General features: G+C 42.2%; 3 protein-coding genes across 6 annotated transcripts in view; 1 reads left to right on the top strand and 2 right to left on the bottom strand.

The window, feature by feature from the left end:
- Window positions 1-3,213: 3,213 nt before the first annotated feature.
- Window positions 3,214-10,875, bottom strand: FUT11 (fucosyltransferase 11). Its single transcript, XM_018566007.1, has 3 exons — window positions 9,862-10,875; window positions 5,969-6,588; window positions 3,214-3,773 (listed from the first exon to the last, which is right to left on the bottom strand). Exons 1-3 carry the CDS (start codon window positions 10,711-10,713, stop codon window positions 3,626-3,628), a joined length of 1,620 nt encoding a protein of 539 aa, XP_018421509.1. The 5' UTR covers window positions 10,714-10,875; the 3' UTR covers window positions 3,214-3,625.
- Window positions 10,876-17,831: 6,956 nt separating this feature from the next.
- On the bottom strand, window positions 17,832-60,007 carry SEC24C (SEC24 homolog C, COPII coat complex component). Of its 4 annotated transcripts, XM_018566020.1 has the most exons (25): window positions 59,876-60,007; window positions 54,114-54,300; window positions 53,004-53,093; window positions 52,451-52,586; window positions 50,075-50,247; window positions 48,646-49,092; window positions 45,111-45,259; window positions 43,674-43,742; window positions 35,886-35,997; window positions 34,479-34,606; window positions 33,325-33,463; window positions 32,204-32,319; window positions 30,948-31,072; window positions 28,610-28,801; window positions 26,286-26,379; window positions 26,085-26,201; window positions 25,515-25,685; window positions 25,125-25,221; window positions 24,025-24,170; window positions 22,708-22,846; window positions 22,232-22,350; window positions 21,965-22,144; window positions 21,583-21,774; window positions 19,650-19,739; window positions 17,832-18,871 (listed from the first exon to the last, which is right to left on the bottom strand). In XM_018566020.1, exons 2-25 carry the CDS (start codon window positions 54,274-54,276, stop codon window positions 18,731-18,733), a joined length of 3,525 nt encoding a protein of 1,174 aa, XP_018421522.1. In that variant the 5' UTR covers window positions 54,277-54,300; window positions 59,876-60,007; the 3' UTR covers window positions 17,832-18,730. The 4 variants fall into 4 exon arrangements, with proteins under 4 accessions (XP_018421522.1, XP_018421523.1, XP_018421524.1 ...); XM_018566021.1 differs by lacking the exon at window positions 43,674-43,742; XM_018566022.1 differs by lacking the exon at window positions 53,004-53,093 and having other exon boundaries at window positions 59,876-60,006.
- A 7,485-nt stretch (window positions 60,008-67,492) lies between these two features.
- SYNPO2L (synaptopodin 2 like) overlaps window positions 67,493-71,158 on the top strand; it is a 77,068-nt gene continuing 73,402 nt past the window's right edge. Inside the window, exon 1 of the mRNA XM_018566010.1 lies at window positions 67,493-67,597. Within this exon, the coding sequence (XP_018421512.1) occupies window positions 67,493-67,597 (105 nt within the window). The remainder of the gene's footprint in view (window positions 67,598-71,158) is intronic.

Below are 71,158 nucleotides of genomic sequence, written 5' to 3' on the forward strand. Positions count from 1 at the left end.
AGTTCTAGCCGACCTGTGACAATGAGACTGTCACAGGTCGGCTCAGTAGATCGGGAGGTGAGCGAACACATACCGGTGTTCGCTCACTTCTCGATCCTGTCACGGCTCTCTGCCATGACAGGGGAGGGGCTGGATTCCCCCATATATACCGGGGGGATCGAGGACCAGTCTAGCAGGCCGGAGGGATCAAGGATCAGGTGAGTATATATATACACACACTGAGTGGCCAGATTATTATGACCACCTGATGTTTGTAGGCAAATTAGCTATAATTTGGCGCTGAAGTTGCTAGAGGGCCAGACCATTATAAATAGGGAAGCAGGTTGTTTACCATGACAGTAGAAGTGATTTTTTTCTGAAGATATGGCTAAACAATGCGATTTAACAGCCTTTGAACATGGGATGATTGTTGGCGCTCGGAGCCATGGGGCGAGTATCAGCAAAACAGCAGAATGCTTTTCACTCACCTCATAGTTCTAGCCGACCTGTGACAATGAGACTGTCACAGGTCGGCTCAGTAGATCGGGAGGTGAGCGAACACATACCGGTGTTCGCTCACTTCTCGATCCTGTCACGGCTCTCTGCCATGACAGGGGAGGGGCTGGATTCCCCCCTCCCCGCCAGCGCTGACTGGCGGAACAAACGGGGGAGGGGGCGGGTACAGCTGGCTCTGCCTCTAGATAGGCAGAGCCAGCTGTCAGTCACGCAGCTGGGCGGATCCCAGCACAATTGTCGGGATCCGCTTCAGCTGCGGCGTCTCAGTATACCGCGAGCTACAGCTCACGGTATACTGAGCCTAGGGTGACGGGAGGACGCTAGTTTGTGTCCTCCCGTTACCCTAAGGAGAACTATGGGGAAAAGCCTTAACCCCCTAGTTCTCCTTTAAGTGTCAGTCAAATTGTACCGTGCATCTTTGCCAGATTCATGTTCTCCGTCCTTCAAAAACAAACGTCCTTCCATTCTCTTAATAACCGAAGCCTATGAACTCTTGGTAATTGAATCTACCACAACCTATCTTAGCTCCTTTGACTCACTCAAACTCTCCAAGTGTCAGCAGGCCACACAAGAGAGGAAGAGACAAATGAAAGTGAAGACATTTTAAAGCCATTATTGTATCAGAGGATGGAAATACCACACTACAGTTTTATTCCTCGAGTAAAATATATTGCAACGCTTAAAGGACCAGTAAACCAAGTCCAATCATTATAGAAAAGAGCTTTTCCTGTTGCTCTATTTTGTCAGAGATCCCACAGTATCATCAATGACCTTTGATTGTAATTATTGTATTATTTGTGCCATGTGCTGGACCTGGGAGTTATAGATACATGCCCATAGGGTGCACATAAAGAGAAGGATCAGAGGTAGAAGAGAAGTTACTTACACAAAATAGACCATTGGTTTATTACTCGTGTATGATCCAGAATAACAAAACATACTCACTGGCATTGTAAGTATATGATTCAAAAACATAAAGTAAAATGTGAAACCTTAATTTCATCTAACAGTTTATCATTGTGGTCAGGTTTTACAGACCTAAAACAAAAACGGTATAGCTTATTTTTTCCCTGTGTTTGGAAACATCTGCTTTTAAAATAAATGACCCTCCATCATATTATGCAATGTGATTGGTTATCAACTGGTTTGCATTCCACAAAGGGTTTCATTGCTATTTCTTGCATGGTAATAAATCTCACATACAATGGCTGGATAAAACAAAAATGGGTCCTGTAAACAAACAAAAAAATACTCCAAACATTAAAAAATGTGATAAAAGCTGATCATGAATCTTATGTGTGAATTTATAATTATTATGAATCCCCTGCTGGCTCCCTCCAGGCTGCTAGACCAGTCCCCGTAGCCTCTTCTCTTCTTTGCTCCTCCAGTCTAAGGACCGTTGACCTCATCAAGTATTAACCAGGGTCTATAGCCCTACACTGTATTGAGGAAAGGGAGGACCAGTCTACAGCCAGAACAGAGAGCGCCAACTTCTGGGTAAGTAAAACAGCTTTTTCCTGTCCCCTAGGCCTAAATGAGCAGTTAACCCTTGAAGTGCTAGGACAGCCCCACTTGAAGGGAAAACCTTTCATTTCCCTGGAGTTTGGCTTTAATGGAGCTGCATTGTGAGGATCCAAATTTGCCATTGTTTCATTATGTTGCCTACCCATGTATCAATTTTGTTTAGATTCCTACATTTCGTTTGTATCTGTAGACATTTTAAAACACACATTTGCAGATTCAATTTAACTTATGATCAAAATTGTATGTGAAATTTTGATTGTTTTGTAATTAAGGGCCCATTCACACTAAAGAGGCATGTGCGTTGTGGTGCACTGCAGTGCGTTGTGCCATTCTATGAATGATACCGCAATGCACCGCACATAGAGCAAGTGTGATGGCATGCGCTGTGGTAATGAGGGTCCACAAGCACATTTTGCAGCGCATTGCCGCTACAGACAAGTGTAATTGGGCCCTGAAAGGCTTGTTTGATGGATCTTTGCATGCCCTTCTACTACTGAATAAAATCTGTTTTATAACTCTATATACAGTATGCTGAAAACACATGGAAAAGTAATACAATGTTACTTCTGATTCTTTTATATTCCATTTAATGAAAAAAAAAAAATCAGTAAAAGAATGCCCACACATGCATTACAATTGAAATGTCAGACTATTGGACCTAACGTCAAGGGCTCTACTAGCCTACTGGTTGTAACTAACACTGTAAAGTGGGTGTCCATTGACTTCAGTGGGGTTTACCATTGAGTACAGCAGTTACACCAGTCTGGACCACATTTGTAGACAGGAAGCATATAGCTAAGGACCTGTGTCAATGGACTTTGGGCTTGTGTCCATGGCATCAGCTTGACATCAGTCTGAGACTATTCCGAGATAATTCAGAAATCATTGACAGGGAATCTCCCTCTGAGCGGAAGTTCTGATATCGGGGCAAGTATCAGAGCATTTGGGTGAGTACGAGTTCTTGCCCAAATGCTGAGTATCGGCACTGGTGCATCTCTACTAAAAGCAACGTTGAAAAACCAAACTGACATTTTGGTTCTTGTTCAGACTTTTTCTGCATTTATCAGCCAGTGCAAACCTACATAAAGATGTTCTGCCCTTGTTTGGGTAAAAGAAGTCAAGTAATGACACATTTGTATGAATACCCAGAAGGCTTTATACTGGAGGTCAGAGGATTCGTTATTTAGTCTTCAGTCCCGCAGGATTCATACATGTGTAGTTCCCTTTTGGCATTCCTATGAGTTCAAACAATGTAACAGTCTACGAAGAAACACTTATTTGGTATAAATACAATCATTTCCGCTCTCTACTACCTCACCTAGTATTAAAAGTATCTAGAAGTTTAAAAAGAAATACAAAAACAGCCCCAATTTGGAGAATTCAGGAAAGTTCATACATTTTTGTTCCTATTACAAAAGTTTGTACTTATTGCATGAAATAATACTTTCCATACACAGGAAGCAATAAGTGGCAGAAGTCAATAAGTCTTTGTAAGGTACAGAATGTCTTATCACAGTAATCAGGAACCCTTCAGTGTTCTACAGTCCAAGGATACTTGTTGGTTTTTGGTATGAAACCAGTCACTGGCCATAATCCTGTGTGAAGATCAGTGATGCATGTTCCTTTTAATAAACATTTCGTGCATGAAATCCCAAAATTGGTCCTGACTTGTTTCGTTTTGTAAAATCATGGCCGTAAGAGCTTCTCCCTGATCAAAACCCTGCCAGTAATCCTGCAGCCACATCTGCTTCCAGCTGAAAGACACAAAAAGGCACACATGACACTTCAACTGCAATAACAAAACACAAGGGAGGAGAAGTGAAGGCAGAATTAAAGGTTAAAGCAAAGGCTATCTACAGTCTTGTGGATTTTGTTTCATTTCATGAAATGTATTCATCGTGATATAATGAGGATAACACTATGGGGGTATGCAAATACAATTGAGGGGGGCCTCAGCTGTTATCCCCACTGCCCAAAGCTCATTAAAGCAGAACTTCTGGGGAAAATATTATTAACCCTTGCAGTGGGGCTACCCCAGCATTGCAAGGGTTAACTGCTTATTTTCGCGTAGGGACTAAAATAAAAAAGTTATACTCACCTGATCCTCTGAGCTGGCTTGCTGTTAGACCACTCCTTCAAGCATCTCTCGCCCTCCGCTGCAGTGGTCTAAGGTCCCTGAGCCATCATGTTCTATACACTGTGTATAGGACGTGAGGACTTCGAGAGACATAGCATCACTGAAGCGGAGGAGGAAGGAGTGCTGTGACAGCCAGCCAGCTAGTTCGGGTGAGTAACTTTTTTTTTTTATTATTCCCCAGGCAAAAAAAAAAACACAAGCATTTAACCTTTGCAGTGCTGGGGTAGCCCCACTGCAAGGGCTAAAAGGAGAACTATGAGGCGAGTGAAAATCAATAGATCGGGAAGTGAGCGAACGCATACCGTCGCTCAGTCACTTCTCGATCCTGTCCCTGCAGAGAGCCGTGACTGTCACTCACAGCTCCCTGCAGGGATTCCACCCTCCCCGATCCGCCAGCACTGCCTGGCGGAACGGACGGGGGCGGGTACAGCTGGCTCTGCCTATAGATAGGCAGAGCCAGCTGTCACTCACGCAGCTGGGTTGATCCGAACAGTAATGTCGAGATCCGTCCCGTCTGCGGCGTCTCAGTATACCCGCAAGCTGTAGCTCGCGGTATACTGAGCTTTGGTTGATGGGAGGACGCTAGTTTGTGTCCTCCCGTTACCCAGGGCGGCATGCACACCTGCGTCTCCCCGCCTTCCCCATGTGGCGTTCTAGCTGGCATCCTGCCCACCTCACTGACGTCACTGGTTGCCAGGAAAAAAAAATTTTTTTTATTATTCCCTAGGCAAAAAAAAAAACACAAGCATTTAACCTTTGCAGTGCTGGGGTAGCCCCACTGCAAGGGCTAAAAGGAGAACTATGAGGCGAGTGAAAATCAATAGATCGGGAAGTGAGCGAACGCATACCGTCGCTCAGTCACTTCTCGATCCTGTCCCTGCAGAGAGCCGTGACTGTCACTCACAGCTCCCTGCAGGGATTCCACCCTCCCCGATCCGCCAGCACTGCCTGGCGGAACGGACGGGGGCGGGTACAGCTGGCTCTGCCTATAGATAGGCAGAGCCAGCTGTCACTCACGCAGCTGGGTTGATCCGAACAGTAATGTCGAGATCCGTCCCGTCTGCGGCGTCTCAGTATACCCGCAAGCTGTAGCTCGCGGTATACTGAGCTTTGGTTGATGGGAGGACGCTAGTTTGTGTCCTCCCGTTACCCTTAGGAGAACTATGGGTAGCCCTGACCCTATAGTTCTCCTTTAATAATATTTTCTCTTTAAGGGCCCCCTTTGAAATGGCATCTATTGTTGGTAGCACAATAATTACACTCAAAGAACAAATGTTTTTGCACAGTTGCGATGTACCAGTAAATTACCTCCAATTATGTATTTCCCATGATGTGCTGAATTAGTTAAAGCTAACAGCTTTATTCAGTTACGACAGTAGAGAAAGCGCCAAACTTGCGGCTCCATACTTACAGTCCCCGCTCTCATTCGAGGCGGCTATGTGGTTTCCACGCACTCCATCCCCTCCATTCATAAAATGTCTCATACTGGTTTCACAGAATACAAGGCATTCTGTGACTGGACAAGGGAAGGGACAGACGAAGTCACAATCCCCATCTTGTCCAACCACAGGACGCCTTGTATTTTGTGAAAAGAATAGAAGACGCTTTATGAATGGAGAAGGTAGAGTGCGTGTGACCCACACAACCACAGTTTTAACTAATTCGACACATCATGGGACACACATCATAAGAGGCAATTTACTGGTACATAGCAAATGTTAAAAATATATTTTTCTCCCGTGGTTTAGCTTTAAGTACACGCAGAATCTCACTGTAATATATATATATATAGTCAATATAAAATAACAGTACCTGTCATCTTCTGGAAGCTTCTCAGCACTTCCCAGACCAGGCACAGGCATAGGACACCCCATATGATTGTACGCAGCAATGCGCTTTGCAGGAGCTGGACCTTTTCCTTTTCTATGGCTCTTCTCTGCTTTTACTCTTGCATTTTCCTGGTCACATACAAAGCATTCAAAGCCATTGAGGTAGTTAGGAGCCGTCATGTCATTAACTCCCCATTCTCTTTCCTCTATACTTTCTACCAGGAACTTGTTGGTTGTTTGACCAGGTTTTTTATATTCCAAGTATCTCAGGTACTCTTCGTCATTTCTGTCCAAAGAGAGGATAAAGTCTGCCAGGTCTTTAGGTGAAGCAAAGTCATCAATTAGTATGATAGAGTGGTTGTTTGGCATCCAATCCTTCGCGGAAGGCGAACCACGGTAAATGGGAACGGCCCCTAGATGCATTGGGCGCCACAGCTTCTCCGTCATATAATCAGCGCATATGGCATTTTCCATTGCTAAGTGAAACTTATACCTGGAGGTAAATGCCATGAATTCTGGATCTTCAGTAGTGGCTGTTGAAGTGTCCTCAAGTCTTTTATTTGGAAGTTGGCGGTTCTTCAGACACTGGCCATATGAGTCAACCTGGGACACAATAAAATGACAGATGAATCATAGTTTGCACAGTGCTAACAGATATGCTCTATAGATTACTCATTGCCTACTGCTGCAACATTGTTTGTAGTGGTGAAATCTGGAGTGCTGACACCTCCCTTGGCTGGCTACCATATCACTTTTGCAAGTTTGGTATAAGAAGACTTGTCTTCATATGCGACTGAAGTGGTATCCATTGCCTCTTCTGCAAACAGCAGGGTCGTCCCTATAGTGAGGAAGCCTGAGACGGTTGCCTCAGACGGCATTTCATTGGGCCACATGGGGAAGGAGGGGGAGACGCAGGTGTGCATGCCGTCCCCTTTCTGGCCAGAGCATCCCAGGTTGCTAAGAGCTCTTAGCAACCTGGGATGCTCTGGCCAACCAACTCCTGGCAACCAGTGACATCAGTGAACGGGGCAGGATGCCGTGCAAAAAGCGCAACTAATAACCCCCTGCAGATCATGCATCACTAACACATATAGGTGTGATGGTAAGGTGTTCACCAACATTTGGCCATAGAATGTGTACTACAAGAGAAGCAGCTTGACTGAAATTAGCAGTGGGCATCAGAAGTGTTAGAACATAGCTAGCTAGAATCATAGGGATAGCCCAGAGGGGGAAAAAAAGAGAGCTACGCTAGAGCTGCTTCTATAGACCCAGGACTCTGATCTGTTCATGTGCAAGCATCTTCACCTGGACCTTCAGTCCATAGAGCTGGGTTACTTCTTAAAGGAGAACTATGAGGTGAGATAGCTGCTGCAGCTTTAAAGGATTATACCCTGGAGATGCAAGTTTACAGGGAATTGAGAGTATTCAGTTTCAGCACAGGAGAGGATTTGCTACGGGTTTGGGAAAAAAAACAACTAAAGGCTGGGGTTCAGCTTTAAAGGAGAACTATGAGGGGAGTGCTTTTCACTCACCTCATAGTTCTAGCCGACCTGTGACAATGAGACTGTCACAGGTCGGCTCAGTAGATCGGAAGGCGAGCGAATACATAGCGGCGTTCGCTCACTTCTCAATCCTGGTACGGCTCTCTGCCGTGACAGGGGAGGGGCTGGATTCCCCTCTCCCCAGCTCCGATCCGCCAGCGCTGACTGGCGGAACGGACGGGGCGGGTACAGCTGGCTCTGCCTCTAGATAAGCAGAGCCAGCTGTCAGTCACGCAGCTGGGCGGATCCAGACATAATTGTCGGGATCCGCTTCAGCTGCGGAGTCTCAGTATACCGCGAGCAGCAGCTTGCGGTATACTACGGTGTCTCAGTATACCGCAAGCTATAGCTCGCGGTATACTGAGCCTAGGGTGACGGGAGGACGCTAGCTTGTGTCCTCCTGTTACCCTAAGGAGAACTATGGGGAAAAGCCCTGACCCCATAGTTCTCCTTTAAAGGGAGTGTGTAGTCTTTTCAATGCTTTTTATATCAGCATGTTAAAGAGATCTGTCTGATCTAAATAATCCTATCTATATGTGTTAGGCCCCACTTGTGAATGGGGGCAATTGCTTGAGTGTCACAAATTGTTCTATGAGACTCATGCGGGAGGCGCTATGCAGTGCAATGACAGCTGCCAACGCCTGCAGCCGTTCTCATGTAATCGAACATGCTGTGACTACGTGTGGACGATTACCCCGGAATGTAAAATGTTTGCGTCCAGGGGCAATCAATTGCAGGTAAATGCAGCAAGTGTGATTACATGCAAACAGTCACGAAGGCTGTGAGCTCTGGCAGCTGTCATTGTATTGTACAGCAATTCATGAGACTCATTGAGGGGAATTTATCAAAACTGGAGCAGTTACCCATAGTAACCAATCGGTTTCTACCTTTCAGTTTCAAAGCATGACTAATCAAACTGAAGAGAGAAGCTGATTGGTTACTATGGGCAACTGCTCCAGATTCTGTCTGTTCCAGTTTTTATAAATCTCCCCCAGTTGTGTCTCACTGAAAACTCTCCAATACATTAGCTTTCATTGCTGAGAGATGGGCACTAGTGTCCTACCCTAGTGCTCCCCTCATAATAAACCCCCCAACCATGACACTAACCTTCCCTTATGAAAGCTTAAACCTTTGTTGGCATGCTGACCTCTTCTTTGCCTCTGCACTGCAGGTCAACCCTTCCTCTGCCAAAAAAAGGATCTGGTTTCCATTTGTAGCTGATGTCTACAAGTGGAGAGACTGCAGGAACTTAAGGAGAACTATGAGGTATGTGATTTTCCCTCAACCTCATAGTTCGAGCCGACCTGTGACAATGAGACTGTCACAGGTCGGCTCAATAGATCGGGAATTGAGCGAACACACACCGTCGCTCGCTCACTTCTCGATCTCCCTGCAGAGCCGTAACTGTCACTCATGGCTCCCTCCAGGGATTCCCCCCTCTCCGATCCTCCAGCGCTGACTGGAGGAACGGACGGGGGAGGGGGCGGGTACAGCTGGCTCTGCCTCTAGATAGGCAGAGCCAGCTGTCAATCATGCAGCGGGGTGGATCTCTACAGTAATGTAGGGATCCGTCCCGGCTGCGGAGGTCTCAGTATGGCTTTGGGTCACGGGAGGACGCTAGTTTATGTTCTTCCATGACCCTTTGGAGTACTATGGGGAAAAACACTTACCCCATAGTTCTCCTTTAAAGCAGAACTCCCCCGCACTGCAAGGGTTAAGTGCTCATTGTCACCTAGTTGCTAGAAAAGTTACACTCACCTGATCCTCTGAGAAGGCTGGCTCTTAGACTGGTCCCTGGAGCCTCTCCCCCCCCTCCTCCACTGTAGTGGTCTAAGGATCCCTGAGTCATCACATCCTATACACAATGTATAGGATGTGAGGGCACTGAAAGACATACCATCAGTGCAGCGGAGGAGGAGACAGGCTTTAGGGACCGGAGTAGCAGCCAGCCACTGAACTGGAACAAGCATGCAGCCAGTAAAGTTGGAACTACTGATCCGCAGGCTTCAGAGACTACTGAAGGCAGAGGACCTGAATGTCACCCAGAAAACTAGTATTTTCAGGAGAGGTCAGCTTCATTTTAAGGGTTTGCTTTAGGGTAGGGGTGAGCAAACTGCAGTCCTCCAGCTGTTGTGGAACTAGAAATCCCACGAGGCATTGCACGATTCTCACAGACATGACTCCCAGAGGCAGATGCATGATGGGATGTGTAATCTCATCACAGCTGGAAGGGCTGGAGTTTGCCCACCCCTGCTATAGGGGGAACTATGTGAAACAGCTGCTAGGATATGTTGTAGTAAGTTAATAGGGTATTAGGTCAAAAATGTTTGCTTACCTGTATGTACTTCATGAACTCCTTGACATAGCGGTCTCGGTCTGATGGGACATCGCAGTGGGACTGCATGTATAGTACTGGGGCATAGCCCTTCTCACGCCATTTATTCTTCTCTGTCAGAGACACTGCAGGGTGCTGTAAATAGCTGACACTGGGCAGCCACTGTAAGGTGAGGGGGTAATCAGACTCGCGGCGGAAGGTAGCTGTATAGTTAAACAGTTGGATCCCCGGGAAATGTGACAGAACATAGTTGTTCATCGGGGACTCTTCATGAAACAGGGCCCACGTCTGGTGGCCCAGCCTGGGAAGAGGGGCTTCATAAGCCCTGAAGTCCGTGCCATAAAAGATGACGGCTTTTGTCCTCTTGTGAAGTTTCACACTTTTGTTCTTGGTCACCATACAGGAGCTTTGGGGGCAATCGATCCGCTCGGTGTCCCCGGGAAAGTGTGGGAACAAGTTTTCGCTCCACCATAGGAGAATGGGCAGCTCCTTGTTACTCCTTGTGTCACTGTTACCGGGGCCCCTGTAAGAATCTACCATCACAGTGCCCAGATCGTGCGTGGAGAAGACACTGGAGGGCTGGAAGGCAGACTCTTCCCAATGTTCAGGCAAATGCTGTTCTGACACTAGGTCAGGGTCGCCATGTAGGAGGTCCTGGCTTATGTCATCCGCTCCCGGGTCTGGGAACATTGTCTCCCCTTCCACGTACTCAGCAGCGAGGTTGTCCCAGTAACTGGAGCCAGCCTGTACATGACTGAGCAAACAGAAAATACACAAAGAAGCAAAGTAAAAGGAAGAGTGAGGTGACACACAGCAGATAGCCATAGTCCTCTCATTACAGTACCGTGCCATGCTCACTGGTGGCTGTCCTTTTGTGTTCTGTGCTGGGATAAAGCAGGGATGTCCTCTCAGCAGTCTTCACATCCTTATTATTCATAATTGTACAGTTTGCAGCCTGGTTACATCAGAAGGATGAAGGGACATAGAATAATAGGCAGCCTCTATTGCAGTGTGTTACCTGGGCATGTGATTCTAACAGATGTGACTCTGCTTCCTGTCTATGTGGCTGGAGGGGAAAGGAGCAGTAGCTGCTTTTTTTTTTTTACATTGAACTTTATTGACAAACCAGAAATTAACACATTTTCAACACAGCTGCTCTCCCATAGATGCATAGAGGAGAATTTTTAAAAACGGGAGCAGCCATAACCCGGAGCAGTTGCCCATGGCAACCAATCAGCTTTTTCTTTCATTTTCAAAGCTTAAAGTAAGGGTATACACGGTTAGAATTTTAAACGGACAAAATCGATTTCGGGAACGTTTGTTTGACTTTCTAATTGTTGATGGGATCAAATTGATCGATTTCAACCGTAGTGACAAAGAATTTAAAGAAGCATGTTGGAAAGTGTTTCTCGATCAGACAAAATTCTAACAGTGAATGTGGTTTTCGCTCAGGAAACTCCATTCATTCCAAAATCGAATGTTCAATGAAAACGAAAATCAAACGAAATTTCGAAGGGTAATCGCCAAGTCTCTGATGGCGTTATCAAACATTAAGATGGGATTTTTCATCACTATTTCCCTGAACACACTGAAGATAGAAGCTGATTGGTTACCACTGGCAACTGCTCCAGTTTTGATAAATTCCCCTCAGTATTATCAGGAGCTTTTGAAGCTTTTTTTGTGTGCATTTTTGCCACTTCTTAAGGGCTGCAGACATCCCAACTCTCACGGATGCTCCGGGAGTCTCCCGCTATTGGATAGCGGCTCCTGGCCGCCCGGGAGAGAAACACTTCTTCCCGGAAAGGTTTATCTGCTCGATCGAGCAGATAAACCTTTCCCTGCGATCATTTTTTTTTTTTTTTTCTGACATCAGGAGCCGCGGCCCGACCGTCAGTCAGAAAAGAAAAAAAAAGGCATACGAATCCATAGCTAGATTCCTATTGGCTATTGCACTTTGCAATAACCAATAGCAAACTAGGTAATGTACCCGCCCACTGCTGCTGTCAATCAGCAGAGGGGGACCTGAATTTTTCTATCAGGTCCTCTTCTGGTGATTGAAAGCAGCAGAGGGCGGGTGCAATAGCTAGCTTGCTATTGGCTATTGCAAAGTGCAATAGCCAATAGGAATCTAGCTATGCATTCTTATGCCTTTTTTTTTATATTCTGACGACTGCAACTGTCAGAATACTAAAAACAAAATCAGAAAAAAACCCTGCAGATAGCAAAGAAGCTATTGCTTCCTGTGCTATCTGCCATCATTTCAGGGGTGCGCTCTCCCAGCCCCCCTAACCCCCCTCCGCGGATGGGGGGGGCGTAGAGGGCACCTCCCTGAAATGAGAAGGACACCTCCCTGAAATGGCTTCTTTCAGGTTGGGATCCCTGGGGCTGTGTATTTTGTTTTAGTAAATGGAAAGCTAGTTACAAAGTCGCTTTGTAGCGTGTTCCCACAATGCGCAAAAAAAAAGGCCCGTCGCACTGGAAGTGCCATTCATTGTTAATGGCACCCCAGACACGCCAAGCATGAGGTGTGTTTGCATGCACAGATATGACACAAACGCAATAAAAAAAAGGGGGTAAAAACGTGCAAAGCTCTGAAGTGTGCAAGAGGTTCTTTCCTGAATTTGTAATGCTTAAGGCAGGTCATTGAAATGAATGGACTGCCCTAGACACAATGTGCTACAAATGCCAAGAAATGCGTTATGCAATGTCATGCTTCAGAAATGCAAATGGGTGCCTTGGAGTGAAATTGATCAAAAAAGGTGTGTTATGTGCGTTTTTTTTAGGTGCTCCCATTGAAGTTTATGGTAAGGTGACCAGATTTTTAAAATGAAATTCGGGGACATTTGTATAGCTTCTGACAGGCTGCACTTTTAGCGTAGCAGGAGCTACGCAAAATGCTTGGCCGGCTTCCACGCTACGCTAACAGCGCATCTTCTGAGAAGCTACATACAGGTGAAACTCGAATAATTAGAATATCGTGCAAAAGTTCATTTATTTCACTAAAGTATAATAGGCTGGGCACACACCTTTACAACCATCGCAAGACTTTGTCTTGCGATGGTTGTAAGGTACTTAAAAAAATGTACGATCTGCCTGTCTTCCACTATCATCACAAGAGCATTGTGTCGCCAGTTTTATACTCACCTGATCCCTGGATCCACCGACGAGCGCAGACGCCCGTCTCCTTTGCTGTCAGAAGCTGTGTACAGCGTGCGTCGGTTACTTTTTAAAACCGCTGCGCACTGTATGCAGCTTCTGTGAAGATACGCTACCATAGCGGGGAAGCCAGCTGCACATTGTGCATAGCTCCTGCTACGCTAATAGCGCAGCCTGTCAGAAGCTGCATATAGCGCGTGCCGGTTTAAGTAGTAACTGGCACGCTCTGTATGCAGCTTCTGACAGCGTTGGAGACCTGAGGCTGCGCTCGTCGGTGGATCCAGGGATCAGGTGAGTATAAAACTGGCGACACAATGCTCTTGTGATGATAGTGGAAGACCATGTGTATTGTTTTGTGTTATATTCCACCGGGAAAATAGCAGTGCACTTCCTGATATGCGAGTGTGCCTAGGTCAGGGGTAGCCAAACTCCGGCCCTCCAGCTTTGGTGAAACTACAAATCCCATAATGCATCTCTCTCTGGGAGTCATGTCTGTGGCTGTGAGAATCTTGCAATTCCATCATGGGATATGTAGTTCCACCACAGCTGGAGGGCCGGAGTTTGGCTATCCATGGCATAGGCAGTCCTGTTCCTAGTCTTATAGGTGTATATTTGTAATGAGAGATTAAGACACTGCTGCCTCTGACTGCTCTTCTCAGAAGATTTGGTGATGTCACTACTGTGCTTCTGGTTGGCGACTCTGACATAAGAGAACGTGCAGAAAGAGGTGAGGTTAGTCAGTAATAGGGAAAAGATCAGCCACATGGAGACCACAGGTAATACTAGTGACTAGTCCTTTGCCCGACTTTTTTTTTTAGGCACAGCTCTCAGGGCCTGTTCACATGAGTTTCAGGTCAGGATCAGCAGACGCGGTGCTATGTGTTTTGCCGCGTTTTTGATGCGTTCCAGTAAAAAAAAAAGTTTTTTTTTGCTGGAGTGGGGCTGTCAGTATGTTAGCAGTGCAGTGCGTTTTTGACGCATTTCTGGACCGTACAAAATGTGACATGCAGTATTTTTCTGTCGTAACCTGAACGGACTGCGCACGTGAGAACTGTAGCCCATAAAACACAGGGATACATTGGGATGCATTTTTAGTGCAGGAGCATACGGATCAGGTCAGCACAGAAAACGGACGTCGTGTGAACAGGCCCTCAGGGTTTACTTCCACTTTAATTTTTAAAAAGTTTGAATATATTGTAAATTTCTGTAGTGTAGTCACTGTTGTAACCAAGGCTGCCCACACACTGATCATTTTTTTTTTCTCATTCAGCCATGTGGGATATATGATAAACATTGTTTGATTCCCCCATCCACATTTAACAGATAAGCATAACACATGGGGTGTGTGGGAGGGAGGTAGGGTTGCCACATGGGCAGTCCGGTTTTGAGTTCTGTATGTGCTGTGTCTGGGTTTCAGCTAGCCTGAAACAGCACATACAGGACTCAAAACTCAGACTGTCCATGTGAATTCGGGACAGGTGGCAACCCTAGAGGGAGGGTTGAAAGGTGGGCTTACCCTCTTCCATCCCCATCCAATGTTGTATTATTGGAAAGCAGGTTCCACCTTTTGGAGCACCTTTCATGGTGCAATTAAATTTATTGTGTAACACAAATAATGGTTGCCATCCCCAAACTGCTTTCCCCCCCACACACATGGGGCATTTCTACCCGCAGCATGCTGTATTTTTGTGCCTGTGTTTGGGGAGCCACATCATGCATTCAGTGATCCAAGAATGGGTAGACTACCAGCCCCATCTGCCCCGCAGCAGAGTTCCTCACCAATTACACAGGCACAAGTGTACTTGTAATACATTATTTACTTCATCCAGGCCTGTAACAGAGGGCCCATATCTCCATACGGACCTAGGGCTGGGGTAAATAATTCAAGCTTGTGCATTGCGCGCATACACAACACACTGGATCACAGCTGCAATGCTCTGCAGGCTTCAATGTGAATCCTTAATAAAAATGCACATTTTTGAAAAAATTATTTGTTGGTGCAATTATTAATTTAAAAAAAAAAGTGAAATATGCCTTTAGGAGCTCAGAAAGCTGGATTTATTTAGAAAGACTGAAGAAGATGAAAGTAAAATTAAAGATCAAAGTGTAACAGGGTTTAGCACTGTTTTTGGTTGAGGTATGCAAAGTTGCACACAGAGAATTTTTTTTAATTCTAACTGTATCCAGAAGTTAAACCTCTTTTGTCTGTCAAAGTGTGCCCAAATGTCTTGTGGTGACCTTAAAGTGACCAACTTTCCACAGAATTTGCTCTGTTCTTCTGAAAATGCTAGCTATCTTGCTTTAATACCTTGAGTCATTGACACCAGAATTATGTGATTACAGATAAGGGGGATCATTGAAACCATAGCACCAAGATAATTAGCATTTTCAGACACACCGGTGGCCTACATCCACTATATGGCCAACAGTTTGTGGAAAACTGACCATCACACCTATATAAGTTTTTGGATATCCCATTCTTAAAGCATGAATATGGAATTGACTCCCTCCACCTTCCTCATTTGCTTCTGTAACAGCCTCTCTCTTCTGGGAAAGTTTTCCATAGGGATGCACCGATGCCAATACCGAGTATTTGGGTGAGTACTCGCCCAAATGCTCCGATACCTTTCTAAGATAGCAGAACTTCCAGTCAAAGGAAGATTTCCTCTAACCGGCAGTGCTGTAGGGGAACATGGAGCCAGCTTCCCGGCCAATAAGGAAGCGGCAAGTAATGACCCCCCTCCCTGATTGGCTGGGAAGCCGGCTTCCCAGCCAATCACAAATCGAGCCGGCCAAACAACATGGAGCTGGCTTCCTGGGCAATCAGGAAGGCAGGCAGCATGTCATTATCCGCCGCCTGGCTTCCTGATTGCCCAGGAAGCCGGCTCCATGACAGCGGAAGCACCGGTACTCCGTAACATTGAGAACCGAAAGCATATATGTACTCGATACCGGAAAACCGGTATCAGTGCATACCTAGTTTTCCATAAGATTTTGAAGGGCAGCCGTGAGTTTGTGTACAATCAGCCTACAGAGTATTTGTGAAATCGGGTACTGATAGTGCATGAGAAAACCTGGCTCCTAATTAGTGTCACAATTCATCCAAAATGAGATCAATAGGCTTAAGGCCAGGGCTCTGTGCAGGCCACTACATTTCCTCCATACCAAACTCGTCAAATTATATTATGGACCGGAGTTTGTGCACAGGGGCAGTCATGCTGGGACAGAACGGGTCTTCACCAAATTGTTGCCCAGGGTTGGAAGTACATATATTTGTGTACTGTAACATTACCGGTATCCTTTATGGGAACCACCTAAACTCAAATTTGGACACTCACATACTTTTGGCCATATAGAACCTCTACTTTGAATTTTCAGGTACAGAATGGTGACAAGAGGTCTCTGCAGGCATAACCACTCATGGTATAAGTGCAGGGGCATGCAGCCTTTTGCACAGATACTAAAAACTGAACGGTAATCCAGGTCCTATGAAAAGCTTTATGAGAGTTACAGCAAGGGCAGGGGAATAGATTTTATTTCTGTACAAATGTAAAGAGGCATTGGCAAAACACACACGTAGACAAAGAAAAAGTTTTAATGTATGCATATATAATTTATATAGTTTCCCTCTTAAAATCAACACAGCAAATATGACGCATGAAGACGGCAAAGTCTACAATTTCCGAAGTGCTTGAGTGGCTTTAATGCTCGTTATCAGATAAAATACTGACAGTCGCCTACTGGGAATAACTCTCCACTGGACAACAGGGAGTCTTGCTGTGAAGGGTCTCCATCTGAGGCTGCAGCTCTGCTCTCAGAGATCATTGTCCTTCACTTTCATGCAGGAGTGTTTGGGAGAAGAACCAGGGCATGGAATGCGAGGTTCTTAAGGCTGGTTGACACTCCAGTGTCCTTATTAGCTACAACCACTCTTAAGGAGAAGGCTACGAACTGGAGCAGTTCCCTTCCAAGGCCTTTCGATTTCTGGTTTAAACAAGTAGTACTAACACAAAATGCACAAAAATCTGAATTTCATTGCTAACAGAAAAAAAAAAAAAAAAAAGAGACAGAACAACAAAAAAACAAACTCTTACTGTTCTTCCATTAGCTGGCATATCCAGGAAGGAAAAGAGCAGTATGCAAAGCACAGAAACCCATAGTATCCACGCAGCAGATATCGACCAGCAGTCAGACATTAGGGAAATGGATGCTTATAGGTTGCTATGGGCTTTAATACTTAACATTCTGACATTTCCATTTGCATTGCTTATTTTAAAAAAAAGCTACCCATTGTTAGAGACATTATCAGTGCTTATGACCACAGTGTGCCCTAGTTATCCCTAAAACCCAACTCCAGCCAAAACAGTTTATGTATATCTGAAGAGACTAGGAATCGATGAGAACTTCTATAATGCTTTCATTGTCTTTGACTCCTACGAGAAAGATCTCTCAAGAGCCTTTCCTGACACCACAGAATAAAGTTGTTGTGGTCTCATCTCTTCCAGTCCCTCTGAGCCACAGCCATTAGAACATGAAGCGAGTGTAAATCTCCCGATTGGGGACACACAGTAATGTAACCCTTCCCCACTCCAGCCAAAATGATTTGCTTTCTTTTGGACAGAGTTGGGTTTTAAACCAAGCTGATCCTCGGAGTAAGTTCTCTTTTTTTTTTATATAGTAAAAGGAAGAAAAGTCTCGTCTTCATCCTCTGAAGTAAGGATCGAACAGTTCTTATTACTGATAGACACTTCTGTAATTTAGTCTATGCTATATGAACTATGACATAACACTTGATGACCAGGCCACTCGCTTATTCGTCACTGGTTGTCCAGCGCAAACAGTAGAATGATCAAATAACAGGACGTGGAAAGGGAAAAATAGCCATATAATATGAATAATTGCACCAAATCACATCTGTAAACCAACTTCACACACAACAAATAATGTCAACTCTTAGAGAGCATTAAAGATGGATGATTTAATTATTTTTAGAAAAATAAAGTATTGCCAGAAGCCATAATTTAAAGGGGCTAGATAACTCTGCTAGGCCCAAAAACATGGACCATCATCATGCTGATCATCCTTAAATATATTGTTTTCGTATTGGGGACCATAGTTGACAACTTTAAAACCGTTCTATCTAACCAGTATGGTCTAATGGGTTTTATTATTTGCTTCAATGACAAAGTTGAATAAAATGAAGACACCCCAAAATTTGCAGGTGTGGCAAAAAAAATCTTATTCATCTTAAAAGAATGTATTTATGACATATTAGAAATTTGATCTCTTCACACACTGTCCAGGTCAGTTCATATGTGTTATAAACTTTTCTTAACATTTCTCCGAAAGGCAGATCAATGCAAATAGGTAATAACCAGTGTATTGTGTATAAGCTCTCTTCTGAGCAGGCAACTCTACATTCATCCCAACCAAGACAGGTTTGTGCTCCTCAGTGCAGACAATTTGGTCAAAGAGGGACACATTCAGTTAATCCTTAAATATCTTCATCTTTAGAAGGGAGAGGATATGGGGCACGAGCGGACTTTGGGAGCAAAGTTATGTGAAATAAAGACAATAAGGGGCAATCAGAAAGAAAACATAACGGTCCTTCATTTCTGGGTGTCCTGGTTGTAGTAGCATAGTTAAAAGACCAAGGTGGTTAGCAAAATATTTTAAATGTCACTGGGGGTGATCACCACCAACTCTTCTATCTCTAACTAAGAAGTTGTCGGATCTCCTTGTGCATGTGACAGAGGAAGTCTACATAGGAAGCCCCTCCATTCAGGTTCTTGTCTTCCACCAGCATGTGTTTGAAGAACATCTCAAGCTTGTCATCCTGTTTCACAACCAGCAACTATAAAGATAAAGATTAATATAAAATATAGGCTACAGAGCATGTCCCATATAATCTTAAAGTCAGTCTAAAGGAATAATGGCAAAAGCGCTTTGAGTTTTTTTTCCCTTTCTCCTAGGCCTGTATATATACTGTTCCTTACATGTTGTATACATTATCAATACAATGCTCATGCCTGCCCTAGTAACAGGGATATTTCAACTCAATGCATCAAAATGTACTGAAAAATTACCCTGGGCCTAATAAGAGAGCGGTTTAGGATGGTCGTTGCTGACTTAATTAAAAATAAAATGTTGCGAAGATGTCATGCTGACGCTTAAGCTTAAATGCTTTTTGATCACTGACCTGGATCATATACAGCTATAAGGGTTTGTGACTTCTCCCTTGTATGTATGACCGAGACGTACCAAAGCCAAAAGAAGGTTGGTAATGGCAGCCACATATTTCTATTGTGATAGGCATATCACAAAGGACAGCGAATTGTCAGGACACCTCTACCAGGTTACTGAATCACTAAACAGTAAAAAGAGGGATAAGCATGACGGACCCTGGAGATCTTTAACTAAAAGACAGTAATGACAGATCTCATGTCTACCCTAACATGTTCCTTTCATGTCTAGCCTGTTAAAGTGTCTATTATAACACTTTGTACTTCATGCAATCTGTAATACAAAAACATAAAAATCAAAGCACGGCTGGGCCCTGTGCATAGTTGCATTTAAACAGTCAATTCTAAGCAGATACAAACAGAAAACTGTAGAATGAAATCATTACATACCTTCATATATCGTGGCCTCTGGGCTCTGAACATTGTGATAATTGCATGCATTTTATTTGAGATTGGATTATCCAACACAGGTAATGCACTCTGTAAAGAAAACAAATAACATCATTTTAGTATGTACAAACAAGCAGCTTTGGTTTAATACAAATAGCAATATATGTATATTTAACTTTACATTGCATACGTTTGTATTGTTTTATAAGCATACCAAAAATGATGATAATAATGTTGTCATTCTTGGAAAAGAATTGACCTTCATTTTACTTTTTAACTCCATAAATGTCACCTTTTTACATATAGAAATCAAAAGGCCTTTGTAAACAGTTATTCAATCTATTGTCTCATGAAGAATTTATCGCTTTGGTAGCAATTGAATATCTGCTACAAATTACCAACTTCTCAACAGGTAAAGTATTTCTATAAACTATTAGAAAGGAGCACTAAAATGATAGAATGGCCTCCTATGAGGAAGTGGGGCCCCTACAGTTTCAACATTAACCCCTACCAAACTTTGATTGATGTATTTTAAACCTCAAACTATTTGCGGACCTCACTTCTATGGAAAAAGGAATAGGAAATTGGTCAAAACCCCTCAGGGGTTATCTTTTTTGCAATCAGTGTCCCATTGGGGTGATTTCCCTTTACTCTCCCGTAGACACAGCAGGAAGCAAGGGGAAATCTCTGCAAAAGTAAGGGAAATCCCATGGGCTGTTCTTTGAACAGGTGAACCCAATGGAAGGTTTCCCCTCTATTCCAGTTCTTGTGATAACTCAATGTTCCCATCACTTTCAGTCCTAGTGACAATGATCACTGGGACAAACAGAGAGGGTGAATCTGCCTATTGTTGGCTTTAGATTCAGCACAGATAAAGCACAACTAGGGCCCGAACTTTATTTACAGGGTTATTCACACAAAAGGGTGAAGAGTTTGGAGAAGACAGGAGAAGTGAACAATCTAGTATAAAATAGCTGATTTGGAAGCATTCTTCAATTCAGTTCACTTTCCAGTTCAGCTATGTTGTCCTAGATCAGCGATGGCGAACTTATGGCACACACGCAACAGAGGGCACGCAGAGGCCCCTCTGGTGCCACGCATGCCTAGGCAGGGGCGTCGAATTCATATCGCCTGACGTATGGGACATGCACTTCCGGATGCCGTGTAGGTAGTTTTTCTACATTTATCCCTGCTTCAGGCAAGCAGAGCTAAATGTAGAGAGGGAAAGCTGTAATAAGCTTGCTGGTCTGTCCCCCGCTCCATGGTCCGCCCAACACTGGCTGCCTCTCTCCCTGCCCTGGTATAAAGTAATAAAAAAAAAATCAAATGTTTGAATAAGTGTGTTTTCCCTATTTTGCCAAAGTGCCCAAACTAAGACACAAAACCAAACTTATTTTCAGTGTTTGCACTGTGAGATACATTGTTTATGCATTGAAGTTTGGGCACTTGGGCTCAAAAACATTATCAATCACTGTCCTAGATTGTTTACTTCTCCTGCCTTCTCCAAACTCTTCAACCTTTTGTGAATAGCCTTGTCATTTTTTGGATAGACAAGAGAAGGGTATCTTTTTATTGCCATACATGACCCTGATGAAAAAAATTCACCTCACTTTTATCAGGACATAAAACGAAGGTAGTGGTTGTCAATGGAACAGAAAAAGAAAAGCCAGTGGGGTTCTAGCCCTGTTTTACTTAATAGTATTTTGTTGCAGTCCAAGCCTTGCTGGAGAGATTTCCTCATGGGGTAACTGCAATAAAAAAATCTGACAGGTTCTTCCCCTTCCCCTCTTGGTCCAATACAATAAAAAAAAAATATAAAGTTTTGGCTGCAGTTGGGCTTTAGCATACATACAAAATAACAAAACTTTATACTATTAATTTCTGAATGTTTTTAGTTGTTCACATCCATTAAACAAAACAGCACATAACTCACCAAACTAGAGTCTATCTGGCTGAATGACGACACTCCAAACAGGTTGTGGATGAGAGCCTGCTGCACATTTGCACCAACCCATATAAATAAGTTCACCCCATTCTCGAGCAGATATATTTCACCCTTAGAGAGACGTTCTTCTGAGGCACGGATAGCGACAGGCAGAGAATCACTGGTAGGATCCACTTTGGACTGCACAAAAAAACAAGAAACAACAAACTGAATATTACGTGCATAAATATAAAAATAAAATGTCCAAGTCATATGTAAAAATATTAGATTACACTAACAATGTACTGACTGATGTTACAAAATACCACTGAAGTCAAACCACTGAAATTCAATACAACCACTAAAAGGAAGATATTGGAAAAGTACTTACAAAGGCCAAGAGCCTAGGATAGAAAAAGACATTTGTATCCGCAACATCCATGGATGAAATAAGCTGACGCACGTAGGCCCGGTCATCAATGGTCACCTCAGCACCAGGCTGCAACACGTCACTTTTCAGCACACAGTTCAGGTAAACTGGAAGCAGCTTCATGCATTCGGGGAGGATCAGCTGGTAAGAGAGTAAACAGATGAATACATGTTTGGAATAGAAGGAATTCTTAAGTGTGATTTTCTGACCATATTCCAAGCATGTTACCTGGCCTGCAGAAGAGGGGCTAGCACAGTTCTTGCGATAGCATGCCAGGACCTGTGCACACTGATTAATCATGGTGTCTCGAACAGTCTTTGTTGGATTATTTAGGACTCCACGGAAAGCTGCAAAAGTAACAAAGGCAAATTAAGAGCTTAAAAAGGAGAATTATGAGAGTGATTTTCACTCAGCCTCATAATCTGAGCCGACCTGTACGAACACATACCGGCGCTCGCTCACTTCGCGATCTATCCGTGCAGAGAGCCGCGACTGTCACTCCCTGAAGGGATTCCCTCCCCTGTCGGATTCTCCAGCGCTGACAGGCGGAACGGACGGTGGAGGGGGCGGGTACAGCTGGCTCTGCCTCTAGATAGAATGTCCAGAATGTGTCATGCCTTCAAGGATACTTAATTCTGCCTGTATGCCAACTCTACATTTTTTTGACTACTACAATACACAAATGTAAGACGCATAGCACTCACCAAGCTTGGCAAAGTAGTTGATCAGCGTGTCAGTCTCACAATTTCGGTACAAGTCTGCTAGCTGTGTGCAGCAGGTCAGAGCCATGTTATGTATCCGAAGCCTACGCTGCCCTCCGCAGCTGGTATACAGGACAGCACACTGGGAGATAAAGAGGGAAAACGAAGAAACCGTTATGTACAAATATCAATGCCATGGAAATGACCAGCTAATTAAAAGAAAAGAAAAAGAAACCCCCACAATTAAACAGATCATGAAATTAACTGTAGGGTTAAGCATCCACATAAAACAGAGCACTTTAAAAACGGGTCACACACTATCTGCCAAGTGACAGCAACGTAGATGGGATGCATCCCACTGGTCTCCATCTACCTACACTGGTAGTGCAAAATAGAAAAAGGCAGACGACACAGGAAGCCACTCATCGCCTTGTTTTCTGCAGTTGTGTAGTACAAGGTAGACCTCTCGTACGCGAGTAAAGGAAACCCATTTAGAGGGAGGATGACAAAGAAACTAGACTGGAATCCTACAGTCACCCTTTGCTAGCACATCTGGTCAAATCAATTGCAACCAGAATGGGAAGCATAACAAATCACTAAGGTAAAGACTCTGATTCTTTGAAGGGCACAAAAAAAGCCAATAGAGGTGTCTGCTATTTTCTGTCTGTAGCCTATATCCTAGCATCACACTACCCACCATGTTATGTCAGCATACTTAATATCCAATTCATGAAGTCAGCCACCTGGGACACTGTGCACTCCTGCTTGCCATAGGCTCCTTCCCCCATCAATCAAACTGTTGGTTGTAAAGGAGTGGCCTGGCCTGGCGCAGGGCTGTGTGTGTCTATGGATGCACATAGCTACTGCGGGCATGGCTGGGAATGAGCACACACGGGTGCCTCCACAGCAGCTGCTTAGCTGATGAAGCAAAAATACAGCAGTTTCATACAAAAGGTGGGCTTCCTAATAGGAAGTATTAAAAAAAAATCTGAAGCCTTAATATCACTTTAAGGTAGGCCTATTTTTTTTTTTTTAAGAAAGACCGAGTGGACTTTCAGATATAAGCACAGCAACAATGATTCCTGGATAGAAATAAGCATTCTGCTGACAGAGTTGGAAAACATTTGCCAGCTAGCCAACACCACTGAGAGCAAAGCATGGTACACAAAACAAAGAAGTGATGTCAAAATTGAACAACTGACATTTAGATTGCCGAGGGCCATTAGAGGGTCTGTTTACGCCGACAAGCGTGTTTTATATGAAAGCTGATTTTTTTTTTATTTTACTCCAGCTACAGGAGGCAAAATGGTTGAATTGTACCTGAAGGATGGCTCCTGTGTCTTCATTCAGTTTATCATCATGTTTGAACTCAACGGTTATGGTTTTATCGCAGTCCAGCCCAGCCAGCTCTACATCAGTGGTGTTACTCATGTAGAAAGCACCAAAGAAGTCAGTTGCACGAATACCTGAAAGGAAAAAAAAAAAAATGAAATTCTGTGACTCTAGCCTTTAGCACTGGTCTGGCTGAAAGTTCACAACCATAAAACTTTAGTGTTAAATCTTTGTTTATTTCAAAAGTAAAAAAAAAAAAAAAAAAGAGTCAAGACAGTTCCAAATAGAACGAAAACAATAGTCCTTTGTCCTCTGAGTGAGAACTCAATCAATATTGGATAAAAACTGCAACAGCAAAAAATTCATGCATATAAACAGTTTCCGAGAGTGTCAGAGGTAGAAGAATTTATCCATACAGCCGAGAGCGCATAAAAAGCCTCATATCTGTCAGCCGCAACGGCCAATAACTCATCCACGTGCATAATGTCATTCATAATATTAACCCAACGGGGAAGAGATGGAACCACCGCAGTCTTCCATAAAACCTGAATAACTTGACGAGCAGCCGAAAAAGTAAACCAGAGAATAGAGCCTCTTCTTTCTCCCTCTCAAATAGGATGTAAGGATAGAGGATCTTTATACCAACGCGATAAAAACTTTATAAATTTTCTCTTGTGTATAAATAGGACATGGATGACTTGTGAGTACTGTATAATGAAAAGAGAAATCCAATTCCTCTGCAGAGAGATGTTTACTTAAATCTCTCTGCCAGGACTCAACCAATCCGACCAGGCCAACGGTTTCCCCGGTAGAAAGAAGCTCATAAATAAAAGAAATCGTATGATAAGGGAGATCTGATTGCACACACAGCTGCTCAAACGCTGCAAGAGATCACCATGAGGCTTTTTAAAGCAGTCACAGAAAATCTAAGGTGCTAACAGACCATATAAAATGTGATCATCAAAATGTAACCACATTTAGCAATTGTGTTTATCTAAAAGCCGATCTAAAAAGGAATCCTTTTTCAGATGTAAAATGCTGGTAGCATAACAATGAAGTGAATTGTACTTGTCAGCCAGAGTACTCACCAGTGCTAGTCCTGACTCTCATAACTGAGTCAAATCCTATGTCTTTCTGAACATCCCTACGTAGATCGTTTAGGAACCTCTCCCTATCCGTCTCCATCTGCCAGAGAAAAGATTTTCATAAAAATAACTGCAGTTCTGTTCAAATAAGGTTCTCTCAATAACAAAAATCTATAACTGGAGCATTTTGCACAATAAGGCACAGGCAGTGATAATACAGTTCTATCATGTCTATGTTTGACAGCTGCGTGGATACCTGCATTCTAGCAACACTGTATGCAAGTCAAATAATTCCAGGTGTACATAATACACAGCAGAGGCAAGTGATACTTGCACCCAGTTAGGACAGTGTAAACAGCAGACAATTACACATGTACAGTTTCATATAGTTACCTGGAAGAAAGTATACTTGTAAACTGAACCTCCAGTCTGAAAAGGAACAACACCAAGCGTAGCCACATCCACAAACTGATTGGGAAACAGGAACAGATCCACACAACAGCCTTGGGCAACACAATCCTTGGCCAAGTTGTTATAAAAAGTTGTCTGAGGCTGGAACAAGCTCTGCAGAAAAGGAAACAAGGCATAGTTTAATTCCCACTACACAATTAAAACTACAGAAGTTTACAATAGATGGATGCTACCTCTACAATGAGAAGTGTTCTAGTGTTGGCCCCACTAATTTCAACAGAGGTAAATTACGTGCTTTTTTTATAGTTAAGATTGAGAGAGAATAGCCTTTGGGTTTTAAATAGGATGGAGCATACTAAAACAAAGATATGGCTTTAAGGGGAGTTCATATGGGCAAAGATGTGCTCTACCTACACATGAGTCTGATATATGGAACAAGCAGCTGGGATCACAGTTGTAAGAATATACAGAACACTAAAAAGAAATCCCACAAGTACATGTGGCAATGGTTATACTTCCATTTAAAAAAAATCCATGTAAAACAAACATTACCTTTTCCTTGTCGGTATTGAGGAGTTTCTTATCATCCCTGTTCTTGACCTTTCCTGGAGCCTCAGCAATAGGAAGAGTAGTGTGGAAAACAAAGAGCTTCCCAGCACAGTCAGCAGACTAAACAGACAACATATGAATGTTAAGTAAAGTTGTCGAACAGGACATTTCTGGCAAAGTTTTCAAGCAAACTGGTAATCCTACCCTCAGTGCTTCCAAACCGGCCTGGATGACTGGGCCAAAAACGGTCTCAGTTTCTCTTGTGTCTGCAAACAGTTCTGGAATCTGGTCAAGCAAACTTATAAAGAAAAAAAAAATAATAGTAATTTTGCAAGGAAATAGTCAACAGGTATCTACTAAATCTACTCCACACAAGAACAGTTAATGCCAAAATGTGAAGGGACCTTAAAAGGAAAACTATGAGGCGAGTGCCTTTCACTCATCCTCACAGTTCTAGCCAACCTGTGACAATGAAACTGTCACAAGTCGGCTCAGTTGATCGGGAAGTGAGCTAACACATACCGGCGTTCGCTCACTTCTTGATCCTGTCTCAGCTCTCTGCCGTGACAGGGGAGGGACTGGATTCCCCCCTCCCTGCGCTGACTGGTGGAACGGACGGGTACAGCTGGCTCTGCCTCTAGATAGGCAGAGCCAGCTGTCCCTCACGCAGCTGGGCGGATCCAGACATAATTGTCGCTGTAGCTTGCGGTATACTGAGCTTAGGGTGACGGGAAGACGCTAGTTTGTGTCCTCCCGTTACCCTAAGGAGAACTATGGGGAAAAGCCCTAACCCCATAGTTCTCCTTTAAACAAATGGGAATTACTACACCGGTTACCAAAAACATTGTTTAAAATAGATTGTACATTTGTAACCCATCCTCTTAAAAAAGGAAACTACAAGGAAGTCCACTCCAAAACAGAGAAAAGAGGGCAAATGTATTACTCTTTGTTGACTGAGTAAGCATTCTACAGGGAAAAAAAAATATGAAAAAGCGAAGGGATGACCATGGCAGCCAACCAGATATCAGTTTCCATTTTCTAGAGCAGGACCTAAAATGAAAGCGAACATCAGTCTGCAATATTTTTTGAGACACATTTTTTTTTTCTGTTTAAAAGATACCCAGACATTTCTATAAAAAGCTTCTTTATTTAAATATGGATTCTTTCAATTGTAATAGAATAATATTTAAAGTTAACATGCACCCAGATTATGTACATTTATTTACATATTCTGAACAAGCAGTAAACGTTCCATAAAACAAGAGCTCATTCATCTCTGTATCTGCAAGCATTCTCACAGTTCACAACACAGGCAGTGTATTTTTCTGAGAGCAGAATCTTAGCAGGCTACCAGCTCATAATGTGAATACACAGTAAGTGTCTCTAAGCTGTTAGAAATGACTGAAACCTGACTTCAGGATCTTTGTTGTGATCATTGAGAATAAATTACTTCACATTAATAGCAGCTAGAAACGGTCAGTGACAGTTTCCTTTAAAGCTCTTTTACTGCTTGTTAAAAAGGAGAATTATGAGGCAAGTGATTTTCACCCAGCCTCATAACCTGAGCCGACCTGTGACAATGAAACTGTGACAGGTCGGCTCAGTAGATCGGGAAGTGAGCGAACACATACCGTCGCTCACTCACTTCTCGATCTATCCCTGCAGAGAGCCATGATTGTCACTCACGGCTCCCTGCAGGGATCCCCCCCCCTGTCCGATCCTCCAGGCAGAGCCAACTGTCAATCCCGCAGCTGGGTGGATTCAGACAGTATTGTCGGGAACCGCCCCGGCTGCGGCGTCTCAATATAACGCAAGCTGTAGCTCGCGGTATCCTGAGCTTTGGGTCACGGGAGAACACTAGTTTGTGTTCTCCTGTGACCCTTAGGAGAACTATGGGGAAAAGCCCTGACCCCATAGTTCTCCTTTAAGAATATTTTTGTACTCCTCGTGGAAGGTCAATAGGAAATCTTTAACATTTGGGTTACACTGGAGCATTCAGAGGACTGGACACCGGCAAAGGAAGACCACCTCCCCTATTACCAGCATTCTTCTTTTTTTAGTTTTCCTAGGAGGATAGACATCTTTTTGTCTTTCTAGCAGATGGACATGTTTGCCTTTTCTGTGCCGCTTAATGTACAAGAAACAAAATATAAAAACTCTAATGTCCATGGTCTGGGCTCAGGAGCTCCCACACAACCACTAAAAATGAAAATCATATTTGCATTGGGGTGCCTGCTCTATAAAAGGCGATAGATGAAAGATAGGTATTTATGTGGCCTTACAGCAAATGTAGACCTCATTGAGGATATGTATCCTAGTAATTCAAAGGGCAGAAAAGCTGGTCAGCACAGCTGGATGCTTTGAAATGTGTGGGTCCTTTTTCATGTAGGGGCACACAGAACAGGGGAAGAAGTTTGCAGGAAGCCAACTTCTACCCAAGTCACCAAAACTGAATGAAATACCATTATCTTAACTTGCTAAATCAAGCATATGAGTAAAATGTAGTGAAAACCTTAAGAGTTTATTACCTAGTGATGACCGTCCTAGACTCGTTTACATTTACAAGAAAGCCATCCAGCAAAGGGACAAACATATCGGCCACGTCTGACACCACCATCATCTGTGGCTGGGCCAAGGAGCTCTTCACATTATAGAAATGGAGCACTTTGTTATAGGTTACAAAGCCCACTCGTATCGCCGACTCTTCCTGGTTCCCTTCCCTGAAAGGAAAAGATGAGACAATTATCTTTGGAGGGTATTCCCTGGGTCCTACGTCATGGAAAATTATCAATTTCAGTCACCTGGCAGAACGGATAAACTAAAAATACACTAGCAGCAAAAGAGAACTGATCCAAAAGTATAGAAAACCTCACCTTTTTTTTCCAGTTAGGATTTGTTAACAGTAAATAAAAGTAATTCACCGACACACACTTGAAGGGTTTTTAAAGTATTGATAGGTTTATTCAATACCCAATGTCACATACTGTCATACGGTGCTAACGTTTCGGGTCCGCACAGGGATCCTTCATCAGAGCGACAGTGACACGACTATGGCACATATATGGTGGCAGTGCCGCGTTGTAAATAAATATTGGACAGAGGTGGGTAAGATCATCTCCTCTATACGGGGATCACCCATGAGTACGGACCACTGGGTAATGCTATTCCATAAAAGTGAGGGTTCAGTGATAAGATATAAAACAAACAATCTATTAGACCTCATCTTTTGAATCGTTTGATCCCACTATATGGGAAGCATATAGAATCTCCCTCAATAAAAGGAATGGTTTAAATAAAAATAATAAAAATAAAATCATATATGCTCTATGGAAGAATTGTTTTTTAGTAGTCAAAATAAACATTACATTTTTTGTGGTTTATATCCAAGAATTCAGAAGAATATTTATCAGTAATGACTTCACACAAATGAGAACGAAAATGAAACGTTTTCTGTGCTGACCTGATCCGTACGCTCCTGCACTAAAAATGCATCCCTGTGTTTTATGGGCTACAGTTCTCACATGCGCAGTCCATTCAGGTTACGACAGAAAAATACTGCATGTCACATTTTGTACGGTCAGGAAACGCAAAACGCATTAAAAACGCGTCACAAACGCACTGCAGGTAACATACTGACAGCCCCACATAGCCCCGCGTCTGCTGATCCGCACCTGAAACTCATGTGAACAGGCCCCGAGGGATGAAATTGGAGAGAGTGGCACTGCGCATACATGGATTGGTTTACGGACAACAGGTACAATAGAGGTTAGAAGGGATCAATGTAATGTCTTGTCTAATTGTTGCGTGTTTGTCAGCTATGTAAAATGTGAGAAATTTGGATTGTTGTCTGAAATAAATAATTATATAACGTAATCATTAAGGAGCAGCACCCTAGGCTGCTCTCCCGATATGGACTACAAACACCTACCCCTCTCAAAAATGGGGAGGGGTTAACAGAAGGAAACTGGGATGCCTGAAAACATTACTTTAGATTTTAGATCAGTGCACCCAAAGTTTCAAGATCACTGGGTTGACTAGAATCAATAGGTTTTTTCTGTACTTCCAGAATATGTACTTGGCTTGAAAAAAAAGAAAACAAATGCAGCCAGCACAACGCAAGACTTGTAAAGTGCAATATCCAGAAAAGCAAAAAACTCACTGCTCCAATTCCACCAGACTGCAGATCAATATAGACATCGGGTGCAGGCTGCAAAGTGCTCCCACTGGTCAAACAATCTCTCTCCAATCAGCCACACCAAACCAAGGTCCATAAAAATCTAACTATGATTAAGCCCAGGTGGTGAAACGGTGGAGCGGCGTTGGAGTGGGAGAGATGCTATGGTGGTGTATACCTTGTATTTTGAACTTTGCATGGAATTTACAACCGTAAAGTTGGATTGTTACGGACCTCGGTTTTGTGCGGCTGATTGGAGAGAGATTGTAAACTGCAATATTACATTTTTGTTCCTAGGTTTTGACATACTTAAATATTAGTAGAGGTTTGCTTCAAAAAGAGTACTAAATATTTAAAAGTGATGATTGAAAAAGGGATTGGGGTAGTTATATAAGCATTAACTAGCTGCCAATCAACCAATTTGGACATAAAAGACTTCTGGCACAACCTGAAGGCTTTAGATCAAGCAGGACATAACAGAGCAGAGCACACAGTGCACATATGTAGTGTGTACAAGAATTTTCAGTTCTACTCTATACAAGATTAAATAAATCACTGGATGAAGAAATGGCTCCCAACTGAAACACATATATATTTTTTCCTGGTTAGTCTTACCCATTCTAACACAAGTAACCATTGGATGCGTGCCCTATGAATTATATACTAATAAATCAATCTGAGTTCCAACTCACCTGGGCAGGTAGTCAATCAGTTGCTTCAACTCCTCACAGACCAATGCTACCAATCCGCTCTTCACAGCATTATAGGACACATCAAGCATGAAAATAAAAGCTGGAGGGTTTGGGATTTTGTTATTCTGCCGCCAAAAAAAAGAAATATTTGTCTTGAAGTCAGGTCAACAAAATATCTGCTTCAGGAAAACACAAAAATAACATCTATTTCTATACATTATGAGCTGTGGAACACAGCATTTGCCAATACACAATAGCAGTTACAGTCAGGGGTGTGAAAATGTTTAAAAAAAAAAAAAAAAAAACAACTTGTCCAAGGACTAAAGCGGGGGGCCCAATCTACCTGTCCCTCATGACAATCTACTTGTGATACAATTTTTTTTTTTTAACCAAAACCATATTTTACCGTGCTAATAAGCTCTTCTCATTGGTCAGTGCAGTAAGGTGACCGTGCTGACCAAAGAATCCTCGCAAAATTAAAAATTTTGGCATGTACAGGGTAGGGAAAGTACACCCGTACCAGTGGTGGGCTCTCAAGAAAAATTAAGTATAGCGGAAGAGGGGGCCAGATTTGAGCGGGTAATTCCATTTTTCCCCAATTACTTGGGAACATGAACCTACCCCTTTAATGCACATGGAGGGGGATTTATCAAAACTAGAGCAGACAAAATCTGGAGCAGCAGTGCATGGCAACCAACCAATCGGCTTCTCTATTTCATTTTCAAATCTTGAACAAGTTGGAGAGAAGCTGATTGGTTGCCATTGCTCCAGTTTTGATAAATTCCCCCCATTGTGTGCGTGAGAGCGCGCTGCTGCCCAGCTACCACAATATGACACACAGTGGAGTGGGGGCAGCACTCAGCGCAGCACACACAATTCCTATTCACATGCAGATGGCGGGGGCGACAGGGTTGGTTTTAAAAAGAAAAAGTTTCCCCATTTTTTTTTAACTTAATGTTTTTTTCACTCAACTTTATTGCTATCACACAGGGCCTAACAAGCCCCTACGTGATAGCATTTAGAGGTGACAGGTTCTCTTTATGGAGCCTGCCCTCCAATACATAAGATTGAGCACAGCATTGTCCTCTATCTCCTGTGCAGCCTGGCTTTCGACACCCGAGGCTGGAAGCACTGCGAGTACATATTGTTTTATTCTAAAAGAAGCAAGAAACCCGTCTCATGACCACCATTGTAAAGCTGCTACTTTCAAAGGGTAGAAGATGACTTCATTCTGTAAACATCTAAAATTGCTTTACCTTGCAGTAGTCAACAGTTGCTGTGAACTCATAGGATCCCATAGACAGCTCAGGCCTATCATAGCAATCCACCCTCTTGCCGGTATGATCCAAATGTTGGAAGTAGTGTGGGGGCACTGGCACAAACATAAAGAGAGACATGTCATAATAGAAACAAAACCTGTAAATAAGTGCAAGAGACTAACTACCACAAAAAACGAGTTAACATATGTTATTTACTCTCTGACCATTTTATTACCAACAGCTCTGCATCACATGGCCAAATATCACCCACATAGGCATGCATGCTTCTCCTAGACTGAACTACATTGCCCTACTGCAGGTGGCCCAATGGCCATTGTCATGCTCACTGAGGATCAAACTACACAAGAAGCAGCAAAGGTTAGCTTATCTAAAATGCCATTATCATGAATCCAGGAGGCATTATACTCGGTCATATGCATTATATTTGACTTCTAATAACATTCTGTCACCACAGTCAGTGTTGTTACTATTTATTCCCTGACATTTAGCTTTAAAGATCATATTTTCATTTCAATAGCAGAGGTTTTAGATTTCTAAGTCAAAAATGTAATGTTTCTCCCTTGCAATATGGCAACCTAAAGATGTTCTGTACACCACTGGTATTCAGAATGTCCCATAACTAATTTCTTACTTGTGGGATTAGCTCACTGCTTTTGTCAAAAGCCTGAAGATAGATACAAATTAAGTATTAGGCATCACCATCAATAGGAGTTTCATTATGGAGAGCAACTCCCCAAGATCTGTCCTCTTCTAAAATGGACAAATGCAGCTTTTGTCAATTCAACTGACTTTCCCCGGGTGCTGATAATAAACGGTCCATGTTTCCCATTCAGTTTGGGAAATAATATGGTGAAACAAAAAAAAAAAAAGGTAGGAAGATGCAAAAACATTGACTAAAATCCTTGCAGTATATGCATCCAGAGAGGGATTTTATTTCCTCAACAAAACTGGAGTTACATGTTAAAGGACTACCATTATAAGGAAACAAAATCTAGTGATATCATTTGACTGTCTAGGTGTAAAGTATATCAAGTATGTCCGGAAGTAGTGATGCGCTATAAATGCTAGAAACTCATTCAGTAATATTAGAGACTCACCTTCGGTGACACAGCTGCAGAAGCAGCACTGGAACCTCCTCCCACCCTCAATGAACTGCATGTAAGGGCACATATAGGCTTTACATCTATTACATCGAATAGGTCCAGTCTCGCCATGATCAACCACACAAGGGGGAGCCTACAAGGTGTAAAGGGAGAATCAATGACATTTTTAGACAAGTAGTCAAAAGTAAAAAGCAGAGCTATAAACCAAGTTCATTTTTTCCCCTTCCACAACAGTGACAGAAATAACTTGTGAGGTGCTGAATAGAGTGTAATGTTCCCCGTGGCTGAGCACCAGAGTGTGTACTGATATTACTCTGGTGTCCACAGCAACATCCACACAACACATTATACTCTGTCCCAAGCACTCACTCGTACAGCCGTATATCACACATCCAACCATACAGCAAGTAGAAATTCTCCTAAACAATTTCAAGCTGTTACATGGTTTGCTATTTTAATCATTTTAAGGTTTTAACAAGAAAGAGACTGAAATACTCAAATAGTATCGGAGGTACAATACAATATGTGAGGTACAGCAGTAGGTATGACAGTGATGAGAGGGATGACAGTAAATATAGGCAGTAGAGCTGGTAGATAACACCCCTGGGTTGCACTTGATGTGTTACCATATGCAGTAAAGGGGCCCCGATGAAAACAATGAAATGTTGAGGATAGTGGAATGCCACTTCTGAAGATGTAATGCCATGTGGGTGAAGGAATGCCCACATAGCAGGGCCTCTGTATGAACAGTTGGGTCGAGGACCCAGAATTGGGAAAACTCCTACCGGAACGATAGAGAATTAAATTGTGATGGGGGAGAGAGAAAGTGGGAAGTGTGGAGAGGTATGGATGGGTTGCCACAAGGGTGATATTTTAATTACCTTCTTATATGGCCACCAAGGTAAGAAGTAAGCTCTTTAATCAGGACAACACAAATGACAATATAAAGGTTAGAATACTTCACTGCTGTCTTTGTTCTCTTCACTTAGTGTATGGTTCTCAGGACAGGAAGTGAGGAGAATGTTTCCTAACATGGACATGTACAGCAATTTAACAAATAGAGGTTGTAACCCCCTTTGCAGTCCATCCAAACTAGAAAGAAATCAGTTTGGCTTTAGCGATGGAAAGATCTATAAATGCTCACTCACCTCATCAGACGGTAGGGTTGCCAGAGGCTTAATAACAGCAGTAAGTGGGACCTGGGACTGCTTTGCCATGTCTGCGCTGGCAGGAAAGTTGTATGATGAACATCTGATATACCGTGGACTTGCATTTCCTATATTGTAAAAGTAAAGAAATCTGCATTTTAGCTCACAAAAAGGAGGTTTTTCTTTTATCCTCCAAGAACAGATCTTGGAGAAGACAACACACAAAATATGTAAACAAAACGGTAAGAATTTTGTTTTCAAATGTAGTTTGACAGAACAGTCCTTCTTGCATTGAAGTAAATTTGTTACAAACTCAGGCAAAACAAAATGATCAAAAATAAACTGCCTGCCAAAATGATCAGTAGATTTAAAGACACATGAAATATGCAAATTTGAATTTTTCCTGGCTAGTTTGGCCCTTGTACCTCTCATCTGGTCAATACAGCAGCTCATCATGAGGAAGGAACAATAAGGAGATAAAGAAAAACTAGGCACAACTTAACAGGAAAATGCAAATTTAAAATAAAAACACTTAGGCTACCTAGCTCTTTGGATTTACTGATCATTTTGTCATGCCGTTTTCCCTGTAGATAACCTCTATTTTTTTTATCATATACATTTTTCATTGCCCAGGTATGGGAATGCTTTACTTTAGAGCAGACATCTCCTGAATTTTCACCCCACATTCTACCTCTTGTAGCCACTGAACTATAAATATATGAATAAAAATGAATGAATAAATAAATAAATAAAAAGGCCATTAAAAGTTAATGCAGCTCTTGCTTTCCAAAGCTACCAGTCAAGATCAAATGCTGATCATTTTATTAGGCTACCTTAATATTGCCCGTCTTTTTAGTAATACCCTAAAAGAGCAACAAGTAAAATGACTTTGAACATTCAGAACTATGTCACACCTAGGTGTTGTGGTGATGTGTGAATTACAGCAATAAGGTTTACTGCACGTTAGTGATATGCGCTGCCATTAATCTTAAAATACACTTCAAAGGACCTGCATTACAGCACACCACGACACACAGTATCCCAATACTGTGCACAGTAGTGCAGGGAATTGGGGGAAAAGGCTAAAAGGTGCTTTTTGGGCTTCTAGTGTGTTGCCAGCCTATTCAAATGAACTTAATGCAATGGTATGCTGTGTAAACCCACTTATAGGCAGGTACATCCAAAACGCAAGAGAAAGTGATCTGGGAAGCAGAAAGATTGTTTAAACTTCTCAGATACATTTTCATGACTTTAAATACCCAGAACACAAGGGGTGCTAGTGTAAATGTAGCCTTAGGGTTTGCAGCAGTGATATAACCAGCCATGCACACACTAAGCACAATATCAGAGCGGAGGAAGGAGTTAACCATATCTAGTAGATAATTTGCAAGCACCTAAGCACTGTACCTTGATCTTTGACGAAGAAGTTAGTTGTTACAAGTGGTGGAACTTGTCCTCTCAGGCCAGTGACAAAAGGTTCTGAACCCCTGTTGCTCCTATCATCTTCTATTACTTGGATCTATGATAAAGAAGGGATAGATAATGAATCATGCATCACACTAAGAAGCTGCACAACTTTTAACAATAATGCAGAATATTAGGCCTTAGGTGTTCCAACACTGTTCTGTGTACAGCCACATGCACAATATGAATATTTAACATATACAGGTAAGTGTCTACAAAACAGGAAGAAAAATGGAGAGGTTTATGAAAACTGCCAAAATAAAAATGAGCCAACAGTTTAATATCGATAACTTGCATAAAAAAAGAACCTGCAACTAAATTGTAGTCTGACTCTTCAATTCTATTAAAGGCATAATAACTTCAATGGAACAAGAAGCAGACTTCTTTTGCATTTATTGTTTTTTGTTCAATCTGCATCCCTAACCAGATAAGCTAAACAGATAGATTTCTAATTGACTTATCTGGGAAGTCTTACATGCACAGCAGACATACACAGAAGCCAGAAATGTGGCTCCTTTGTGTAACAGAGGAGGGTGGAGAGTAAAGCATGGTTTTAATGGGTTGCCTGATACTCCATGCTCAAATGTGTGCGTCTTTTGGGGTTTAGGATGGCATTGAGAGTTTATCGTTTAGAAAACAAGTATCACAACATACTTACAACACAAAAATGGTCTATTTACACATAGTTACATAGTTAGTCACGTACACAACATACAAACGGAGGATATTTATCAATTTTGTTCCAAAGCTAAAAAGCAACAGTGAAGATGATCATGAAATAGATTAACTACAATGTCACAGCTTCAGACATACATTCCTCCTTCAGCTCGTTTAAAGTAATACTGATCCGGACCAAGTCTTAATTATCAGTCTGTTTTAAGTAAAAATCTGTCTTCTCTTCATTAATAAATCAGTCACCGACCTTGCAAATCTGTTGCAGTTGGCTGCCCAGGAATTCAGATTCACAGGTTGCAAATATACTGTACACCTATTGCAGAGGCTTTGCTAAGTGAGGGGCAGCATGATCTGCATCTGTCTCACTTATTTGCTTGAACATTCCCCCAGAAGGTTTATTCAAGACAGTACAATAACCCACTGCGGCCATTCTGAATGCACTAGTCACACCGGTGTAGTGGTTAGCACTTCTGCCTTGCAGCACTGAGGGTCCCCAGTTTAAATCCCGGTCAGGACACCATCTGCAAGGAGATTGCATGGTCTCCCTGTACTTGTGTGGGTTTCCTCCCCCACTCCAAAAAGGCATGCTGGGACCCCCCTTTTAACCAAAAATCACAGCAGCATACAGCTCTGCATTTGGATTTAAAATCATTTTACATTCATTAAACAAACTTGTTTTTCATTTATTACAAATACAGCTTATCTACTTCCTGGTCCAGTTCTAGCAAAATGATGCAAGTGCCAAAGCATTGCATTTTGGGAAGGTTACAGCAGCAGACCATTGCTGGGAAATCTCAGGGAAAGGCATTTTCGTCCCCTGAGATGATGTGCATGGTTACATGTCCTAGTCACATGTGCCAGAGTTCCAGGAAGTAAAGAGATCTAGTAACCTGCCCTTAGTTAACATGGCAGCTGTCAGAAGACTGGGAAAGAAAAGAGAAATAAGGTACGCAAAGAATAAATAGGCAGAAATTATCTAGAAGTATCTGTTTATAGATTGTCATTACTAAACATTTTTAAAGATATGGGTGACGGTCCGCTTTAACTGACCTCTATCTAACCTGGCCTTGGTATGTGTGTGTATAAATGCATGGAAGATAGGGATCTTAGATTGTAAGTTCCTTGAGGACAGCGACTGATGTGAATGTGCAGTATTTAAGTGCAGTGTAAAATGTCTGCACTAGACACACACACACACCACTTTTTTATTTTTATGTTGCAGCCTGATACTACAGTTGTTTACATTCCCTTTTTCTCATTTATCTCCACTCAATACCCCATAATGACAAAGTGAAAACAGAATTTTAGAAATGTCGGTGAATTTATTAAAAAGAAAAAACTGAAATATCACAAGTACTTAAGTATTCAGACCCTTTACTCAGTACTGTGTTGAAGCACCTTTGGCAGCAATTACAGCCTGGAGTCTTTTTAGGTATGATGTGACAAGCTTTGCACACCTGGATTGGGGGATTTTCTGCCATTCTTCTGCAAGCTCAGTCAGGTTGGATGGGGACCGTCTGGCAGCCATTTTCAGGTCTCTCCACAGATGTTCAATAGGGTTCAAGTCAGGACTCTGGCTAGGCCACTCAAGGGCATTCGCAGAGCTGTCCCCAAGCCACTCCTGTGTTGTCTTGGATCGTTGCCATGTTGGAAGGGGAAACATCGGCCCAGTGAGCTGTACAACAGATTTTCATTGAGGATATCTCTGTACTTTGCTACATTCAGCTTTCCCTCAACCCTGACCAGTCTCCCAGTCCCTGCTGCTGAAAAACACCCCCACAGCATGATGCTGCCACCACCATGCTTCACTGTTGGAATGGTATTGGGCAGGTGGTGAGCAGTGCCTGGTTTCCTGCAGACATAACATTTAGAATTGAAGCCAAACAGTTCAATCTTGGTTGCATCAGACCAGAGAATGTTGTTCCTCACAGTGGGCTTTCATGTGTATTGCACTGAGGAGAGGCTTCCGTCTAGCCACTCTGCCATAAAGGCCAGATCGGGGAGAGCTGCAGTGATGGTTGTCCTTCTGGAACTTTGTCCCATCTCCACACAGGATCTCTGGCACTCAGTCAGAGTGACCATCGGGTTCTTGGACACCTCTCTTACTAAGACCCTTCTCCCCTGATTGCTCGGTTTGGCCGGGCGACCAGATCTTGGAAGAGTCCTGGTTGTGCCAAACTTCTTCCATGTGAGAATTATGGAGGCCACTGTGCTCTTGGGAACCTTCAGTGCAGCAGAGATTTTTTTGTAGCCTTCCCCAGATCTGTGCCTTGCAATAATCCTGTCTCTGAGCTCTGCAGGCTGTTCCTTTGACCTCATGGCTTTTGCTCTGATACAGTATGCATTGTCAGCTGTGAGGCCTTCTATAGAGAGGGGTGTACCTTTCCAAATCATGTCCAATCAATTTAATTTACCACATGTGACTCCAATCAAGGTGTAGAAACATCTCAGCAATGATCAAGAGAAAGAGGAGGCACTTGAGCTAAATTTCAAGTGTTGTTGCAAAGGGTCTGAATACTTATGCCAATGGGATATTTAAGTTTTTTGCAAACATTTCTAAAATGCTGTTTTCACTTTGTCATTATGGGGTACTGAGTGTAGATTATGAGAGGAGAAATAAAAAGAATGTAAACAACTGTAGTATCAGGCTGCAAAATAACATAATTGAAAAAAGTGAAGGGGGACTGAATACTTTGACTGCACTGTATATATACCTGCAATAGGTCAATAAATATTCAGTGTTTCTATAAACAAATTGGTTTGTATGTGTATTTGTACAAAATATAGTCGTGGTTCATATATACGGCTGGGGAAGTTCTGACACCTTTAAGGGGTACACAAATAACTTTGTACCAGGTTATAGATAGCTGATGGCTGTGCAGGCGCAATAGTTAGAGAATTCTGCGATTCCATGGGCATGCGCACTAGCTCCATCTTGTGTACATCTTCCGCTGGCAGTCACTGGACGTCGCCAGTCAGAGAGCTCGACACATTGGACCTATCGAGAGAACACCGGCTGTCAGAATATAAGAGCCAAGCTTAGGAGATTCCTCTATCTATGATGTTTAGCGCAGGCTCAATTAAAGAAATCTTATTGTATGACCGGCTTAAGGTCCCTTACACGTCAACAGTTCAGGAAAAAATAATTTGCAAGTCCTTAGCTGTAGATTTGTTTGGATTCAGTGACTCAAAGAGCTGGAGCCAGTGGGTTGGTTTGACAGTCAGACAACTAGCATTTTCCAGAACATCAATGACTATATATCTCTGAAGTAGAGGATTTGTACACAACAAAGAGGAATCCACATGCAACAGTTTATATGTGGAGCACAGAGTGTTCCATTGCCATCAATAACAGAGTAGCAATTGTGTAAATGGGGATGAATAAGGTCACATATCACTGATGGGATGGACTACAGAACTGGGTAGGTTCAAATGTCACTAGATTCTCCTCAATGGTTATTTCGAGCAGCACAAGAATATTGCTTAGGAATGTCACTGCTATGTATTTAAAAGACTATTCTATATTTGTCTGAACATCTTAGGAGTCACGAATGTGTACAGACATAAAGCTACCTAATAAAGTTTGTTTAAAAACTGAGACAAAAAACGCAGTCCGTGACACTCATGATGCTTTCACTACCATCTTGCATATCTATATTCTACCGCATCACCCAATTCCTATTCCAGTCACTCTGTCAGGAGACAGTAAAACACCATCCGGAAATATAAGCTCCAAGTAACTGAGACTTTTACAGAATGTCTTCATCAAGGTATGCAGGGAAACAAATAATAAATACAAACCCTAGATCAGCCTTTCATAAACCTTTTAACTCCAGAGGAACCCTTGAAATATTTTTGGGATCTCAGGGAACCACTGCTAAAAATATCAATATCCAGTTTGTGGTACATAAAAGGTGCCCATACACCTTTCGATTATCGGATGAAACTTTTCGTCCGATGATCGAACCGTCGTACGATTTTCGTACGACGGCCCCATCCTGCCCCGATTATCGCAAGGTTCAATCAGCGGTAGTTAGAAAAAAAAACACCTGGACGACTTGCGGTAATTGACCGCAATTATTTTCGTTTGCGCATGCGCAGTGTTAATCGTACGACTTTTGACGGACGGAAACGCCACCAACCATGCGAACATCGTACGATCAACCAAAGTTTTCAAACATGCTTGACCGTCAAAAGTCGTACGATTGTACAGTACTATCGGTCGGGCACTCTATTCACACGTTACGATTGTCGTACGAAAAGTCGATCGCATACGATTATCGTACGATAATCGTAAGGTGTATGGGCACCTTTAGCCTGATCACAAAATTGTAAGACGACACTTTAAATACAAGAATATGGCATACCTAGATTATTCGACACCCTGGGCAAATTCATTCTAAACTCTCCTGGAGGGCGAGAGCTGACCAAGGATGTGGTGAGCAATGCAACGTCTTGTGCCCCCAAGGCAAAAAGAGCACTTAAAAAGGAGAACTATGAGGGGAGTGCTTTTCACTCACCTCATAGTTCTAGCCGACCTGTGACAATGAGACTGTCACAGGTTGGCTCAGTAGATCGGGAGGTGAGCGAACACATACCGGCGTTCGCTCACCTCTCGATCCTGTCACGGCTCTCTGCCGTGACAGGGGAGGGGCTGGATTCCCCGCTCCGATCCGCCAGCGCTGACTGGCGGAACGGACGGGGGAGGGTACAGCTGGCTCTGCCTCTAGATAGGCAGAGCCAGCTGTCACTCACGCAGCTGGGCGGATCCCGGCACAATTGTCGGGATCCGCTTCAGCTGCGGCGTCTCAGTATACCGCGAGCAGGAGCTTGCGGTATACTGCGAGCTACAGCTCGCGGTATACTGTGCTTAGGGTGACGGGAGGACGCTAGTTTGTGTCCTCCCGTTACCCTAAGGAGAACAGCCTTAACCCCATAGTTCTCCTTTAAGCTACTAAAACATTTTAAGGGCACATTTAGATCTATACATGTGCATAGAGGGTGTTTTTTGTAGCTTAAGGCAGGTGCATTGACATGCATTATTGATGTGTGTTCCCAATACATTTTTAAATTTAGGATTTGGAGTGGATACAGTTAAAAGCCATTAACCAAAGCTTGTTAATCCCTGTTGCCCATCTATCAAAAACACGGGCTATATGCATTATGATGCATTGGCATTCACTTGTATAGGTCTCCCAATGCACTAAAACACAGAACAAAAACGGACATGCCGTATTTACCAAAACATGTGTTGCACCGCAGTGCAGAGATGGGAACAGGTTAGGGCTACAGCCAACTAATCGATTATGAGAATAGTTGTACTATTCAACTATTCTAATTATCGATTAGTTGATTGGATCCCCCAACTCTCTCCTCCACGCTTGGAGGAGGGAACAGCAGTGGGCGGGTACAATAGCCAGCCTGCTGTTGGCTATTGCAATTTGAAAATGGCCAATAGCAGGTTGGCTACTGCACCAGTCCACTACCTGCTGTATTTACATTCAGCTGCCGTCTGCCGAATCTTGCCACTGGCAGCCGTCATTCCCTGGCTGAAGCTATTCAAGCGCCATGTGCTTACAATACAATTGGAAAAATATATAAAAAAGGAGGGGGGAAAAAAAGTCAGTCATTTTTAGTTTCGGCCTGACAAATTCTACTGCAGGAGGTGCGTTACAGTGCCATTCATTTCAATGGCACCCCGAACGCACCTCCCACCCAGAGTGCGATTGCAGGCACTGGAATGCGCGATACCGTAATGCCATGGGTTCCAGTGCAGTGCAATTGCAGAAAATTGCGCATGCAGTTTTATTCCGACGTAAACTTTATGTTTGCAACACTGCATTTGTGTATTTTATTTTAAATTAAGGATGGTATTTATTTAAATCGAAAAAATAAAATCGTCCAACTAACCGATTATGAAAATCATTAGTCGCTGCCCTAGAACAGGTACTATTTTTTTTAAAATTATGAACCTGGACAAGTGTTTTAGCGATTTGTAACCAGTATGATAAAAGCCAACAGTGTCATTGGGCCCTTAAAGTGACACTAAACTCAGGAGTTAAATGTTAAAAATGCATTCAAGTACCTTTACTATTAACAAAAATGTATCTTCTTTGTGTATCACTCTGCTGTAGATCCTCAAATAATTTCTGAATTGGTGCCGACACTGTCCTACCTTCTGGAGGGTGGCTACCTTTGTTCCCCATGGTCCCCGTGTGTGTTGTAATGTAGCCACCACTCCAAGCTCACTCCTGGGATGGATTACAAGCTCATGTTTAATTTATGAATTGGTATTGAGATTGTAGTCCATCACATGGGTGATCTTCGAGTGGTGGCTACTTTACAACACACACAGGGACCATGGGAAAAAAAGTAGCCACCCTCCAGAAGAAAGGACACGGTCAGCATGAATTCAGAGATGATTTGAGGATCTACAGCCGAGTGATACACAAAGAAGATACATTTTTGTTAATACATAAAGGCACTTGAATGCATTTTGAAGATTTAACTCCGGAGTTTAGTGTCCCTTTAATGACATTTCCCAGGCCAGATTACCAGGCTACTATATTATAATACTCCACTGAAATCAGTGGGGACATGCTTACCTGCGCTCGACGTGGTTTTTAAACATATGCCAAACGCAGAAAAATGACACCTGTGTAAATAAGCCCCTAAATCTAAGGACCAGCTACAGGTGACTAAACCAACATCAATAGAAAAAATACCTTTAATAGGTGCCACAAGCTTTTTTTTCTGTATTGGCTGCCTTGTTTTATCATAACACACTGTTATAACCATTGGCTGGCAGAACAGACAGGGAGTGGGGGGAAAAAAAAAAAGAGAAATAAAAGCACATCCTGCCCACCACTTGTGGTACACAGACATGGAAAACATGTTTCAGTGAATTTACTACTAGCTAGGTAACCACACTAAGGGAAAAAAAGAATGAGTGTCATTAGGATGATGGTAGGCTACATGCACTGGTGAAGTGATTAGCATGCGCAGGGTACAATCACACACAGAACAAGGAAAGGAAAGGACACACTATTCACTTACTGGACTAGGAATTGCATCGGGGTCTATCCTGTGCCTTGATTTCTGCTGGGGTGGCAGTTCATTAAGTTGCTTTATTGTTTAAAAAGTCGAACAAGAAGCGATGCCACAAAACAGCAAAGAGAGAATGTTTAAGGATAACAAAAACAGAAAAAAAAGAAGGGTACAGTGTTATAATTCCCTACCCTCTATTACAACAAGAGGAAGATTGCAGAAGCATAACATGCGTTTAATAGCCTCACAACAGGAATAGTAATGGACTTTGGGAAAGAATTACAGTGCATTTTAAAAAGGATGCTAGAACACAGGAGGGAGAAATGAGTAAAAGAGACTTGAGCAATGCATTTGGTTCACGCATTGAATCAAATACACTGCAATGGAGTTCCATCTATTCAGACTGATCAACCACTGAACACTAAACATTGTACTGTAACTGGAAACTAAAGATATTTCACTTATTTGCATGAACTATCCTTTAAGCAAGGAAGAATAACTTTGTTAGCTACCTCAAAAGAAAAAAAGACATTCTGTATTTACGTGTAATGAAATACACAGCAGTTACAGGTTACATCAAAAAACCTTACACATAGCACAGTGCTAACATGCAAATACAAAGTAACAACAAACATTTAAACTTTAAAGCAGAACTAAAGTATATTTTTTAATACAAACACTCTGAAATCACCAGTTTCAAATTCTGCATGCATGCAATTCTGAAATTCTGTGTTACCTTTTGCTATCTTATCTGGTCTGTCTTCAGCATTAGTACAAGTTGATGAGGAGGCGCTACTATCTGAAGGAAATGATATAATCACTCCCTCACAGGAAGTTCCCTGTACTAACTAATTATTATTATTACTACCAGGAACTGGGCATTAAAAAAAAGAGAATTTCCATCCCCACCCAATCCTCCCTCTTTTTTCCCTCTGTTAAGCCATTTGTTGCAACAAATAAGACGGGGGAACACAGGGCAGGACTGGGGGAGGCCACACTGTTCTGGGCATTGATGGTCTCTGCCCCTTATCTAAATATAGGAGCATACTGACATTCTAAGAGGTAGGTGTAGAAAATCTGTGACTTCTGGTCTGTGAAGCTTGCAAAGCTGAAACCAAGAGGTCAGAGAATCCCAGGTCCTGCACAGCAGTTGCGAGACCTTCTGGATAAATCACAAGACTCTTAGTTTTGCATGTGTGCATACATACACTATTTTTAACTTGCAATTTGAGCGCTTATATTAAAAAGTGTTCTACTTTAATATAATTCAAATACCTTTAAGAATACAACGTACGCCATGTTACCTTACAATAACTTTTAACATGACTGCAATAACTCATCAATGCATACAGTTGTATTTGTGATTGATTAGATCATACAAATCTCATGTCTGGCCTTTTGCTGTGCGATTTTTTTTTTATCTCACCAATGCTAAGGAACACTTACAGGACTAGGGATGGAATCTGGGTCCAGCCTCTTCTGTGCAGCAGGAGGACCTGGAGGACCCTGAGGACCAGGATGGCTTCCATAATTTGGAGCTTGAGGATAAGCTGCGGGATATCCAGGCTGCGGAGCCCTAACTTGTCCAAAGGAACCTGTGAAAGTGGCACACTTTTTAGGTTTAAGCTAAAACAGCATTCAAGATTATACCACAACTGCATAATGTAAACCTGAAGTGCTAAATCCTTACCCAATTCATCATACATCAATTTATCATATTAAGCATACATCTAAGTGGAAATGTTGTCTGCCAAGATATACTCCTTTGGTCTATGTGGCCTTCTACAAATGCATTGATCAGAAAAGGAGAGTTAATATATTGTAAATTGATCACTAGATTGTGCTATTTTCCTAATAGTGTAACCTTTGAGTTGGGATACAAAATAGGGTACAAGAAGTGCTTGGAGCTCCTAGACATTTTTGATATCTTAGTACAGTAACAGAATGACAGCTTAAGTTCCTGGAAACATTACCCTGCCACTGGTGCCAAAAAACTGAGCATCAATGTAAAAATAGCTATACAAGGATGATAAGATAAGATTCACATTTTATAAGAACGAAACTGAGGTTTTTGATGTTTTGTTTGAAACTATTGTGGTGGATGGTTTCATTTACAAATAAATAAGTAAAAATGTAAAATCTAAATCTAAAACCTGCTATAAACAATAATGGTATGATAATTTTACAAACTTGTCAAGATACATTAAAGCACAATTCCTGGGCAATCTTAATTCTTAATTTATTAGACCCACAGGAAACATTTGTATCTTTAAAAGATAGCTGTATTTCCCGCCCTGAGCTTTGATAGTGATCAATACAGGAAATTGCAAACACTACATTATTTATTAAAAGGCTGTCAGCATCTGCATTGTATGGGCAAGGAGAGAAACAAAGAAGGTATTTGCTTGACAAAATTCTTTACTTCAGTGTCTTCACTGTCAGATTCCATCCCACGTTACATGCGATTCTAAAGAGACGAATTTGGAAAGCAGAATGCATACGTAGGGATCCCTGATGCCTGTCTGACTGTAAATGTGTAGTTAAGCTCACACAGGGGCTGTCTGCTTCTAACAGTTTGTGTTCTTCAATGAGTACACAAGAAAACTATTCTTGTACAAAAAAAAAAAAACCCACAACATTTGAGGGTTTTCTTTGATACTTGCTGTACTACCCCTCGAGTCACCGACCTGAAACATGAATTACGCACAGGAGTTCAAAATGTATGCTTGCCGGAAGGTTCAAGGTTAGATTCACTTGTGAGTAAATCTAGGATCAGGATGACAGCCTCAGGACCTGCATCTTTAATGACCAAGTCAGCGCCCACATATTTTTTCCTCCGGTACCTTTACATAAGCTAGATTGAAAACTAAAGTTCCCCTCGGGTCCAGTTCACAAAAATTGCGGGGCGTTCCAGAGCGGTAGCTGCCTGGAAAACACTATAATCGCACAGTAAACTCCCCCATTGACTTCAATGCCCCGCCACGCCCACTCCCGCTTAGTTCAATATGCGACTACAGTGCGTTCCAGCAGCTACCATTCTGGAACGCAGCGCAATTGGTGCAAAATACCCTTAGCTTTATGTTCCTATAGATATGGTAAACACGTCACCCTGTCTCCCCCTAGGTGTTGAGGATCTACGGTAGCAGGTCATTAAGGAAGAACACGTTGCAAAGGCCTTTAAAAGTTGAATTCTCAAGCAGAGCATATAGAAATATGGAGCAAGGTTTCCATAAGTACTCTACAAAAGCGGGGGAAAAAGGAGTAACACAAAAAATTATATATGATATCATTGTAAATTATTATGGATCGAGCTCCTGGGTTTCAAAAAAAAATCGTATACAAATAGCGCAAACCCCGTCACTGAAATCCCATAAACGGAGCTCTCCAATGAACAAGTATACAAATGTAATATAAAGTGTGTCCAAAAGTTATTTTAATTAAATGTATATCACCTCATACAAAACATTTAAAACCACATATAGCTTCCCTAGGATGACCCAATGTAGGACAGAGTGATCAGGAGTAACGTTAGGGTTAAAGTGCCCGCACGATAATGCAGCAGTTACTGATTAAACGGATACACCGTTGTGAAGCGATGGATACAATTGTATCGACATGTGCTGGAATTACTCACTCATTCAGTTGTGGCCACAAGAAAGAAAGTCCCCACTTCCATAAAGGATGTCTTGATGGTGTTTTCAATAAAATTATTTGTAATCCCGGTGGTTATTTCTTTCAAAGGTTAATCCAAACCGGCGTCACCATGCACTTATGTGAAGGACAGCCCGACAATTCCCCCTGTGAGTGCGGCCGCACATTAAGACAGGGATGGACAGAGTTCCACGGGCGGAATCTCCAATAAAGTGTTTGATCCAAAGCCCGACTGCTGTTGGAAAGATGTTCCCGAGTGAAAACTCCACTCAATCCAGATTTTGTATTGATGATCACATCTGAGTGAAAACTCTGGATTGAGTGGAGTTTTCACACGGGAACATCTTTCCAACAGCAGTCGGGCTTTGGATCAAACACTTAACCTTTGAAAGAAATAACAACCAGGATTACAAATAATTTTATTGAAAACACCATCAAGACATCCTTTATGGAAGTGGGGACTTTCTTTCTTGTGGCCACAACTGAATGAGTGAGTAATTCCAGCACATGTCGATACAATTGTATCAATCGCTTCACAACGCTGTATCCGTTTAAATCAGTAACTGCTGCTTTATCCTGAGGGCACTTTAACCCTAACTTTACTCCTGATCACTCTGTCCTACATTGGGTCATCCTAGGGAAGCTATATGTGGTTTTAAAAGTTTTAAATGTTTTGTATGAGATATATGTTTCATTAAAATAACTTTTGGACACACTTTAGATTACATTTGTATACTTGTTCATTGGAGAGCTCCGTTTATGGGATTTCAGTGACGGGGGGTTTGCGCTATTTGTATACGTTTCCATAAGTACACAATATCTTGAACTGTGATATTAAAGAATAGAAACTGTGTACATTTTGTTTTACATACAAGCTTTTAGGTCAGACGAGTACAACATGAACCAAAATGGATCAGTGCCAATCTCAATTTAATGGTCACTGTGGCAACACGGTGTAGACATTCATCTCTGCTTCAATCCCAGTGAGCTTTGGCAAAGACTTGGAGGGCCAAAATACCTCCAAATTACCAAATAAGCTCAAAGACCACCTTTTTCATGACATGCTGTACAGACAACTGATACTGGAAAAGATGGATAATAGTGTGTGTGTGTAAATGTTTGGGTGGCTTGCCAGAGCTGCATTTTTACCAGTCTGACCATTTAAACTGTCAACTTTAGCAGTCCAAAAATACCCAGGCCCAATGTGTTTTCCATTCCAACCACTAAAGGACAGAAACACTGGGACAATCAGTCAAGCACAAAGACCCTCACCCCGAAAACTGATACAACAGCCTTATTCTGCCACATGCAATATACAAGTAGTACTCACCATTTTGCTGAAGAGGAAATCCTCCCGGGCCTGTAGGCATTGCAGGTGGTGGCCCCTGAGGACCGGTCATTGGAGGACCTGGTAGAACCCCAGGAACAGCAGGCTGGGACTGATTAGGAGATATATGATTTGGCTGAGCTAAATGAGGTCCAGTCAGAGGCTGTCCTGGCATTGGAGGGCCGTGCAATGTGGTTGGTGGGGGAGCTCCAGAAACAGAGGAAGGATAATTTAAAGGGGGAGCATTTTGTTGAGGAGGAAAACCATGTGCAGAAGGATGGCGTGGTTGAGGTGGTGGTCCTGTAAATTGTTGTGAAGTGGGTGGCTGAACTTGTGGTAAACTGGTAGGAGGCATTCCTTGTGTCAAATTCATAGCAGAGGGGACTTGATTGTTGGAATAAGGGTTATAGGCTCCTGATCCGGAGTGTGGTGGAAGAGGACTTTGCGTGCCTGTGGGGATCCAACAGATCACCAACTGGTTAATGGCATAACTTAGGACACACAAAACACAGTTTTAAGCATTATTTTAAAGCAATGTAAGTGAAATGTTTTCTGTTGCAATCTTCTTTAAAGAAGAACTCCAGGAAATGTAAAAATTACCCGCACTGCAAGGGTTAACTGCTCGTTTTGGTCTAAGGCCTTACCTGATCCAGGATCTTGTGGTAGCGAGTGCTGACCGCTATCCCCCTCCACTCTGGCGATGGAAGGTCCCTCGGTGTCTTTATGTCTAATGCAGCCTTAGACCACCGCAGCCCAGGGGAGAAGAGGCTGCAGGAACCTGTCCATCAGCCAAGCATCAGGCGAGTATATTTTCTTTCTTGTGGGGTAGTCCCACTGCAAGTGTTAATTGTTACATTTCCTGGAGTTCTTCATTAACGGTTTACATATGCAATATATACTAAAATATCCACATTTTACTAGAAAAACCAGCACCCTAATATTTTGTGTTTAATATACATTGTTATATATTGTATGTATCTATCAGTCCTGTATAATGTCAGTCTCCAGCAAGAAAGAGGATATAAACTTTTCCTTGTGTCAGGTTTACCCAACATCTATGCTTTGAGTCACTAACCAAAAATAGGCATGCAAATCTGTAAAGTCAGAACTCCACATGCTTATTCCAGATCAGGAGAATTGATGTACTGAAGCAAAAGCAATTTCAAGAGGAGAAGTGAGGAATGGCAGCTGCCAAACTTTCATTATGATGGATCCTGACAAAACAAAACCTGATACGCCTACTTGTCCTGGGTTGGTGATGGAAACAGAGGTCAGAGGATTAACTAAACTTATGAAAGGCATGTACGGTAAATAACACAAAATACATACTTATAAAAGAAGGCATTATATAGTTTTCCTTTAATACATTCTGTGGAGTGCCACTGCACAATTCCTTTAAGTATACATTGTGAACTCATATTAGGTGTCTTACCAAATTGTAGTGTTGTTTGTGGTGGACCAGATGTTGTTACCCCAGTAATATGCATTCCCATCATTTGGTTGTTTAGTTGCTGTGTACTAGTGGAAGTTGGAGGGTATTGCTGAACATTAGCTGACTGTGGAGGAGCTCCTGCTTGTTGCATGTATGGTTGAGCCATAGGTGGTCTGCAAATCACAAAGAACACAGTTGTTTGGTCAATATCCTCAAATATGCCCCTGACATACAGGATCATGCAGCTTTGATTTAGCTTGGAAGTACCAGAGCAGTGTAAACGCCTTCAACATTGTCCTATTCAAGAAGAGCCAATGGTACTGCTCAGTGTATCCTTGAGTTGTCTGTGGGGAACCTGTGACAACTAACCCATCTGAACACACAGACTGACGGTTCCAGTTTTTTCTGTGTGTTTAGGAAGCAACACAAACATTTACAATTAAAGTGCTGTAAAACCTAACAATGAACTTATCTTAGGGCCTGTGTCAACAGACTTTGAGCTTGTGTTGATGGCATCAGTTTCAAATGCTTCTGAGGTAATGAAGAATTTATTGACAAGTGCATCTGACAGCCTTCTGACCTGCAGTAGACGTGCTTTAAGTGTTTTTTTTGCATTCCTACAGACTTGTATGGATATGCAAAATCTGCTTAAAGCGAACATAAACCACCCAGGCCCTTATTTGGATACAGGCCCACCTTTGCTTCCTCTGGTCTATTAAACATACTATTGACATGCGGTTATATATGCTTCAAAAGTGCAAAAGCTTGTTGATTCTGCCAGAAGTCCAGTGAGCTTGTAACTTCTCAGTGCATGCGGTCTCTGGTACACTAAAATCCCAGTTCTACCCAGTTCACCTCTGTGTTCTACAAAACACCCTTTCCTATGTTATGGACATTAGTGTTCTGTAGTCTTACCACTTCCTGTCCTAGGGTAACAACACTGCTCCTCCATAGCTACAGTATGCTGGATAAAAGTGTGTTACTTGCAAGATCCCCAGGTGTAAATAAAGGGGGGGGGTGGTGCAAAGCCTAAAAAAAAAAAAAAAATGCAGCCCCCACATTTAAGGGCTGGTAACCTGAAATATATTACAGATTCATTTTTGGGTTAAGATACACTGAAAAACTTCTGGCAAACAAAAAAAAAATACATGCATTCTTGACCGTTTGACCAAGCAAAGGATTTTGAATTTTGTACAGTCTTGTGATTTACAATGCATGGCCAGACGACAGGTAACATATACAGTAATTCATCTTTCTATTTCAGCAATTCAACTCCACCTCCAGTCTACTGATTGGTCAGCAAGCCTCATCAACTCTGTCCAATTCCAGCATAAGCGTGCCCAGAAATAAGATGAGAATCCAAAACTGACCAGCAGAGGACTGTGTATGGCTGTGCAAAATTCAAAATCTTTTGGCAGCTAAAACAAACATATATACTAGTGCTGCACCGTTATCGGTTTTTGGGCATTGAGTACGAGTACTGATATTTATCTTTTGGTACTCGCCGATACCGAGGAGCGATACTCATACTTCTGCTAGCACGAAGCCGGCTTCTTGTGGCAATCAGGAAGCCCAGTGGCGTTTCATTGCCTGCCGCCCAGCTTTTCGATTGGCCGGGAAGTGGACTCCATGCTGATTAGCTAGGAAGCCGGCTTCTCGGCCAATTAGCATTGAGCTGGACGAACATCATGGAGCTGGCTTCCCAGCCAATCAGGACACTGCCTGGCATCCTGATTGGCTGGGAAGCCAACTCCCTCTGTGCCCAATCAAGTTAATTCCCATTCTCATGCAGCCACTGTACCCAATCAAGTTCATTCCCATTCTCATTCGGATGCAGCCACTGTACCCATGCAAGACAGGGTGACACTAGCCGCATCTCTCAGCAGCAGTCTATCCTGTATCCAGTGACAATCATCTATCATAAACAGCAAGTAATCGTACGATTACATGCTGACTTCTGCTGACAGATGCAGCCATCCTGTCATTAACCTGATTGGGTACGGCAGCTGCATCTGAACAGGGACACCTGTAATGCATAGGTTCCTGTGACAGGGATCCCTGAACACGCCATATAAATGCAGCCTTAATCTCTACCGGTCAGGATGGTGCTGTGTATCAATACTAGGAGGGATGCAAATCTACAAAGAAAACTAGATTATAATATAAAAATAAAAAAAATTACTTTAGTCTGTTTCATTCTTTTAATCATCACCCCAAAACAAGTGTCAGATAAAAGAGCTGGTTTCATGAAAAGGAATTATAAAGAAAATGACAGCAAGCGGTTTTTTAGGGAAAAAAAAAAACCAATCAATAAAACACCAATACTGTTATCTAATGCTGTCCTGGAAGGTGACTAGAGAAAAAAAAATTGCATACCTTTGCATCTGGGCTCTTGATGCTGGTCCATTCTGCATGTCACCCTGACTGAAATGACTATACTGCAGCTGTTCCGGAGGGAGTGACGTTCCTGCTGGAGTCTGGGCCCCTGATGTTGGTGGAGCTCTCACGGGACCTAACAAACAGTAAAAAAGACACTAAGTGTAAGCTACAATTAAATGCTCCTTACATTACCCAACAGACTAAAATAATGAGATCCCTCTGGAGCCTACAAAGTAGTACTTGTATATTGCAGTGTTACAGTATCTCCATAAGGAGGACACACAGTGCTTTTAAAAAGGGATGCAAAACAAGCAACCATTACAAGCTCAGACCCACGAAGTAGATACGTGTGCTAGATAAAGGAAAAACATGTCATAAGTGAAACATGGGGGCTGTTGTTTGAAGGCCTCCCCAAAAAAGTTGTATGACTTTTACAGCAGTCCGGTGTCTCTCATGACAGGTCCCCTTTATTAAATACCGAGAAAGCAAACTAGAAATGAGGCACGTTCTACATTCTATGCATTACAACAAAAACAAGCATAACAATTACCTATATAATGAGAGGTAACAGGAGAAGAAGTGCCAGAGGTGAGAGAATCAGGGGACCCCTTTTGAGGGAATCCTGAGTTAGAAGGGAAACCTGCAAATGCAAAGTAAAAGACAGAAACTGCATTTAGGAAAGGAAAACCACGTGCAACAGAGAACAGCTTTAAGAAAAGATACTTTGATTATTTTCTTCATGGCACAAATTCTGAACCAGAACAACAAATGTTTAGAAAACAGAGAGAAACATTTTGGTAACTTCAGTTCTGAAAGTCACATAAAAGAAGCTGGGCACGATGATGGTTGTATTAAATATTAACACATCAACCGCCGCTATCTAAGCCACGCCCCCTCACACAGGAAGCTGGCCAGAATGCGATACAGTGTGCTCCAGAGGCTAACCTCTTTGAAATGCCATGTTTATGGTGTGAAACGGCCCGAGAGCTCTTGATGCGTATTGAGGTAAGGTGCTGTGATGTTTTCTGGAAGCTATGTACAGCACCCCGTCGGCCCCTCCCACTAGCTACGATCTGCCTGCATTGCATAGAGAAGCACAGGGACCCGGTGATGACATCACGGGGCCTAATGTAAGGTAGTTAATGAAAATGGAAATGTTTTATTTATACAATATTTTTTTATTATATATTATTTATAACAAACAGATTTATGTTTTCAAGTTTTACACATCTGAATATTATGATAAATGATTATCATTATTTTTAGAGGTGCACCGAAATTAATTTTTAAACAACGAAATTGAAAATAAAAAAAAAACGTCAGGCTGAAAGAAAACAAACATTTTTTCTAACCTTTTCAAATATTTTATTTGTATTTATTTAATATTTTAATTTTTTTACTTTACTTTTAGGGGCTTTGGGGAAATATTGGGGGTCTAAAGACCCCTGATATTTCCCTTTTAAAATAGAAAAAGAGATTGAGGACACAGAGTCGGCATTTTGCCAAATGTGCCATTTTCGGATGATACGTTTAGTCGGCCAAAATTTTGGCGCATCCCTAATTATTATTAATAGTAATAAACAGAACCAGACAAAGCAAGTTGCTGCAAGATACATAGTAAAAATATGTTATCTAACAGGACACAATTGAAGTAAAGTACCTTGTGAAGGAACATGTTGTGGATAGCCTTGTAGCGGCCCATTATATCCTGGGTACTGCTGACCTCCTGGCATTGGTTGACCCCCATACATTGGTTGTTGAAACCCCCCAGGCTGGGGCTGCATGTAAGGGGTAGCTAAATGAGGTGGCTGGTTTACGTTCATCTTGTGTACATCCCCAGACTGGTCCTGTAACAAACAAAAAGTAGTATAGCGTCAGTCATTACAGTCTGTTGACAAGTAAATGATACATGTAAAGAAATATATACCTAAATCTTATCTGTCTTTTAAAAATGATCACATCTATGAAACATATCCCTAAACCTCAATTCTCAAGCCCGACACATAATATGCATGTCCAAAAAAGAGCTTGGCAACTTCCAGGGACACAGAAAGCACTCACAGGTTAGACCATTAAAGGACTGGAAGAAATGTTCCACTTGAAAACATGGCCTTTCTTCAGATTTCCCTTGACGCTTCAACCACATGAACTGGTATTAATAGCTTTGGTCACCAAATCAACTGAATGATCAGTGACTCAAATAAAGCTGATAATAATGCCCGCTACATTGCCCCACACAGTGCTGGCGGCTATCACTGCCCAACTCCCATAGGTGGTGCTCGATCTAGGACCGGCATGTTAGCACACGTGGCAGCCCCAGCTCTGGACCAGAGAGACTCTGCTGTCCTGACAGGTTCTCTTTAATTTAAGAAAGGACGATCAGTGTATCCCTGTCCATGTCAAGAATACGGACATTTGAGGAATATAATAAATGTGAGTTGTAGTTTTCTCAGACCTAACACTACAATAGAGTTTGGTTACATAATTATCTAAAATACACTGTATTCCCAAAAGTTTGTGGACAGTCCAATTTAAAGAGCTCAGGAGTTTCCAGTGGGTACCATTACTACAAAGACATTTGAGACAATTACATACTTCCAACCTTGTGACAACACTTTGGAGGCCCTTTTCTGTGCCAGTATAACTGTTCCCCTATGAGCAAAGCCATCTCCATGAAGACATGGTCTGATGAGTTTGGTGTAAAGGAACTTAAGAAGCCGGCACAGAGTGCTGACCTTAACTGCATTGAACATCTTTGGAATAAAAAAACAAAACATCAGTAATGTTTATGTTTTTAGACAAGGCTTTCCTCAAATCACATACTCACATGCCGGGCAAATCCAAAGCTGCTATTGCAATCTGCTGCTACACACTGGGTCCCACGCCGCCATATTGGTCCTCCTCAGTTGGCTGCCTCTTCTGGGATCAGGCAGCGGGCCCGTCCTCGCACTGGCCGCTGTGTGGACGCTATGTAAACCTATGCACAACGGATCTTCAGCTTTCAGACGAGTACATATATAATCCCCTTTACAACAAAATACTGCTTTACACATGGCTAAACCTGTCTAGTGGCATACACTACAGCGCAGTTAAGCACAATAAAGATTGCCAGGGTTATTCCCAAAAGGGTGAAGAGTTTAGAGAAGTGATCAATCTAGGACAACATAGCTGAACTGGAAATAATTTTTCCAAATCAGCTACTTTGGCCTAGATCGTTCACTTCTCCTGCCTTTTCCAAACTCTTCACCCTTTTGGGAATAACCCTGTGTGTGTCCCCTACTTGCACAGTGCCTATCAGACCTATGTACCAATTTTAGTAAGCAGGTCAGTAGATTTAGTACTAGAGGTCTCCGTTTTTCGCATTGGGGGCCCTTTTGGCTACTGCAGAAGGAGTTACTTCAGCTTTAGGGATACGTAGGGAGAGCTTTGAAGCGGATGTAAACCACTTACACATTAGGGCACACTTACTTTAAAAGTGTGCCCTTCTACAGTGCTGTCGGATTGATCTTTGTTCATTGGTGCTGTCCCACACCATCTTCACTGCCAACACTTCAGAGTTCTCTGAAGTCCTCCTCGCCCATTGGGTCGTCAATGATGTAACTTCTCCTGCGCACAGGAATTATATCCTCCACTACACCCAGTCCAATCCATGACATCTTAAAGATGCTGAGAATGGGCTGTGTACACTGTACAGCATATGCGCCACACAGTGTACACAAAAAAGTGGGGGGGGGGAAAGGCTAAAAAAAAAAAAGAGAGGAAGAAGATTTTTTTTGCATGTCTCTCCTTCCAAAAATCCCAACCTCCCAGCACTTTCCTTTCCGCTTTAAAAGAAACGTATCATGAGAAAAATAGAGAGGCAACAACTACCGACCAATCTCCGGTTGTCACGTTGACCCTCCGCTTCCAATATAATGGGTCTCTCATCCAGAAGACGCTGATAGGTGGGAAAGTTCTCTCTACTTCCTGGTTTGAATACTTTTTCTAACTCAGTAACATGCAAAGTATTGAAATCAGGTTAACGGCCAGGCAACTGGCTTTTTTAAAAGGTGGTCAGAAAAGGCAGCTCCTATATATTGCTCATTGAAACTTTAAAAGGGTAATTTTAGGACTGAGGAAAGTTTAAGAGGAAACCTATCTTGAGAGAAGTGGGCAGAAATCTCAAACCTCTGTAAATAGCACATCCCTGGCTGTTACGCAGACCCATTAACGCTAATATTTTTGGCTCGCTGACCGGAAACAATTCAGAATAATTTGAGGAAAAAATAAATAAATAAATAAATAAATAAATAAATAAATAAATACACTCCAGGTCAGTGGCTCAGGAAGTACTGAAACCAGAGGGTCTGTATGACAGTGAAGCAACTAGCATTTCCAGGAGAACTCAGCAATGCCAGCTTCATGTTTTTCTCAGTACAGGTTTCCTTTAAAGCGTAGCTAAACCCAAAAACAAAAATGTAATATACTACAGCTTATCAGTACTTGGATGTGGTGCATTTGTTTTCCCTTTATTGTCAACTGGAGATCCTGCCAAAAACGATTAGTGTCCTAGTGTGACAACGTTCCTCACTGTACTGTATCTAAGGAGGAGCAGAGGTGTCAGCCTGAGATGTGCAATATGGGAGAAAGTTGCTAAAGAGAACAAGTCATTAAAATAAAAACAATCCTCCTGTCAGAGCTGAATCCCGATCTCTTCAGACCGGCAAAGCTCTGACACTTTCAGGAGTCAGTTTGTACATTTGAAGAGCCAGCAGAGTTTTTTTTCAGGGGCCAAACGACACCGACAACTAGATGAAAACTCAAAAGTTAGGTACCACTAGTAATGTGTAGGGAGCATTGGCTACCTGACTCCTGGGATTCGTCCAGGCCTGGTGTGATGTCACTGCCAATGTGCACACTACTTTAAACATTTATCATGGTAAAGCTGTAATCATTTTCTAAGTTCGGAATGCTGTACACCGACCACAAAGCGTGCATGACTTTATAAATGGGGCACACACAGTGATATAGCAGCTACATCTTCCCTTATTCTACTTTACAAAGCCGAAATACAAAAAAACTCACACTTCCCTTTTTAATAAATCAATCCAAAATCATCACATAAGGCGGCAAAAAGCTAAACAAAACAGTAACTGACCTTGTATCATGTAAGAAATGATTGGACTCATTGAACGCTGTACAATAGTGGAGCTCTGATGTTTATAAACAATACTATACAGGCAGATAAAACCCAGACCACAAGTCCTGCTGGGCTAAGAAATCGTAAAGAACTACAGGAGAAAACAAAATGAACCCCTCACTGCATTTGGTCTGCTCGATTTGGTCTAGGGGTTGGATTAAAGAAGATATACTTACCTGATCCTTGGTCCCGCCAGGCTGCTAGACCTGTCCCTGCAGCCTGTTTTCTCCTGGGCTCTGAACCGCTGCCATTATTACATCTAATGCAGGTCCACTGAACAGCAATAGACGAGAGGACGCCGAGGGCAGCCAGGAATAAGGGAGGGAAGGGGGTGAGCAATCACCACTGCAGGAAAGAGGATTAGGTGAATTTATGTTCTGTACTCAGGCCAGTAAAAAAGGGTCCTCCTGCACTGCAAGGGTTAAATGCTCATTACATCCAGAGAGGTGATGAAAAAGGCGACATTATTATCTTATTGCTTGCTGCAGCAGGCTCCAGCGCTCTCCTCTTCACCCTGACGCTTTGGCATCCTCATGTACAATGTTTGTGCAAGAGGCAAGCATGTGAGCCTGGCTGGGTGGAGGAAGGTTGCCCAGACAGGGAATAAGGCAAGTACTTCTTATACTTCTTATCCCTCTAAAAGGTGCCCATACACTGCACGATTCTCGTACGAGAATCGCAGGAAATCCCGCGATCGTACGAGAATCGTGCAGTGTGAATGAAGGCGTGCGACCGTTTCTACTGTACGGTCGCACGTCTTTTGTCTAAGGAGCACGCTAGAAAACCAGCCGAAAAATCGGCTGGTTTGAATGATGCTCAAGAGACAAATGCCGAACGGGCCGGTGTGCGCACGCGCACACTGCCTGTTCAGCATTGCGGTCATCGGAAGACCGCCCCTCAGGGGGGCGGGCTTGAGATGATCGCAAGTACGATCTGCCTCTCCAAGATGGGCAGATCGTATGTTTTTTTAAAATTACTTTACAACCATCGCAAGACTAAGGTCTTGCGATGGTTGTAAAGTTTATGGCCACCTTAACCATAGATTTAACAGACATTTAAGTGTGTGTGTGCGCGCGTGCGTGTGTCAGAACAAGGGGAGTTTTTTTTTTCCTTCGGTCCAGAATTAGACTTTAAAGTAGAACTAAAGCAATTTTGTTTTCATTTCCCAGTGTCCCATTAGGAACATTTCCCTTCACTTCCTGTCCCACAGCCACAACAGAAAGTTGTAACCGAGAAAAAAGTAAAATCCCCTCTTAGTTGTCACCAGAACTACTGTCCCCATTGAAATATTTCCCTTCTATTCCTGTGACAGCTAAAAATAGGGGTTTTCCTTCACTTTTTTTAGTGATAACAAGGGGTAAACAAGCTCAACACTACAGCTGTTGTGGAACTACAAATCCTATGAGGCATTGCAAGACCCTGACAGCCACAGGCATGAGTCAGATGCATGATGGGATTTGTAGTCTGACCACAGCTGGGGTGCCGAGGTTGCCTATCACTGGTGATAAACAGTCACCAGGATAAACAGAGAAGGTGAATCTGCCTAAAAGCTATAACAGCCTGACAAAGAATTGAGCTCCTCTCTAAAACCAATAAAAAATAAAAAGTTGTGGCTGCAGTGACATAATGACTGCTTGCAGGTTACACACAGCTCAATGCAATCGATCATTCCTCTGACAGGTCATCATGTTTCCATGGTGATGGGAGGAAAGGTAACTATGCTTGGACAAGTTAAACAGATGAGAACTGCTCAGCTGTCTGACCTGGGGAATTTGCCCTCCTTTACCTTTACCCTCCTCCATACAGTACAACAACATCCTATTATGTGCACCGTCCCTGGAGATAACAAGACCTGGGTGGCTGGGGTTGGGGATACCAGGGATTACATTACCCCCAACCCCAGCCACCCAGGTCTTGTTATCTTCAGGGACGGTGCCCATAATAGGATGTTGCTGTACTGTACGGAGGAGGGTAAAGGTTACACGGTAACTATAAAAGTGCTACACGTGTCCCTTCCTCTGGCAGAGCTCACCAGTGTCTGTATATGGGGTTATCGGGCTATCAGGGGGCAGGTGAGGCTCCTGTCATTACAGGCCTGTGTGGCCTCTCCGACCCGAGCAATGACACACTCCTCTGACATACAGCACAAGATGAGCCTCCAGCCTGCCCCGAGTCACCCCGTTTGAGCCCCCCAGACCGGAGTCGCGTTGCCTGGGCCTCCCGTGTCCCCGAACCCCGCTCACCTCCTTCCGTTCCGGCTTCTTCACACACTTCCCCGTCCGCTTCTAGAAAGCGTCGTCTCCAGTTCCTAGCGGAAATGACGTTCTGTCTCACCCACTGGAGATGCTCAGCTTGTCAGGCTCTGCCACGTCCACACTCCGCCCAACCAGGGACAGCGGCCTCAGCAGGACCAGTGCGCATGTGCAGGAGACGCTGTCAGCTGCTGTACGCACGTGCGTACGAGCGCCGCCATCTTTGTTAGGGGCACTGCCAGTATATGCTGAGCTAGTGCAACAATTCCAAAACATTTTCAATTTTTGGAGCCAAATTCCCCTGTCTCTATTTGCTCTACAAGTGTCCATGTTAGCTGGGGGCACGGTGCCAGGTGGCAACTTTTCTCTCAGTTCGCCTTTTTAAGGGTGCATTTACACTGAAATGCGTGTGTTGGGCATAAGTCAATGCAAGTGCATTCACATTGCCATAGTATGTTGACATGCATTGCGTTATGTTGCATTTTGTTGTTTGATTTTCACACTAAGCTATGTAAGGTATTGTTTTTGTCTAGCATTGATTTGCATTGTGTTGACATGCCTTAAACATGCATGAAAAAAGAGCCTACTCTACTTTCAGTGCAGGGCAACTCATATCAACGCAACACACTGGTGTCAACTGCTCCCATTCACACCCATTCATTTTTAGATGTACTTGCGTTGGCATGTGTTGAACCTCTGTTTTCAACCTTAGTAGTATGCTGGGAAACGTTTTGCTGTTGCACTACTGTACAGCTGGTTATGATTTGACAAGTGCGTTGGTCATTTGTTTTGCTTGTTGAATTTGGTGTGGGGACACACTGGGGGCTTCAGCTGCCGTTGTAATGTATGGGGTTCCTGGTGTGTCCCTGTTCCTTTAAGGAGGTTGGACTGCCTTCTGGTGAACCTGCATCCAATTCATCCTTTGCTATATATGCTCTAAAATGGAGGCTCTCATAGATTAGAGTTAGGTCCACACTACACAGAGGGGCCTTGACGAGGCAGTGTGGCTTCCACATATTCAGCAGAAGATGTGCAACTAAGCCCTCGTTCACACCTGAACGTTTTGTAGCGCGTTCTACGCTCGACGAACGCTCTACAAAACTCTCAAAAATATAAATCCCATTGTATTCAATGGTCTCGTTCCCACCTTGGCGTATTTCCGACCGTCCCTAACGCGCTACAAAACGGCCCACGCCTGAAAAGGTACAGGTACTACTTTGGGCCGTTTTGTTGCGCCTTTCCATTGGGCTACAGCCAAGTAGCCTTCGGAAACGCGCGACGGGTTGCGCGACTTTTTCTACCGCGAATCGCGTAAAAAAAGGCGCGCCGGTCACGCGGCAGACGTGCATATGCAATACGCCTAGGTGTGAACGAGACCTAAGACCTCTGTTTTTAACCTTAGTAGTTAGACAGTGTTTTTTTGCAGGCTGGCTGGTGAGTGTGCTGGGAAATTGTTTGCTGTTGGCCTGTTTTTAAAAACGCATGCCAATGCATCTGGTGTGAATGGGGCCTTAATCTCTGCATCCCAGTCACCCCAAATATCCTTCTTTGGCTTCCCAAATAAATGAAATCATGAGAATGGAAGTCCCTAGAGACTCCATTAAAATCCAACTTTGGGTTCCCAACTCTGGACCCCCATTTACTTTTTTCAAATGTCCTTAGGATGTTCACATGACACACAAGATCTTCTTCAGATCTCAGCAGTGGCTGGTCCTGAATAATGCAGAGAGCAGCATTCACATGATTATGTTAGCACTGCTCTTTGAAAAACTCTATTTAAATGGAGCAAATGCCCTCTAAGGGGGTGGGTCCAAGACACCCTGGGGAGAATTTATCAAAACTGTAGCAGACAAAATCTGGAGCAAATTTGCACTGCAACCAATCAGCTGAGCAAACTGAAGAGAGAACCTGATTGGTTTCCACAGGCAACTGCTCTAGATTCTGTCTGCTGCAGTTTTGATAAATCCCCCCCCCTGTATTTACAGGATGTCATGAGTCTTCCTAGAGCAGGGGTGACCACAATTTTTTGTGTTAAGATCTACTTTTCAAATGACGAGCTACATGAGATCTACCAACGGAAAAAAAACCCTCCCTTGCTCTCTCTCTCCTGGCTGTCTCTCCTCGCTCTCCTGGCCATCTCTCCTTTCTCTCTCTCCTGGCTGTCATTCATCATTTTCTCTCCTGGCTGTCTCTCCTTGCTCTCTCCCCTGGCTGTCTCTCCTCTCTCTTTCCTGGCTCACTTTGCTGTTTTTAGCAAACAGTGCAGTGCAACAGGCTGTGTAAACTAATATTCTTTGATGTAATACATAGCACTTCAACCATCAGTTTCCACCAGAAATGTGTCAGGGAGCTTGGCTCAGCAGACTCAGGCTAATAGGTAATCATGTGTGCGCAGCGGAATAAATATACCAAAATGGAATAAAGGGGCCGCCATTCACACCCTTTGTGATCTACCAGCATCAGCTTTGAGAGCTACTGGTACATCACGATCTACCTAATGGGCACCCCTGTCCTAGAGGAATGACGCTGAGCATTATTCAACTTAAAAAGCTGAGGACAGTAGTAGCAGTATGAAATTATCCCATTATGGCCACTGGATGGTGCTAGAGTAGCATAGGAAATACGTATGCATTTTCTATGCTCATCAACGCCATCTAGTAGTCCCTCATAGGGCCTGTAAGACTATATAAATGTATCTAATCTTCAACATAATTGCCTCTGCATTGGATTATCACTTGTTTGAGTAATAACTTAATACCTAGATCTGAAAGTAGAAGTCTAGGAAATGGCCTGGTGGGCCGGAATCGACCCCTGGGCCTTGAGTTTGACACATGTGAACTAGAGGATTGGGGGAACATCTGGTCTAGGGTGGCCAAATGTTCGTTTAACACGACTATAATGCAGTCGACATACAAGGTTCTCTTGATATGGTACTGGGTACACGCCAGAACAGTGAAAGCTTTTGCACCATTATATGCCAAGCTCTGCAACTTCTCAACAAACACTGGCCCCCTATTAATTGCTGCCAGCCAAGCAAGCGATAGCTCAGAGTCAATGTACAAGAGGTCAAAGAATGCATTAATTCACTTTTGGTAAATGAGAAATTGACCATTTACAAGCCATATTCCTTAATATCTGGGAATCTTGGCTGACCCATGGGCTTCCCTCCCTGAACCAAACTATTCTCAGCTAGTATTTGTCTCATGACTTCTCACGGGGTACCAGACTTGTGAAGGTGCTACCCGGCCTTATTGACCTCATTACCCAGAATGATACTGTACATGGGTGTATCGTTCAATGCTATGTATTTGTACTTAAAATACTCAAAATATTTGCACAATGTTAATTTTCCACTCTCTCCCTATTATCCTGCTTTATATGTTCTATATGGTAATATAGAACATATAAGGGCAATACTGGTTGTTATGTTTTGTTTTTTGTTTTTTTTAAACTTGAAATAAAAATATTGTATCAGAAATAAATACTGTTTTCACATACTATCTTTATCTATGCACAGATTATAGGTTCACGATTTCAGGCATTGCAAGTCTGCAACTGTTGCTGAACTGCAAATGTCATTATCCACTATAGCTTAGCTCAGCAACAGATGGTATGTTAAAGGTCTCCTGTGTCTGCCATAAACTAGAGAAAAGCACATTGTTTCCCAGGGCTTTTCATGAACCAACTGAATACATGTATATTACTTACTGAAAATATACAATAGTATGCAATAGTTGAGGGACCTTTGGAGATGTTAAAGGCAACATCATCAAGGTAGGCATAGTGATTGTGGGAAGGAAATTGGTATTACTTGTTTAGAAGGAGATTTATAGTTACAGTTTCTTCACTTACTTCTTGGTCCCGGGCTTTTATTCCCTAAAAAAATAAATTAAGTTATTATATAATTCATGTTAGACTGTCCCCCAGTATCTGGGATCATTGGACGTTATGCATTTGTATCTCTTTTTTTAGTGACAGAATGATAATACGCATTCATAGAACAGGGAAAATAGTTCACCGCTACGGAGGCTGAACCCAAAACTATTTAATTTTGAGTCAGGGATCTGAAGAGTAAAGACATCTTTCAGATAGGATGAGGGCCAATACTCCATCTGACCACTGTTGTAGCTTTAACCCTTTATATAACCATTCTAATAACCACAGAACACATAACCTTATAGTGATAAAAACCTTTTTACCATCCAGCTGATAAGTTGTGCAACCTATAGGCTTTACATAATCAGTGAATCCTAAAACCTTGGTTTCCCAGAAAATCCTAATATGTTGTGACCTAATACTTTTCTGCCTCTGATATGTAGGAATGAGATAAATTGACAGCACTGGAGTAAATGAGGAAGGACAAATTAAAGTGTCTGTACACCCAAAACTTTTCTTTTTAGTTTTAGATAGCTTCCGGAAGGCCTAAACCTTTCCATTCAGGAGATACAATAGGAAGTGAAAAGTAATCTCTCCAAACTGAGAGGAACTACACTCTTAGATAGTTGCCACCTAAACAAATGTCCTCCTTGGCAGACCCTCATTGTGACAGCTGCAAAATGTTGTATCTTCTCTAATTCTTCAGTCCCAGTGACGATGGTCACCAGAACAATAGAGAGAATGAATCTCCACAACAGAGAAAGCAATACAAACCTGGCAGAGGTTCTAATGCAGGGGTAGGCGACACTGACACTAGAACTACAAGTCCCATGATGCATTGCAAGACAGCCACAGGTATGACTCCTCGAAAGAGTTGGAGTACCGAGGTTGCCAACCCCTCACCACTCTATCCAAAGTTGAAGAAAATTAAATTATGCATACAGTCGGTTTTGATAGTTTTAATGTTGAACTCCAGGCAGATATTAAAATGTATTTTTTACATGTAACTGGTATCTGAACATGGCTTGGTATATGCTTCTTGTTGTCCTCTGAACAGAAGTACTTAGTTTAGCAGAGGGAAGGGCAACATTTATCCAGGTGATCTTAATGAACACATGCTGATAAGGAACATATTGATAGAAGGAGAGAGAAGAGGAATGATCTCATCAGTCTTCTGCTGCCTCTATCCTTGAAGAATGACCAGGTTGTAATGCTTTGCAGCTGCAGAGAAAAGTAAGATTAGCAGCTTGATTCTGCTGTCTACCCATCTAGACTAGATGGACAGCAACACAAACCCTTTGGCAGATAAAACATCTCCTACCTATTGTGATGTTGGCTAGCTCACAGAGCACTCGCACAGGCTTTTCCTTTAACCAAAAAGTCTTTATTATTCTTCCGTAACATAAAAGAGCTTTAATTCAGCACAAATAACAGAAAATAAACGTGTCTCACCGACTTGTTGAAAAAGTCCCACACGTGGGAGAATCCTTTCTCAGGAATATTAGTCCTGCCAGCAAGGCACAGCACAGCAATACATCTAGTCTCTCTCACAGCAACAGTTGCTCACTTCTTCCTCAACTCCCAGTGTGATAGTCCCAGGACTTTACCGTATTTCCCTGTAAATACAGTCCTCAGTATTACTTAGCAGCCTTCCTTAGCTCCAAGCAGTATCTCAGGGTTCCCCAACCCTCTTGACCTCTCCAGCCTTCCTGGCTGTGTCCCTTGTGCTCATGCACGCAGCAGAGTCTGCCTGCACACCCACAACTCTCCTCCTCTGAGTTCTGGTCTGAGCTCTTAATAAGGCTGCTCTCAGCCACCTGATCACCGGCAACACCTGACCTCAGGACTGGAGATTTCATCCCACCCAGAACACTACAAAATCTCCAGAGATCCAGATCCCAGCTACAATCCAGAAAAACTGGAAGGAACTGAAAGGCCATTTTCTCCCCTGCAGAACTATTTGCATTCTGGAACTTCTCAGCCCCTCTGGCTGAGAGTCCTGGGTGAGTGTGTTGCCAGCATACTCTGTGGCATTGCCATGCACTGCCACACTATGTATTTCAAGTGTGTATTTTGCTGTTTGTTTAGAATTTAGCTTTAAGGGTACAACTGGCTTAAACTTGCCTTTGAAGGTTAGAGAAGTTCCTTTCATTTTTTTTCTTTACATTCCCAAGAAATACTTTACCTGTTACTTTATATCTACACTCATTTCTCCATTGTGTCTATGGACGGATGATTCTCACAAAAGCTGGACTTCAAACATATCTGACTTCGTTTATCCCCATTACCTAGTGGATTGCTTGGACAAGTAGTTTACACAATAAATATAGGTATGCATTATTTTGCATACTGAAATTAGTTCAGCTTGTCCCAATGCACATGATATATCTGAGTGGCCCACAGGGATCCTATAAAGCACTGTAGTAGCTGGAGCTACTACAATGCTGGCCGTGAACTTCCACGTTGCTCACTCAGCACAGCAGCCATTTAGAGAACATCTAGTATTTTTATTCCAGCTTTGCCCAATGTAAGTATGCATATGATATATCTGAGCAACCCATAGGGGTAGCTGGAGCTACTACAATGCTGGCCATGATCTTCCATGTCCTGTAATAGGCTGTGCTGAGTGGCTTTCAGAGCAACTCTGAAAATACAGCAGGTCACCAGCATGGCACCGCAGCTATTCAGAGAACATCTAGTATTTTTGTTACAAATAATACAAGGCTTTCTCTGATAGGACGAGGGGTGGTGATGTCCCATAACATTTTTTTTTTCAATTGTGCACTTTTAATAAGTTCAGCTTTAACCAGTAATTTGCCATTGTATGAAATTAATATAATCACAGCAAATAGATGCTAAGTCCTGGAACTTTAATCAAGTGGGAGAACAAAGGTTCATTAATTCCCTGTTGTTGTTGTTGTTTTTTTTTTCATCACTTGCTATAAAAATATGTTCCATATACAATGGATAAAATTTACCAAGTATCTAATCTTATTTACAAAAATAACCAGGATCCCTTGTCTGTGAGAACAGTTTGGTAAGGCTATGGTTATGATATGTTAAATTATAACTCCATTTAAACTAATTATTGAATTAATATCAATTATTCATTTAAATTTGTAACGGCAGCAGTAGTTGGGTATATGTAGGAACCCATGGGTCATGAAGAAATTTGATAAGCCAAAGTATCAATTAACTTAACAGCAACCATGCAAAACTGAAGGATTAGTTTGAATGGAGATGGCCTTCAAAGGGTATCACAATGCCTGCCAGATCTAGAAATTTGAATATTCCTCTATTATAGGTTTGTTAAAAGCATAGCACCCCATGGTGGCATTCAAAGAATTTCGAACAGGTGGGTGCAGAAGGGGTAAAACTTTATTATTATTAAAAGGCAGTTGAGAAAGAGACGTCTATAATTAGACTGAATGAAAGTTTGTGTGACAAGGCTTCACAGAGCAGCAGGAGGGATATGTTTTCAGAGAAGGGCTAATGTAAGGGAGGGACGTGAAGAAGTAGAGAGCACCAAGATTGACATGACATGTGCTGGGAACGCCACTGGCCTCTTCCCAAACGTATCATTGGCTCATCGTAACAAGTGCTGAAGCTCCCAGAAGAGTTTAGTGCAGCCAGGATCCACAGTCCTGCTGTTTACTTGTGTACACTTGATACAGGAGTGAGGAGCTGTGATGGAGATCATTTAGTCAGGCCTGCAGAACAGAACATACAAGCATGGGTAGCGACGACCATATCCTCATCACCTTGTCCGGAGAAGGTCCCTGGGGCTTTAGACTTCATGGGGGAGCAGAGAAGAGTTTACCTCTTCTTGTGTCAAAGGTAAGCCCTGCTATCAGGACTGCCACCACAAGGCCATGTGGCTGCACTCACTGACACCTCATCAAATTACTATCATGTATAAAAAGCTGCCTGACAGTCTAATTATTATTAGGTTTTGCAAAATGTATTCCCTGCCCTCTGATTTTTTTTGTTTTGCCTTTGCAGTTCTGGTGGTTGCACAGATGTGTTTTAGATCATCTAATGTAATAAGTGTTTAGTATCTATCACACCAGTTTAATTTCAGTATATTTATCATTTGTTTCATATATTCCTTATTGCTTAGTCACAAGGAAATTTTATAGCACAAGACTACTGCCAAGAGGAAGCCAGTTAGTGGCACCATCTGCTAAAGATACATATTTTATCTGGGATAAAGTTATGCTTGCTCCAATTTTTTAACTGCATTTCATATTTACCTTACTTAAAGCATAAATATTGCTGATGATGCATTACTGACAGAATTATCACTGCCACATGCCATCATGTTTTGCAAGGTCGAGACCAGTAGTAGCGAAAAGCAAACATTCTATTCATATTACACAGTCCACAGTCTCCATAATAATCTCTTTTTTTCAAAATGATTATGTTCAATATGAATACTGGATTTAATTGATTTAGAACAGAAGACTTATTGAGATTTCATGTGATTTTTATGTTACAAATAAGGTCATGCAATGGTTTAAAATATACCTCAACCTGACACATTTTCTATTATCCAAGTCTGGGCTGCGTTTAAATGTACCCGTGTGGGGTTCCAGCTTTCATACTGAATGTACAAATAATTATCTTATTCCTCGCTCCCCAGCACTATGCGCTCTCCTCTACTATCTAACCCTCTGGGTTTTTTTGGGGGGGGGCTCGCTGTCCTCCAGTACAGTGCATGACTACTATTCCTGCATGGTATGTGATGTCAGAGAGCTGCGACGAAGCAGTAACTGCATGTAATGAACAAATATGGTAGCACCCATGTACATACTACATACGTTTATATATGTTTACAAATAACACGTGGAAACAAGGTTTTTAAATAGTACCATACAGATAGTAAAACTTACATTTAGCTGATCTTTTTTCTTTACATGTTTTAAAAAAAATGAAAGACTATACATTCCCTTTAAAGGAAGTAAAATACGTTATTTTTTTTATAGTCGCAAAGGGTACTTTTGCCCATGCAAGCCAAATGTACACTTGTTTATTTCAAAAGGCAAAATTTTGGTCCATCCACCATCTTAACATTTCTTTATGCTATTAGGGTGTGCTGTCTGTGGAAATGGATCACCTTATGCCCTACTCTTTTTACTTGACCATGTAACTTATATTCTGCTGTCACATATCTGGGCAAATCAAACTGAGCTTTCTGATGGGTAAATGCATAAGGAAAACATACTTTCAGAAAAAAACACGTGAGAATCAGGAGATTCACAGATATTGGCATTCACTGAATGAGGAAAGATAGATGTGACATAGTTTGAGGATAGCTGTTACATAATTCAGGTTACGGGGAAGGATAGTTATGATATAATTTAGATAGTAAAGAAAAATATCTGAATCATTGAGCTCATGAGTAAGGATACTTTTGACATGCAGCTCATTAGGGAGGATAGTAATATCATTAAGCTTATGAAGAAGAAGGATAGCTGGGACATTATTCATTCCATAAGGTAGGATAACCGTGACATTATTAAGGAAAGACAGCTGTGACATCATTCATCTCATGAAGGATATCTATGACACAAAAGGTTATGAGAAAGCATAGCTGGGATGTCATTCATCTCATGTGGAAGTATAACTGTGACATCATGCAGCTCATTAGGGAGGATAGTTGTAATATCATTAAGCTTATGAAGAAGGATAGCTGGAACATTATTCATATTATAAGGTAGGATAACTGTCACATTATTTAGGAAAGACAGCTGTGACATCATTCATCTCGTGAAGGATAGCTAAGACATAAAAGGTTATGAGAAAGCATAGCTGTGATGTAATTCATCTCATGTGGAAGTATAGCTGTGACATCATGCAGCTCATGAGGAAGGATATGTGATATCTTACAGCTCATGAACTAAGACAGTCCTGGACTAAAGGATAGCAGTGATATCATTCATCTCATGAGCTAAGACAGTTCTGAGTAGAAGGAAAGCGGTGATGTCATTCATATTATAAGGAAAGATAGCTGTGACATAATTCAACTCATGAGGAAGGTTATTTGCAATGTCATTAATCTCATGAAGAATAATAGCTGTGAAATTATTCAGCAGTCATAAAAAGAACAGGTGTTATATACTAATGACCATCAGTGAGGGTCACAATCCTTTATAAATATAATGCAGACATATTTTTGGAAATCTTTCCAACATGATGAAGGGTTTTCATTTAGCCACTTCCATGGCACAATATGCATTCACTATGTAAGCCGTCCATAAACAGCGGGGTATATAACGAGATATTTTTGCTGCATATAAAGTCAATTGCCCTCTATCTCAGTGTTAACACCTCTTCATTCAGTGGTGCTCTTCATGGGCCATCACAAATGAACAGGAATTAGTAAATAGGAGCACTCCATTTTTTTAAAATCTTAAAGTGACTTTATTAAATATCAATATTTGGAGAAGGGCATTTACTGGAGTGTTTCTATGCTCCATCCTATGGTTCTTCCTTTATACAGGTACACATGGATTGGTAATTTGTATATTTCTTTAAAAATAGCTTTCTGCTGTAAAAGTCATCATAGGTTGGCTTCGAGGTACAATCTGCAAGAATGACAGAGCAAACATGAGTCCTAAAAACATTTAAAGGTCTATTTTCATTTGTTTTATGGCATCTGTATTTTTAAAGGAGCTCAACTCAAAATGATTGCATTAAAGGAAGTGAGTTCATGTCAGCCATCTATACAGCCGCATTCCCTTGTTCATCTGTAATAGTATATATGTAATAATTCCTGGAAGTATATGGATATTCTTGTAGAGCCAGGGGGAGTAACTGTAAGAAGAATGGAACAGTGCTCTGTATGACTTTTAAAGGAAATCTCATGACAAGAATACAGTAAGTGAATTAAGAATCCGTGATTTACATTTTGACACAGAATGTACTGAAGTCAGAGGTTCAGCATGACAGTCAGGTAGCTTTTTATGTAGGAGACCAGCAATGGCAGCCTATACAGTTCTGTAGTACTGTTTTTCTTTAAAATGATGGGTTGGCTGAGCAGAGGCATGGAGCTAAATGATATTACCATATTGGCAGAGCTGGATTTACTCTCCCTGCTGCTCCAAGGCCAGGTTCTGCAATGCGCACCCTGCCCCCCATCAACAGAGAATGGCAACCGGATGGCAGGGGCGACAGGGTTTTTTTTTTAATGTTTCTTTATTTTTTTAAGCTTTTTTATCACTTTTAATTTTTTTTACTTTTTTACATTTTTAGCTTATCGTTTACTTTTTTATTTTTTTTATCTTATTATTGTTTATGTTTTATAATTATTTTCTTATTTTTTAATAATTTTTTTGTTATTATTTTTTACTTTTTAATCACCTTTTTATTTAATTATTATTTCTTATAATTGTTTTA

Source organism: Nanorana parkeri, unplaced genomic scaffold (assembly GCF_000935625.1).
Source record: "Nanorana parkeri isolate BGI_ZX_2015 unplaced genomic scaffold, ASM93562v1 scaffold908, whole genome shotgun sequence".
Classification (NCBI taxonomy): Eukaryota; Metazoa; Chordata; class Amphibia; order Anura; family Dicroglossidae; genus Nanorana; species Nanorana parkeri.

Bases quoted from the DNA above. Each gene is read 5' to 3' on its own strand.
- FUT11 (XM_018566007.1), bottom strand. From the start codon at position 10,713: ATGGCACGGTACTGTAATGAGAGGACTATGGCTATCTGCTGTGTGTCA. The intron at 6,589-9,861 runs GTAAGCAAACAT...ATTGTGTCCCAG, and splicing joins AGTTCATGAAGTACATACAG to GTTGACTCATATGGCCAGTG. The intron at 3,774-5,968 runs GTACTGTTATTT...TGTGTCTTTCAG, and splicing joins AAGCTTCCAGAAGATGACAG to CTGGAAGCAGATGTGGCTGC.
- SEC24C (XM_018566020.1), bottom strand. From the start codon at position 54,276: ATGAACGTAAACCAGCCACCTCATTTAGCTACCCCTTACATGCAGCCC. The intron at 35,998-43,673 runs GTAAGTGAATAG...TCTTTATCATAG, and splicing joins CCGATGCAATTCCTAGTCCA to ATCCAAGTAATAGAAGATGA. The intron at 33,464-34,478 runs GTGAGTGAGCAT...TACACCTTGTAG, and splicing joins CAACCCTACCGTCTGATGAG to GCTCCCCCTTGTGTGGTTGA.